Below are 62,221 nucleotides of genomic sequence, written 5' to 3'. Positions count from 1 at the left end.
CAGATGACTTTTCATGAAATTTGGTATACGTGCTGAATGCACAAGGATGAGTCAAAATGTAAAATTTGGTTGTGATTGGTGAAGTGGGCGTGGCCTTTTCAGAAATGGCATATAGCTCATATTGGGCTTAAAGGTCATTAGGGATTCGCTGACTGCACTTAAATTTCTTTTTGGTGTTTTATGTTATATTTGCAATACTCTAAACTAGCATATTCTTCATTCCCAGGATATGAGATAGATAATGTCCATGAGAATCCCTCTGTGCAGAACTCCTTCAACATCCAGCAGGAGCAGCACTCTCAGAATAAAGGCCCGATCGAGCTTCGGGACCTGGCGACGGTTCTAGACGTGGCTCCTGACACCGTTTCAGAGAAACCCGACACTTCTGCAGACGGCTTGTATGGTGAGACACGGGCCAACAAGCTCGAGAAAGACTCCGTTCGCCTCATAAAAGCGTCCGTGTACAAGCACTTCCCGAAGCTCCCGGTGGAGGCGGAGGTGAACCTGGAGAAACACCTGTTGAACGTGCAGGAAACCGTCGCCAAGGAGCTGCTGAGGCTCGCTCCCCTGCTGAAAACCAGCGGGCTGCTGGGTTTTCTGATCCACTGCTACCATCGCCAGACATTTGCCCACCTGCACGGTCTGCTGCGGCACGTCACCTCCACCAAGAATGGCTTTGTGCTAATGGAGTGGACTTTACACACATATCTGAGGTAGGCTATCTATCTATCTATCTATCTATCTTTCTATTTATCTATCTATCTATCGATGCACATTCTCATTAGAAACCTGGTTTACATGGATTAATTTAATAATTAGTCTGTGTTGTTTGCTTTCTAAATACAACATCCTGGTTACTGTGTCTGGTGACCTTTGACCTGCAAAAAAACAAATCTGACTAAGGCGTTTACCTGCCCAAATAAATGGAGAGATTGAGCAGAAATCTGTGCATGCATGCAAATGTACTCATTCTGAATTATAATTATAATTCTCATTCTGAATTGTATTTTCTAATTCAGAATTGTAAAACATCAAATACAGAGTAGAAAACATATAATACTGGTTTGTGGTACTTTCCAGTCAGGAGTTCCTGGGACACACAGACCTCCAGAACAAGGACCTCAGGAAACCAGTTGACCTCCTCCTGCTGACAGACTGGGTGCCACAGGCTCAGGACAAACTGCTGCTGAACATGCAGGTAGGAACGGATAATATTACAGAGTTAAACTCAGTAGAAAATATTGACTGTGACTCCAGTTTTGACAAATTTTTCTTGACTCTTTTTTGCATCTTTAACGTCAAGATATTTTACAACATATATAGTGTTTTGGAAATGAACTCATGAAGTATCTCTGTGTCTGTTTCACCTGATGTACAGGTGGACATTTCCAGATCCCTGGAGAAAATCCTTCAGAATGAGAAAAATGAGAAAAACACAACTGAGGATGAGGAAGCTTTCGTCAGACTACATGTGGATACTATTCAGGTACTCTTACTAATTAGTATAATTTGTATACGATATTACTAATTAGTGTAACTATTAGTATAATTACTGCATTATATAAGTATACTAATTAGTAATTAGTATGTAAAAATAATAATTTGTATATAAAAATGTGTATATAAAAATAAAGAAAAGATTCACTGGAGCACATGGACAGTTTAGCCTTTTGCCCCAGTGAATATGTATGTTTTATTTATCTAATTATTTATTTGTTTGTCTATTCATTTTTATTTACTTGTATTAGCATGAATGAAGATTAGGATTTAATTGATGAATGAATGCTGCTGAATGTTCAATAAGAAATCTGTTAGCTAGCCAAACAGATCTCCTCTTTAAAGTATAAATACGGTATATTGCAAAATGTTTTTAATTGTAGTATATTAGATTGAACAGAGAAAATCAACTCGTCTTTCTGTGCCACTCTTCCTCTCTGTAGTGCATCGATGCCAATCTCCAAACAGCTGAGCACATCAGCCCGGTCCTGGAGGAGCGGGTGAGGGAAGTCTGTTTCCAAGAGCTGCAGGACTTTGTGAAGAGGTGAGAAATCTGTTTTACCTTGAGAACAAAGGATTCCCCAAAAAAGATTTTCACCCAGACCCTTCATTAAAAAGATATTCAGTTGTAATGCTTTGTTTTGACTTGAATTCCTATTAAATCGAACCTGCTGTAAATGTAACTGACTGAGAAATGACTGTATGACTGTTTTTCCCACAACGCAGCCGAGGGCATCAGTTGGCAAATTCAGGTCAGGTAGTCATTGAGTCAGTGAGTCAGTCAGTCAATCAGTCAGTCAGTTGACACTTCGTGAGATGATACACTTCGTCAGATGTCCTCTAGAGTCTTTGACTGTGAGATGCCATGGGCACAAAATCAAAAGTTGGTCAATGTATAGAAATTGATCTAAATTGGTCTCTAAAATGATGTCACATCACATCATGTCTGCCGTGGAGATGCACAGACAGCAGACCAGCAGCATTGTGTTCAATCCACATTGTTTCCCGGTGTGAAAACAAAAGTGAAACTTAACATTCCACAATTTGTTCCAAACTCTCGTGTTAGTAACAGGATGTAAACAGTAACTTGATAACTCGTCTTCTGCTGCCCTACAAACAAAATGGTAGGTAATGTTATTACCATGTGGTAATAACGGTTGTGGAATTAGGTAATTTAACCATGTCGCAGGGCTTCAGTGCATAGAATTGAATTGAATTGAACTGAATTGAATTGAATTGAATTGAATTGAATTGAATTGACCACACGCGTTGTGGGTCTGTACAGGATCTGTGAGCTTTTACAACACATTTTATCACACATTTTTAACACAACAACAACTGAGTGTCCTCTGGATGACAAATCCAGCAACTCAAACTAAAGGAAACAGTGCGCTGCTGTCTGTTGTGTTAGGATGTGTGAGAAGAAGATGCACATTACCAATCAGCTTTTTTTAGCAGTAAAGTGCTGCTTTAGTCAAACTCTGCATGCTGCTTTCATTACATATTAGTACTGTGTTTGGTTTGTAGGTACATCAGCATGCAGAAGAAGACTCTTGAGAAACAAGCCAAAATGGACAGGCCAGAAACAACACACTTCTTCAAGACCCTGAACACCTGCAAAGAGCTCAAGTGAGTCTATCAACGTTATAATAAAACACATAATTAAAATACAGTCAACATAATAAAAATATAAAAATGCAATAAAAGCACATAAGAAATCACTACAACATGTGTCATATAGACAAACATCAGTAGATAAGACCAGGCAGGGAGTCAATATTTTGATATACGACAATAAAAATGCCCTCATCAGTGTAAAATATCCTGTGTGTGTAATTTTACACAGGAATAAGAGGCTATACTACAGTAATGAGTTACATTACAGTGATCCTACTACAGTATTATAGAGGCAGCAGACCAGTAGAATTTATAAGAAATGCTTTGGTACTACTGTCGTAATGTTTCACGTTATTACTATTAGAGTTTGGAGTTTTGAAGGCCAATAATATTTTTTTTAATTGAAGCTGCCAATAGCCGATATTTTGTGCCATTGTATGTTTCAATTTGTAGTATTCAGTGTTTTCACCAGAGTTTTATTCTAGTCAGGGTGGAAAAGCCTCTGAACCAACATTTAGACCATCATGGGACACTAAAACTCTCCACTGAAACCCAGACTGATGAAAATATAGAAGAACTAATGACAATAATGATAATACAGAAGAACTTTACCTGATATTATGATACTGATGATGAGGAGCAGGAGGAAGAGTTTTGTTGATATGGTGTTGATGATGTCATTCCATCGCAGGCTGTACGTCCAAACCAACGGCAAAGGCATCAAAAACGTCGACCATGTGGAAACCGTCACAGCTCTGGAAAACATGGAGGCGTTTACTGTGAAGCTTCTGATGGACAATCTGACTCACATCACAGAGGTGCGTCAGATGTTTAGTATTCTTGGATTACAGCAAGGAATTGTGGGATATGCATCATTTTCTGTCATTGTTAAAATCGCATGTCTGATCCCTCAGAGCCACCTGAAGAGATATTTCAAGAAAGACGACAGGCAAATGCTCCTCTTGATTGACGAAATAAGAGAGCAGTTCCACAGGCGGCCATATTGTCTGGATGTACAAAAGGTACGTTAAAAAACTGAACATTGAGATTTACTTTCTTAAAGGGAAAGACGCTTAACAATATTTGAGTAAAAAGCTGATTACTATGATACAGCAGTGATTCAACCGATATCCAGTTCATGAAAGCTTTTCCATTTGCTGTTCTAAACAGCCGGTGTCTGGTAGCTCTTTCCGTTTTACATTTCCGGTTTGTTTGTAATAGAAGAAGAAGAACTGGGTAGTTAGCATGAGCAGCGATAGCCACCGTGGCTGAACAGACAAAGAACAGAGAAACTCAAACTGCATCAACAGAAAATCCAAGCTCCGCCCACACTGTTTGATTGACATGTGATCTGTGGGAAGAGCAGTGCAGAAACACCACAGCAATGAGCGCTGAGGAACAAAGACCTCACCAAAATAAAAAAATATAAGAGAACAGTTTGTCAGGCTATGTAATCTGTACGTAATTTGTAACAGCATGTGTTTTTACTGCAGCCTCTTTCTTTATGGTTGTGTCTTAATATTATTGTGTTGTACTTTTATTTTCTGAAAGTGAACTGATAAAAACCGAAGCGTCTGTCTCTTTCTCTCTGTCAGAGAGTGATGGATGAAGCCTATCAGCGCATCAGCCAGATTTACTTCAAATATCTTGTCCGAAGCAGCCAGAAGAAACTGGAGGAGAGGTGGAGCGACGACGCTGGGAGTCGAGTCAGTCAGGATGCTGAGCTGCTTCACCTCACCTTCTCAGACCTGGTGAGGGAAACATTTTGGTTTTGATCTTTGCAAAACTGTAGCTTGACACCCAGCAACACCGTTGTACACAACCTTATCGTTATGAATACAGATCATGGACTGGTTTCTAAATTTAGTAAGTAATAAATCACAACTTTTTCATATAAATAAATGATCAAAATCAAGAAAAACACTCATGTCTCTCATAGAATTGTAAATTGTTTGTACCATTATATATTTTGCTTCTTTACATAAAAAACAAAATCATCATGCATTTGTTTTGCAATCGTGTTTTAACTGTTTTTTTTTAAATAATTAAGTGATCAAATTTTTATCAATCAATCATCAATCATGATCAATAGGGCAATTAATTTCTCTGCCCCTCAATACGTATTGTCACATTTTTGTATTGTGATATATTGAATTTTGATATATCGTCCCATCCCTAACGATCAATTGTCATGATGGTAAAAACTAGGAAAATAAGGCCTAGGTAGAATATAATTTTCCTTTAACAAAAATGTCATTGTTGTTGTGTGTCAGAGTCCTGAGGTCCGGCACTGGAACCTGGTCCTGCTGACAGTCAGAGAGCTGCTGGACTGCAGAAGCACCGACACTCTGAAGCTGACGGTTGCAAAGATGCTGCTGGATTGTTCCAAAGAGAGGTAACTCATCCTGCGGTGGACTGATCTCACACTCACCTGGGGCCTGTTGTTCCCAAAAGCATCTGTACAGTCTTGGTGACCGTCCTGTAACCAGAAGGTCACACATTTGATCCGTGCAACAGTCGATGTCTGTTCTTTAAACAAAACACAGAAAACACAGATTGGAGTTTTAGTTATCCAAACATTTCTCTGAGGCAGTAATAATCTCATTGGTTGAGTTAAACCTCAGTGGGCAGAGCCAAAGAGCCACAGTTTTATTTTGGCTAAGTAATGTTAGACTGAAGCCCAGTGAAAAAGGCAAGAGGTAAGAGAGGAGGAAGCTAATATTATGAAGCCTAGCGCTCTGCTACTAACTGAAAAAATACAATCTACCATACTAAGTTGGTCAGGTAGTTAGCCTAGCTGACCTTCTAAGTTCAAACTAGCCATACTAGCCTATAGCTATCCAGGTAAGCTAGTTAGCTAGCTGCTGACCTTCAACATCATGAATGGTCATGAATGAATGAAAAAAGAATCATTGGTATTTTTTAAAAATATTTTATATATTATATCGTTCCTGCCATTGAAGTTGCCAGTTAGCTAACTTGCGCTTTGGAAAAACAGTGGTTCTTTGGCTCCGCCCACTGAGTTTTAATTCAACCAATGAGATTCTGCCTTCAAGAATTGTTTGTTTAACTAAAACTTCAATCTGCTGAACCCTCTATTTGGTCTAGGGGGCGCTGTACCAAATGACCCCTCTAGCTACTTGTATATGTACAGTATGTGTATTGCTGAGTGACATGTAAAGCTGCAAAGTCCCAATCAGACTGTGTGTAATATGATGAAATTCAGAATTCATAAAAGAAACAAAACAAAAGAAAACAAATGTATTACTGTATGTATAATTGAATAAAGAGACCTTCGTACTAAGATGCTTTTGGGAACAGTTTCAATTTCAGTTTCCTTTTCATCCATCCCCCAGGCACCACCTCCACTTTCCATGGACATCTTACTGGACAAAGAAATGCTTTAAATGACTCATATGAGTTCAGTTCTGTCCTTGTGAATCTCTGCATTATTGACGCTCTTTGTGTTTTGCTCTCAGCTGCAGTGTGGACCTGGAGCTGCTGCCTGCCCTGCTGCGGTTTAGGGGGGATCTGGCTGGATGGGAGGTCAGGGAGGTGCTGGACGCCTGCCTGCCCGACCAGCCCAGACCTGCATCCTGCTGCTGTTCCTGAAGAGGAGGAAGAGACTCTAGACATCTAATACTGTGTACGGTGAATGCACAAAATATTAGGGACACTTGATCTTTTTTTTTTTAAACACCAAATCAAACAGGACACTTACATATACGATAGAGGAAATACAGATTGGGTAGGGGAGGGGTTGATCCACCAGGGAAACAGAAGTTAAACCAAAAGAGGGGATTATCAAAGAAATTTTGATAAACAAAAAAAAAAGAGAGGGACACTTTCATAAAGACCATTGATATGGAGAATCCAGGTAAAAACCATGATCCCTTATTGATTTCCCTTATTAAATCTATACCAGTAACAAAGCAGGAGATTTAGATAAAGAGAATCACATGAGTTAGAGGAGGATTTTTAAACTTTGAGACAATCGAGGTGCAAAAGGAGCTACAACCCAAAGAAAGATGTTCCTAATATTTTGTACATTCAATTTAGTTTAGAGAGGAAGAAGAAGCACAATGCAGTTTAATATTTTAAAGTTTGCACTTCCCCGTCTGTTGTTACAGAGTAGGGGCTTTAATCTCAACATTTAACATAACTTGACTACAGTTGCATTTCCAATTGTACAATTTTTAATAATGCGTGGGTTTGGTGTCAAAAGGGCCAAAGTGATATTTGAGTATTATATTCATTCATATCATTGGAAAGCTCTTCTTGTTGAGTGCTATCTGATGGTCAAAAGAATACATTTGTAATCATAAACAAAATAAAAATAAAGGGGAAAATCCAAAAGACTCACATGAAAATGCAAGATGAAATTTGGTGCAAAGTTCTAACTGCACTTAATAGCTTTTTATCAAATATAGTTTTTCTGAATCTTCAATGAATAACAAACACAAAATCATATAGTTTTGTTTTTCTCTGCTATAAATTTAGGAAAATGTCACTTACACCCTTTTTACTCCAAACCCTTGAATGCTTAGTGGACACTGGGTTTGCTGAGTTTGCAGGAATGGGTAGATTCCCAAAATATTCTGCTCAAGCAGAAGCACAGTTACTGACTTCAAAGAAAACTCTAAAAAGAAAAAGTACGCAAAACAGTTCTCAGTTAGCCTACTGTAAGGACAGTTAACGTAATTCAATACATTATAGTTACTGTGTTTACTGTATTTATGTACTGTACAGCAGGTAGTCTGACATTCTGGTGTATTGTATTTTTTTTTAGAAAGAGAAAAATCAGATGAAAGTAAAATGTTAGATTCAATTTGATGTTGGGTCGAACAGGACGATTCACAGCATGGACACAGTCTCTCCTCCATGGAGAACGTTTGACAATTTTGTCATTCTATTATATATTATATATACAATATAATAATATATATATTATATATTATTTTCTAAGTTTGTGTATTTATATGTATATGTACAATATTATGTACATAACATTACAAAATGCTGTGTATCTATTTGCAACAAAAGTTATCTGATGTTCATTGCTTGACATTTCAAAAACACAACTGATAACATCATCTAAAATGTTACTGTTGTATAAGCAAAGATACTTTTAGTTAGCAAACATCCTCAGGAATAAACCCTTTTGGTTTTACTTCATGGCACTAAGCTCGCACAATTTTTACTCTTTATTATCATTAATCCCCCAAAATCTGGACTCTAGTTCTACAAACTTTGAACATAGAGACTCCGTTCAAACTTTAAACTATTCAGCTGCTTTAGGAGAGGTTTTATTTTACTTTTTTACTTTTTGATACTTTTTCCACTTTAAGTTGTTTTACTTTTAAGGAGATTTGGGTTTGATTCCTGCACTGATTTGTTGTTTTTCTGCATGTTGATCTAACTGGTCCATGGACTTACTGTTAGCTTCTGCTACTTTTAAAGATTCATTCTACTGAAACACAGTTTTTACTATTCATGCTCTTAAAGGTGTAGGTTTATTCCATGACAATATCTTACTATTTTGACTTTCTGTTTCAAGTTTTATGCTTCTGTATTTAGGTGTGTTAGGTACTCTTCCATGTATTGATAATCATGTGATTTCTTCCCTAAGAAACACTTCAGTTTCAGTCACAGTTACTAGCCCAGACATTTTTTCCAGGAAATCTACTTTTGCTTGTTCTTTATTTTTAGTGTCATTAGAAAACACACCTTAACTGGTACTGTTGTTTAAGAATGCTGTTTAAGAATATTCTTGAATGTCAATGTAATGAATATAATGTGATATGAATAAATAAAAATATTTCTCTCATACCTTTTAGTCGTGTAGTACAAGTCAACCACACTAGATGGAGACTGAACACTTCTTTTCAACATGGGACTTGATTGGAAATTCCCAGCTGCAGTGTTTCTCCATACCACTGAAACTACATCACTGTTTTCTGTTTCAGTTTCCTCCGACATAAAAGATACAAGTAGATGAATACTCTGTTGTAGAAATTAGATGAGGTAATCATAATTTGTTTCCAGCTATCTCTCCCAGACACACAGCTAAACCCCATGTATTTATTTCAGTGCAGGGTTAAACTGATACAGGTTTTTGAACCCATATTTACCTACGATACCCATATTTGTAGACGCTAAGTTAGCCAATATTTTGTGTAAATATTCAATATCTTTAAATTTGTCAATTTTCAGGCCAAAAAAATTACAAGTATTCAGTGTTTCCAACAGAATTCCTCTGAAACATAAAGCATTTAGACCATCATGGGACACTAAAACTCTCCACTGCACCTATTCAATGGAAGGGGAAACTCTGGGATACACTGGGCCTTTAAATGAAGAATTAATTTACAAAAACAGAATTGAACAATTCAGTGGTTTCATAAAGAAAATAAAGTTTCGTGTCAGGTTTTCCAGACTGTACTGTAGTACTGTACTACAGTTTTGAGGTACTGGCACTTTACTTGAATATTTCCATTTTGTGAGACTTTATACTTTTCCTCCACTAAATTTCAGAGGGAAATCCTGTTCTTTTTCCTCCACCACATTTATCTGCCAGCTGAGTTACTACTATAGTTACTTTGCAGAATAAGGTTTTACATGCAAAACATATGATAAGCTCATAAAATATGTTGCATTGTTAGAGTTTAAACTCCCCAGCAGTATATGGAGCAGTTAGACTGACAACATTAAAATACTTCTGACAGGTTAATGCTTCAATAACACTCTGAAAGAATGAGGACTTTTGATACTTAAGTACATTTTACTGCTAATACTTCTGTACTTTTATTAAGTAAACTTTTGAATAGAGAACTTTTGCTTTTAATGAACAATTTTTGCATTATGGTACTGCTACTTTTTCTTAAGTAAAGGATTTGAATAGCCTACTTTTTCCACCACTGATGATATCAGAGGTGGACGATACTGACTGGCCGATATTGGCCTGATATATCTCCTAGTGCAGAGTTACCCCTAATGTGGGCAGGTTGGGGTTCAGTGCCTTGCTCAGTGACACTTTGGCAGTGCTGACCAGTCACTGGCTCACAGCTGGAAACCACCTTTCTGATGGTGGGATTTTACCAACAGCCTTCCAGTCACTGGTCAGCCTCTACCGCCAGGCCAATTTACCGCCAACTTGGCTTATCTTTTTGGAAATGGAAAACTGTTTTCACTCTCCTGGGGGGAAGCTGTAGTTATGTTCTTGTCTTCCTCTGCACACCCCTCTCCTCACACTGATATCAAAACACCACTTTCAGGAAAGCCGACATGCTGACAGTATCCTTCCTCTGCCTCGAGGAACGCCCCGGCGCTGCGGCGGTCCCTCAGGACAAATAAACTGGGAAGCTGTGCAGTGTGCTGAAAACTGCTTCTGTTCCAGCACAGAAGTGTCAATAATTTCCTGCTATTGTTTAAAAACAGATTTGGCTGCTTGTCACGTTGATGATGCATCGACTTCACGGCGGCAGTTTGGTTTGGTGCAGTGAGGAAAGGAGTAGAATCTCCTACTCAAGTAGAAGTACTGTTAGAAAAAAGGAAATGACTGGTTGCTCTATATTGTCAAACTAGGATAAAAAATGTGTCGGGTGCTCTTGGAAAACGGGGAAAAAAGAGTGCTACAAACAAATGGACAATCCAGGCACTCCAAATATAAAAATATAACCACGAGGAAGGAAATATTTAAAAAGCCTTTATTGTAGTGGCTAAATCATTAAAAAAGCCAACATGTTTCGACCACTGCAGGTCTTCTTCAGGGCTTTAAACACAGACAACACGGGTGTGGCCTCACCTATATAATAGCAACAGCCAATGGGAGGCAGTCACATGACCCAGGAAATAACATGACAGGTGAAACAAATTGAAAATAATGAAAAAAATATATAAATAAACCAAAATAACATGAGATGAGATTACACAGAAATATTAGGCTACATGTACATCATAAACGGGAAATAGGTACCCATATATAGGTTTTTCATAGGCTGTGAGAAAAAAGGAGAGCCTATACAGAGAAAAATTACAGAAAACATGTGAAGTCTATATCCTCATTGAGACCAGGATACTGTGACGCATCCAGACGATGGATCCAGAAAGCTTCCCTTTGGTTAAGTTTCCGTATTCTGTAACATGTTGGCTTTTTTCATGATTTAGCCACTACAATAAAGGCTTTTTAAATATGCCCTTCCTTGTGGTTATATTTTTATATTTGGAGTGCCTGGATTGTCCTTTTGTTTGTAGAAGTACTGTTACTTTGCTGACATTTTACTTAAGTAGAAGTAGGCCTACTGGTGTAAAAATCTACTTTAGTAAAAGTAAAAAGTTTCTCATTTAAAATGTAGGCCTACTCAGAGTAAAAGTTACTGAGTTACTTTTTAGAAAAGAGAACGTTGTTAGCTGTGATCTTTTCTATGTGATTCTAAAAGGAGGAGAGGACAGAGTTCAAACTAGGTTCTTTAAATTGGGAAATTTGGAAATTACACAATAAAGTGTAGAAACAAAGTAAAGCCAGATTCCGCTTCTCACTATGAATGGATTCACAATTTGTCAGTTTACGTTGGTCCAGTTTCTGATGTTTGTGGTGAGACACTAAATGTAATTTTTTGATTTAAAATGTATTGAAGTACAATCTTTCAGTAAAAATGTACTTAAGTAAAAGTAAAATTACACAAAAACACAAAACACAATTGCAGTAATGTGAGTAAATGTAATTGCTTCCACCTTTGCTTATAGGTCAAATAAGCATTTCTGCTAATGTCCAAAATGTTTTTCTATAATCCAGCATCTAGTCTTATGTCTGGTGTGTAAATGTACGTAGGTCTGGGTTTAGTTTAGTATTTTTTTATTACTTCAAATAAATTCATTGGTTAATCGGCTCCTCTGCTGCCTGCTCTCTCTCTGTTGTTATGACTTCAGCGGCCGCTTCAGTCGGTCCTGATGTCCTGTGTACTGTGTGTTTGTTGCTGTGTATCCGACCTTGTGAATGTGACATGTATGTACGTGTATGTTTACATCTACCTGCAACAAACCTCACCGAGTCAAATGTTTTGCATGTTTTTGACGTACCTGGTGATTCTGTTCATGTAAATGTAATAGAAAGTGTACAATATACAGTAAAAGAATTGTAGGAAATCGCTCTGGACTCACACATAGAGGTTTTACCAAGTTTATTTATAAATGAGGAAAAATATACATCAGTGAAAACAATAACATATAACACTGTTTTGATGAATAAAAATAACCAGCATTAATATCAGAGTATTACCCCCCCCAAACACACACACACACACACAAACACACTGCTACTGTGAAAAGCACACACTTTTCAAACACTGACCATCAATACTGTAGCTTACATTTATACAGCGAGTATGACACTCGATTGATCATTTTAAAGTAGGTCCGCTTCACCAAAAGTTTGTTACTTGGTCAGGTGTGTTCATAATTACCCACAATGCCATTTAAATAGTATCTCCACACATCGTTGTCACACACTGGGATGGCGGCATCTATATACAGTTCATTCAGTGTGCAGAAATTAGGTTCAATTCAGCATAATTTCTTCCTGACCCAAGAATCTCACATGCAAAAAACAATACACAATATATACACAAAAGTACCATAGACAGCAAAAACATGTAATACATAAACTATAAAAATGCTTCTTTTTTACTTTATTTTATACTATTTAAATGGCACTGTGGGTGATGATTAACAAGCTGAAATGTTTGTATGATAATTTTTTGGTGGAGCAGAATTCGGCGTGTGGACCGACTTCAGAATTACTGAATGTTTTCTCCTCCACTACCGGCAGAAGAAGTGGAGGTTTGAGCGTTAACTCTCATCTGAGCTGCACTCTGGAGAAAAAAGGCCGAGCAGCGTCGACTTCGGTTTCAGTCAAATTATCCAGGAAAGTTTCTTTGACTGTTTTCCTGTCGGCAGCGGAGAGGTTGGTCTTGAGCTTGAGCAGAGCTGAAAGATGTTTGTCACTGTGGGGAAAAAGAGAAAATGATTTTTTTTTTAAAACAGCATTTTAATCCAATCCATGACATTCTGAATCCCTAGCCCTGGCAGTGTTAGTAGCATTTTATAGAGAGCTTTCAGGTGTTGTAACCACGGATGTAACACACCTTCTGGCGGCCATATTGGAGGAGTTTAGCTCTTGGACAGCAGTAGCTGTGATGAAATGATTGTGTTTCTAAATGCACAACTGTTTTTGACTGAACTGATTATTTCATCACTGATCCATCTGATTGATTTAGTGTTTAGATAATGTCAGCTTGTTAGTATCTAGTCAGCTAACCATCACTGTCTTGTTGTGAACACATCTGATTAGCACATTAGCTAATGTATCTAGTAGCAGCTAGTGTTAGCATGTTCACATTAACATCAGTGTGTTTGCTTCTCAAGTGTGTTTTGTCTTCTCAAGCTACAACTCAGAGTGTTTTGGAGTAGAGACTAGGGCTAAAGACAAGACTTCCAAATGTAGGTTACTGTGTCACAGTAACCTACATTTGGAAACAAATCCACCTTATCACACTATTTGCTTTTACTGAGAATGTTAATGAATTCTCCATTGGACCTCCATGACAGAGCCAGATGTGGCTGCAGGGAGATTTGTGATGCAACTGCAAAGTCAGTGAGCTCCACAGGGAACTGAACCTCTAACTCTGGCAACACTCCCATTGACCTGTATAAAGCTGCTGTTTGGTTCAGGTACCATGATACTCTTTATATGGCACCGATACACACGGCAACTTTCTTGGCAACACAGACCAGACAGAAAATGTTTCCTCTGCATTTCTGCTTTCATCACATAACATCATGTTGCTGCCAGGAAACTTCTGAACACATTGTTGTCGTTTTGGCTCATTTTGTTTCCTGTTGCTGGAAGTGTTGCTCATCTACAGTCGAAAAAATGACCTTGCATCATCACCCTAATGCAATGGAAACCATTAACTGGATTATATTGTTCTATTCGAGTTACCTCAGTTAGACTTTAAACAACTAAGCTAAATAGAGGAATACATATCAGTGTGATATATATATGTATGTATTAGTAGTAACAGTAGTATTGCTTCTTTCATCCCACAGATGGAAATTCCTCTGGACAGTACAAATATTTGCAATTGTATTGCAATTGCGATAGAAGTTGCAACACAGTATACAGATTTTTTAAAAGATTTTTGATTTTTCAGCAAACAAGAAACATTTTTAATGAAAACCTGACATGACGTTGCTTATGATTGCTCTGTTTGCATACAATTAAAGTTTTTTTTACAATGTGTAATTTAATTTATAGGCCAGAAATTGGGCTCAGCAGTGAATTTTGAGTAGTTTATAGTAGTTTATATTGCATTTTTTTTTTTTATTAATTGTGCAGCCCTGTCAGACACTGTAGAGCAGAACAAGTGACCTGAGAAGTGAAATGACAGAGAGGAAGGGTGCGGAGAGTAAAGGTCACCTCAGGTCGGGGAAGGCGGCTCCCAGTGATGTGACTTCCATCTGCATGGAGGGAAGGTTTTGGAGTCTCAGCACTTCTGCAATCTGGGGCAAGATGTTGTTCAGCCAATTCTCCCTCGATCCCTGAGAAGACAGTTTCGTTTTTAGTAATTTGTTTTTAGTAATCTGCAAGCTTCTTATTTTGTGGGAGGGGATTTTAGTGACACCTTTGGTGGTGAGTGCTGTGGTGTATTTTTCCTTGGATTTTTCGTTGAAGTTTGAGATGGAAAAAAAACAAAAATTAAAGGAGTAAGATGATTCCACGCCTCAGTAACCTGGTTAAAATCAGACTTTGATTATGGGAAACCTCGCTGTGAAAGATGCCTGGCTACTCTGACATTAAACTGGTTACTGAGGCATGAAAGGAGTAAGATGTTTCCACGCCTCAGTAACCAGTTTAATATCAGAGTAAGCCAGGCATCTTTCGCAGCCAGGTTTCCCATAATCAAAGTCTGATTTTAACCAGGTTATTCTAATCCAGTTATGATATTTACTGTATATGCAGTGATTGGAGAAGTGGTGGCAATTTAAAGCCGTAATTGTGTAAAATCAAGCTTTAATTTCTGTTTCATTTTACGGACTATACCTGGCAGAAGTGTCTTGCTTTGGCTTGTCTGTTGGCTTGACTGTGTTGTGACTGACAGGAGGCGAGGCCTAATGTAACCGCAGAGAACATTAGCTATTGGTTGAAAGATTTATTCTGGAGAGGAACACATGGGAATTGGACATGTAAAAACCCAGAAGCAGAATCTTGTCTCTTCTTGTTTACAAGCGGAAACTGGATTCCCAGATGCAACGGAGTGTAAAAGTTTATAACCTGATATTTGGGTTCTGATGCAACTTTGCAAAACACGACTGTCAGTTTCTCATTCCCAGTGATGGATTACCTTTACTGACTGAATTAGAAGTCTAAGAGTTGTTTTTATGTTGTTTGGAATTGAATGGGAGTGAATGAGCCTGAGTGGTTTGTCAAAACTGATTTCAAAATATCTAATCATGGCGCATGCATGTAAGAACAGTCAGAAATAACATCAAAAGGGATGGAAAATGTAAAAAAAAATGAGCAAAAACTCAAATCACGCTGGAATTGTCCTTTAAATAAAGGTTAAATGAAATGACTCACGGCTCTGCTGAACAGCTGGCTCAGCCTCTGTCCCTCCTCTGTCACGATCCTGGCTGCTCGCTCCTGCAGCTCCTTGTCCTTCAGCTTCACTTTTCCCCTCAGGAGCCGCTGGACGTATTCCACTGTCACCTCCTGCTGCAGCTGGCCCATCAGCTTCTGAAACCAGTCAAACAACGAATTCAGTCAATAAGTCGATCAATCAATCCACCTGTGTATCTGTCTGTCTATTTACATATGATGCCACAATGTCATATTTAATTGATCCCTGTAGGGAATTTTTTTTTTTTTTTGCTGCTCAATCTGTGATGAATCAGTCAGTCAACAAGTCGATGCAAAATAATCATTGTTTCAACTTAAAATCACATTAATTTGAACTTGTTTTTTGGAGCCCAGTCAAAATGTTAAACTCAGCGAAATGAGAGTATGAAAGTTCACCGATGATTGTAATTCCTCTTGACTTTAGCAGGGCAGCTTGTGAATTTGAGTTGAAATGACAGCAGTGTGTTTCAGTCTACCTGTTGGCAGGACTCGGTCAGGCCCTGCAGGTCCTCAATGTGTTCTTCCAAACCGCCCAGCAGCTTCTCAAACACCTGCTCCTTCAGCCAGTCGCTTGTTCCCAGAGTGCGGTACTGTGGCTGTGAGGGGGGAAGGCAGGATATGAGACTTTGACACACCGCAACAGTTTACACTAGATTTCACCACAAGCAGGCAAAAAGCTGTGACTGAGAGTTTACTGAGAATATCCTGATTTGAAAGCCTGAGCGTTAAACCTGTCAACAGCAACCTAGAAAACTGATGAAAGAACAAATGTGCCACCAGTTAAAGTAAGATGATGTTTTTAAATTTAAAAAAAACCAACCTGTTTTTTAATATTCTGGAGCAGATACTCCTTGCAAAAAATACATTTTAATATTTATATTTAGGCATTTAAGGGTAGAATAAGTTTAATTTGCCAGATCACCAACATTACAAACAACCAATGCTAAGGAAAGCAATGGTCATGTATGAGAGAAATGCAGGAAAATAAGGTTGAGTTGTAGAAGGATTTGAATTTGAATTAATTAATTTTGCAGCTCTGGATCACTTAATGTGTAAAGCCTGTTCTTCTGCAAATAATCCCTAATTTGCTTTGTAAAACATTAAGATCTGTTGTAATTTGGTGAAATAACCCCTACCTTGAGTTGCTTGTGCACGGGGCTTAATAAAAACGTGTGGGCGGACTGTTCCATGGAAGTCAGAGCAGACAAACAGTTTTCCCTCACGTCCTCTGGGAAGAGATCTCTCTTCTTAATTATGTAGTCCCTGCAGAGAGAAGAAGTCAGAAGATGTCAAGGCATTACAGCACAGCTGATCCAGTGGAGGACTGGTTTTACTGGTGAGAGTTACTGTGTGTTACTGTGTCAGACTCTGAAAACAGGCTGAGCTGTTAAAGAGCAGGCATGCCCAGCAAAACCCCTTCCTTCCTTACACAAGTAAAGATCAGAATAGACTGGGTTAGACTGATATGTCAGTCCAATATATAATATTGGGTTGATATATCAGTCTAACCCAGTTTATTAAATATCGGATATTGTCCAGTCATGTCGTTTCTCCTGACCTAAGCTACAGAAAAACACTCTGGAAAACCTGACATGAAATGACTGAATTTCTTTGCACATTTTCTTTATTCATATAATTGTTCAATCATGTTTTCCTGTAAATTAATTCTAAATGCAAAAGGTATGTATCCTAGAGTTTCCCCTACCATTGAATAGGTGTGGTGGGTCTCTCTGACTTAAAGAGCTGCTGACACTAAAACAATTTCATCAGTCTGGGTTTCAGTGGAGAGTTTTAGTGTCCCATGATGCTCTGAATATCTGTTTCAGAGGCTTTTCCACCCTGACGAGAATAAAAGTCTGGGGGAAAACACAGTCTAAAAATATCTGCATTCGCCTTCAAACACCGATATCTGTTGAACCTTAGTGGATTCAATAACTGGAGATTTTGCACACAGCAAACAAGAATGCAGCTGAATGGCTTGAGATCCTTGCATTTGTTAAATTGGGAAGCATATAGAAAGGTTTGGTGTGTGCGACTCTTAACGAGAGAAGCTGCCACTCTGTCTAAAAGAATTTAATCTGTGTTGGTTTCAGTCGAAGTTTGAAAGTCATGTAATCTGAATGGTACTTGAGAGGCGTTTCTTCAGGCTCACAGAAACGTACCTGAACTGTACGACAGAGCCGAGGTTCGCCATGACGACCGGCCGGCTGCTCGCCCCGCCTCCCTTCATCACGTCCTCGTGGAACTTCTTGAAGCTGCAGCAGTTTGTGTTTAAAAGCGAAGAGTTGATTTCCACTCGTGTCTCGACATGCAGCTCAACAGTGGTATGGCATGTGAATGTAATTGTCGCAGTAATGTCACATCAGTATAGATGAAATATTACCTTTGCAGGAAGTCTTTCAGGAGGCACACGGTGGTCTGGATCTTGCCCTGGTCCCTCAAAAGTATCTCACCTGACCGCACTGCGCCGTCCATAAACTAAAAGCAGAGAGACAGAGGCCATAAAGCAATGAATGGATTTGAAAACAGATTTGAAAATATCTATCAAGTGTCTATGTCTCTTTTATCTTCTCTTTTGTCTCCTGTTGTTAATGTTATTACTATTTTGTTGTATAATTACTTTGGCAATGTAGGAAACATCTTGCCACGTCAAGTGAAAAATCCTCATGAAAAACATTTAGCATAACATATGTCATCACTAAAAAACTGTCTTCTCTACTGTTTAACTGTATATTTCATAGCTTTATATATACATGATTGAGCACATTTTTAGCACCGGTGGCCCCAGTGGGAGTCAAACCTTCCACGGGAATTGAACCCCTAACCCTGGCAGTGTTAGTGCCTTGCTCTACCTATCAAGCTACAGGACCACTGTGACCTTGATATGAAACCCCAAGACTTTTCCAAGACTTTCCATAACTAATTCAAAGCACTTCCATGACCTAAAAAAAAGTTCTTTCTTCCTGATTTGTTCATGTTGATATTCAGTCTCGTTTCCAGCATCTACTGCAATGAATGTGTGAAACAAGTTGTGTGCTGTATTCCTCTTAGGGCTGGGTTTAAAAAATCGATTTCCCAATTTAAATCGATCTTCATTTGAATGATCCAATATCGATTCATAAAATCCTGAGATCGATCTTTTAATATATGCCTTTTCCCGTGGATGCTTGAAGCTTGAAGCTACACTGCACTAAAGAAAGCACTTATCTGGTCACTCTCACTGACTGTAGAGTCTGTAGAGTTGCACAACTTGCACTATATTGTGTTGACTGCTGTAGTGTGTTGGTCATGTTAAATAAAAAGTACATTAATGTAACTGCTTTGGGGTTAATTCTAAATGTAAACATTAATATTTTTAATAATGCACCAGGTTAGAGGGTTCCTTGTAGGGCTGGGCAATATATCGATATTATATCGATATCGTGATATGAGACTAGATATCGTCTTAGATTTTGGATGTCGTAATATCGTGATATGGCATAAGTGTTGTCTTTTCCTGGTTTTAAAGGCTGCATTACAGTAAAGTGATGTCATTTTCTGAACTTACCAGACTGTTCTAAAACAGGGAAGAAAACCCTGTCTTTGCATTTTATTTTGATCACAGTCTTGTTTTAATGAAAGTGCTTGTGACATCTCACATGTGGCTTTGACTTACAACTGAACATTTAGCCCACTTTGTAGAAAATACCGAGATATATATTGTGTATCGCCATTCAGCCAAAAAATCCCGAGATATGATTTTTGGTCCATATCGCCCAGCCCTAGTTCCTTGTACAATTTACAGCATTAGTTCTCTGAGAATCTCCTTCATATCCAACAAAAATTGATATTGTAACTGAAATATCCCTAACCGAATCGATATTGAATCAAATCAAATCAAATCGGAAATCGAATCGAACCTTGTGAATCGGAATCTAATCGATTCGGGAAATCAGTGGCGATACCCAGCCCTAATTCCTGTGACGGCTTTCTTAAAATTCCCTGATACTCCCTGACTTCCCCGGATAATTTATCAGCTTCCCTGACTTCCCCCGGTCTGGAATGCAGCTTTCCAAGGAATTCCCTAACCAACGGGAACCCCAGATCTGACGTAGCAAGGGCGCCCAGGCTCATCGCCGGCCGCTTTTTTACCTGGATGACGTCGAAGGCCAAAGGACTGAAGAAGTTGCCGTCTCTTCTCTCCAGCTCGTCTCCGTTCTTCCACGCCTGCTCCGCCTCCTGCAGGGCTTGGTTAATGTAAGTCTGCAGCTCCCCCTGAACACACAGCAGCATCGTGAGTGTCCGTTACGTACCTTCATTTCTTCAGGGTAAGGTCTTGCAAAAACTATCCTTTCTACTCATAAACAAAATGTGCAGGGTAAAAAAATATGAAAGATCCCAAACTTTTTACCTGTGTGTTAATCAGATGTTGCTCCTGCAGCGGTCCATACAGCTCCTCAGGCAGCAGCGCTCCCAGAGCTTCATAGTCCATCTCTAGAACCAGTTCCTTATTCTGAAATATTCTGACACAGAAAGCAGAAGCCACATTAACTTTCATTAACGCCCTGACAAGTCTATCATTTCACATATTGGGGTCACAGAAAGCAAAAGCCATATGTCCTTTTATTAATGGAAAAATCAAGAGTTAATTTCAAGGAGTTATTTTGCGATGAAGTGTTGTAATTTACTCTTTTGGTGAACCCACTTTCCCCTCAACCTGCCTCGTTTACTTATACTGCAGTTAGTGATTTCCTACGTTTCCCAGAATGCCTTTTCTCCATCCTCTAGAGAATGGACGTGAACTTGTTGCATTCAGATGTAGATGAAGGTGGAGAGAGCGATAGTAAGAGCAAGAGAGCGATTTTTTCCTGACGAGAAAAAAAGCGAGAGTCGCTCCCCTAAACATGTCTTGTTGCATTCTGGTCTCTCTCCTGCTCCTGTGGGTGGAGAAACTGGTCTCTCTCCTGTTCTACGATGGATTTCTCCCTGTATGATTGTTGAACGTCTCTTGGTGCAAAATGGCGGCTCTAGAAAGAAGCCCTCGCTCTTTGATTCTGACACCAAAACCTTTTGGCCAGCTATCCAGGGGAAGAAGAAAAACACACCAAACAACAAAATGGTCCCAGAAATGCAAGGTGCATCACCAATAGCTGTTTTTTAACCCCTTGCACCCTGATGTTTCCCTTAAATTTCCCCTTAAGTAGCTTCAGAGTTATATATTTTTTTCCATACTACACGACAATGTCACATACATGTTCTGTATCTGCTTTCATGCACATTTCTGTAATTCAGCCTGACATGTTTGGTATCTTTGGAAACCTCGGGATCTTGACTAGAATTTATAATACAGTTCTGTGGGTTTGAGCAAAGCTTGGCCACGCAACATGTGTTTGTAATGATGGACCCGCCGGCGGGACGGCAGGATGGACTAACAGTTACTAACAGTGTTTAAGGGTGGATTTTTCCATTTAAAAAACGTGACAGTTAATTAATACAAACACAAATTTGGACCTCAAGAATAAACACGAGTCTTACCTTGGGTAGTGGTCCTTCACCCAGTGCAGCAGGGTGGCGCAGTCCCTTCCTTCGAGCACGAACTCTGTGATCCTCCTCAGCCGGGCGCTGAAGGCTTGGTGGTACAACCTGGCGTAAAGGTTACAGACGTCCAGCTCCGGCGGGTAGCAGCCCTTCACGCCCCTCGCCACCTGCAGCAGGTCGTCCTTCAGCTGCTTGCCCATGGCGCACACGTCCTGCTGGACGGACGACCGCTGCCCCTGCTCGCCGGGCATCGAGGCGCTTTCCATACGCTCCTCCACCAGGCCGCGGAGGGTGGAGTCGTGCAGCTTCCTCCAGCGAGCCGGCCTCCACGGCGGGTTTTCCCGAGTCCTCAGAATCCACAGCCGGTCCTGCTGCTCCTCCTGACACACCGTCTTCAACGCCGACGTCAGAGCCTCCGCGTTGCCCTCCTCCGAGCTGAGAGACCGCTTTAAAGTCTGCTCCACCAGGGCGACCAGGGTCCCGCGGTCTGCGGCCAGCTTGCGCTCTTCCTCTTCGTGGCGTTGAAGCGGCTCTGTCTCTGCTATCTCTCCGAACAGACGCTCCTCTCTGTCTATCAGCTGCCGGCCGGCTTCACACAGGCGGCGCTGCTCGAGGTTTTGCTCAAACGTGAGCGGCTCTGGGGAGGAGAGCGAAGAGGAGGTGAATGTTGTGTGAATGTTGTTTGGAATGAACCGCCTGGTGGTCTTTCCGCTGTAATATTCCTATAGATTTAGTGTAATATTCCTATAAGGACTTAAAGTGTTTCTATGGTACTCAATAGTGACTTTATAGTGGCCTGGTATTTATTTCTCTCTCAGTTTCACTATAATATGCCAATAATATCCCTATGGACTTTAAGTGTGTCTATCAATAGTGACTTTAGTGACCATATTACACTTTGGTTTTTTATCTCCTAGAATTTTCTGCGGTACATACAGTATTTTTTACCTATAGCAGCTGCATGATATTTCAAAGTTTTGCTGTGATATTTCTATAGTGCCCTTCTAAAACGTATTAAAGGATTACTAGTGTTTTTTTGTAAGGGTGAAATTGTAAAATTAACATGATAGCAGGTAGGCTACATGTAACAGGCACTAACCTAACCTATAGTAGGACATATTGTCAGTAATAAGTTCAGGGGTGATTACAAACTACAAACTACAGACATCATCTTCTGAATATCAATTTTCTTTTGGTAATTGGCCTATTCTATAATAGCATTGTATTTGTTTTGCCATCTATTTGGCTAATAAGGAACCTTACTGTATGCTTACTGTGTAAAATCATATAAAGTTTAGTTAAAGAAACACTTTTCATTACATTCATCACTTATCATAGCCTGCTTAATGGCATTTTTTTTTATCTGCTATGGTGTCACTATAGTATTCCTTTAATAATCCTATAATATTCTTATAAGGACTAGGCCTATAGTGTACTGTCATAGTCAATAGTGGTACTTTAGTGACTTTCTCATACTTCATAGCTTTTATCTCCTATGGTATCACTATAATATATTCCTATAATGATCCTATAATATTGCTATATCCTATATGGACTATAAGGACTATAGTGAATGTGTGGAATTGAATAGTAAGTTTATAGCGACCTTCTCGTACTGTATGGTATTTCTTCTCTTATGGTATCACTATAATATATTCCTATAATGATCCTATAATATTGCTATATCCTATGGACTATAAGGACTATAGTGAATGTGTGGAATTGAATAGTAAGTTTATAGCGACCTTCTCGTACTGTATGGTATTTCTTCTCTTATGGTATCACTATAATATTCCTATTATAGCATTGTTATATATTATAGCATTCCTATAATATTACTATAGCAACTTTTAGTTTTGCTGTGATATTTGTACAGTATCATAGGATTACTATAGGTGTTTTCGTCTCTGCTCACCCTCCTCAGGAGGTGAATCCAGGGCATCAGCGGCGGGAACAGCGGGAGCAGGGGGGCTCACACCGGACTGACCGTTGGAGTTTCGTCTAAATTTCGGGAGTTTCATGTGAAATCGTTTCCCTCGTTTGTCCGTGGGAGAGTCGAGCTTACCGCCTGCCATCGCTCCTGCACGAGAGGAACGAGAAAAGCAGCACGGTTAACGGACTGACAAGTGTGGCGTCAAGCTAGCTAAGAGTAAAACATAGTACTTCCTGTCTAACCGTCAAAACAAAACAGATCTTACTATACGGATGTTAGTCTTTTAAAGGACATTGCTTTTGTAAGGTTTAATTGTCTTCTGTTCTTCTTTATTGTCCATGTTCTATTCTTATGTATCTACCATGTAAGACTTCTTGATTATTGGTGTTTTATTGTATTTTCAATAACAAATAAGCAAAAACAAAAAACCCTTTTCAAAATAAAAGCCACATTCATGCCTACGTTGCAATGTTTTTTAAGTAAGTAGCCATACCCTACTTTACTTAGGCTACTATACATACTTGCCTAAGTACTAAAGTGAAAATAAAGAATATGTTTAAGGAGGAATCTGTGATCTGTACGTGAAAACTCAACAGTTGCTTTTTGCCAAAGTCCTTTTTCACCGCAACCCATAGCCTACTGGATTATATAACCATAGCCTAATTATGGAAGATGCAATAGGGCTAACGTTTCCAAAATACACAGACACAACAACTCAAGAGCCATTCCCTCTGCAGCTCTGTAAATATACATGCATTTAAAGACATATACTGTAGAGGCAGTAGGTCTACAGCATAAAATGTGTCCCTTCACTGCTTTAAGCCTACCCCTCATCACCATCACCACATGATATGTATAGGCTAACATGCTTTCCTTTAAAAGAAAATCTCAAAGTGCTAAAGTAAAAAGTGAATTAAAAGCAGGTAAAAACAGCACAATAGGAGAGGAAATGAACTGCACAAAATGGTGAACTTGACACTAAATCATATACTTTTTTGTCTTTTTGGTTACTTTCACTCTTCAGGTTTATTTACTTGATGAATAACTGAAAACACAAATAACTTTTTTATCAGCATCTAACCCCAGGTAAATGAATGCAAGGAAATTTTCAATTTCAACCAAAAATCTCAACTGTCCACAACCAACCCCGGTTTCCCCTCTTCACTATTTATTATACAGATAATAGAACAACAGGAAAATACATTTATATGGTGGAATAATGTAATATTACTCACCAGATCATACAGCCTGCTGCTTTGTTTGAAACAGTGAAGCTGAAGTGAAGCTGAAGTGTTTATATAGCTTTTGGGCTGCTGGCTCCTCCTGCCCCCCCAACCCCACCCACCCTCCCACACACACACACACACACACACACACACACACACACACACACACACACACACACACACACCACTTCTCTCCCACCCTCAGACACACACACACACACACACACACACAGCGAAGGACAGGGCCATTTAAAGTCACTTTGAGCTGGGGTTTTTTTCTTTTATAGGGGAAATAATAAAGGAGAGACTTTCTGCCTGTGCTGATAAAACAGACTGAACTCTCCTGAGGCAGAACTGGAATATAAACTTTTAAGTGTTATTTTCACAAAATCTGATGGTTTACTTGTCTGGTTTAATGACTTAATGACATAAGGCATACACAGTATTCTACCACACGAGTTAAATTCTAATGTTAATGTTTCGGCTAAATGAAAAATGTTGATGGTGGCTATAATGTTTGTTTGTTTGTTTGTTTTATTGTTTGTTTTTGTTTACACATTTGTTTGTTTTGTCAGTTCTTTAATCAGAGGGCCTAGGATATGAATTGATTATATATCATTACATTATTCAATGGATATGTTAAATAGATCTATGTCAAATACAAATTGTAAACATTGCACTAAATCTATCAGAATATTGAATATTGAATCTTTCTGAACAATTTGATTTTTAGTCAAGTTTGCTGTTTTTCCATTTGTTACAGTGAAAGCAGGTCAGCCATGTTCTCAGCTACTGAATGTGTGTTGATGACAGTTGGATGAGATGCACTGAACACCGCCCCCACCCAGCCTGATGACACTGAACATGGAAGCAGTCCAAGAGTGAAAGTAACTAGTTACATTTACTCCAGGTACTGTAATTGAGTAGCTTTTTTTCTGTACTTGTACTTTTTTGAGTATTGTTTAAAGTCAGTCATTTTACTTTTACTGTAGCTACATTTTAGAACAGACTTTGTGTCTCTCCATCAGCATCAGAAACTGGACCAACGTAAATTGACAAATTGTGGATCTACACACACACACACACAGTGAACGGTCAGTCAGCAAAGAAGAGAGGAGTAACCTAGCTTCACATTGTTTCTGCACTTTATTGTGTAATTTCCAAATTTTCCAATTAGTCTGAACTCTGTCCTCTTTCCTTTTAGTATCACATGGAAAAGTAAACTCAGTAACATTGAGATTGTTCAGTAACAGTAACAGAGCTACTTTTTACATCAGTACTTTCACTTTTACTTAAACTATCAGCAAAGTAACAGTATTCTACTGGAGTGAGACAGTCTGGGACTCTCTCTCCCTCTGAAGCACCTTACCTCCGGCTCTGCAGACTCTCCAGGCTCTGTAGGGCAGACAGCTCCGGAGAACCAGACACATCGCTCCTGAAAGAAAACAGCAAACACTCACAGATGTAAACTTCACTTCTTCTGTGAATCTGTCGCTGTAGCGGCTCAAATAAATAGTGAACTGAAAAAAACAAGAGGTAAAGAACCTTTGATGTCAGGATGTTGGTTGAGATGACGCTTGAAAAGCTCCAGTGTACCTTCATATAACCTTTGTGGTTTCCTCTCCAGACTTGCTCTGATGCTGTAAATTAACACGTGATTGCATAAATGAAGAGTTCAGTTGCTAAATGAGACATCCACCGTTTAATAAAAAAATGACACCTACTCTCCCATACTGACTGCTGACATGAAAGTGAAGCACATTCTGGGTTTGTGTTGAAATCAGGAGTCACCTGATGACGTTTGCTTATAAAATGGTTCATTTTTTTGAGGACAGAATCTTTTATGTTTTGGAAATAGGTCCACTTCTCCAGTCAGCTCTCACTATGATCTTCAGGACAGACAAATCACTGTTTCACCAACTTTTTTGGGTCCCGAAACATGACACCAGAGCACAGTCTGATGAAGGCCTGGAGGCTTAAATGTTAGTGATGTTTCTCTTGACGTGACCCAAAATAAACTGGCGAAATAGAGATTTGTCTGTCCTGAAGATCATAGTGAGAGCTACCCGGAGTTCTTTCACTCTTGAATTTGAAGTTTATGGTTTGGTCTAGCACCACAAGCCAGTGAATACCAGTGAAGCATCCATATAAACATCATCAGGATGTTTTTCAAAGACTGCCTGATGAATTTCAGGCAGCAAAATGTTACTAAAATGGATATATAGTGTTTTGGAATGAAATCCTTCAAATACAATGCAGTAAAAATATTTGTGCGCTTGTTCGGTTCATAAAAGGTTGTTTTTCTTCATATTCTTCATCGATATATACCGAAAGCCCGATACACATGGATTTCTTTAGAGATATCAGGGTACCGAGCGTGCATTTTGGGGTTCAGTGTCTTGCTCAAAGGCACTTGGACAGCGATGGTGAGCACAGCAGATGTAAACCAGCTTCCCTCCTGTTGCAAACATGCAAATTCAAAACTCCTGCAGACAGGAGGCTCAACCACTTCTCTCAGTTTTGTGCTTTATTTGTCCCACCAAACGTTTTCGAGACTAAAAGAAAAAAGAAGAGTGTGCGACTTGAATTTTCTTTATGATACAATTGAGTTCCAAACCAAAAAAACATTTTGGTTTTATTGGTTTGCCTCTATACTTCCAGGCCAAACTGCCACCACACAGCTGCCAGTCACAAAATATACACTGATACTGACTAATGACCTTAGCTGAACACTTAATCAATATATAAGCTGGAGGAGCAGTAGGATGAAAAATGCAGTCACTGTTTTGTGTCAATGCAGCATGTTTGGTTCTTGAGGAGTTTGCACAAGGGCGTAGGAAGCAGTTGGCCATTGTGGGGGACAGATTTGACTACTGGGGTCTGGGGGCATGCTCCTCAGGAGGAAAGTTTTCCAAAAAACAGCTCTGCAATAGTCATTTCTAGTAATGTTTAAAAAGGCTATCTGAAAATAAAGAAAGAATGACTCAGGTGCTAAGTGACAGATCAGACTTTATGGTTACAGCAGGCTTTCAGCCAATCTATCTAGTGTCGCCTGTTTCTCATTAATAATAATACAATAACAATAATAGGCTAATAATTTCCGTCTTGGAATTACAGTGTTTTATTTAGTTGTATTTTCCTTCCAACTAACTGCACTGATATTATCTGGTTTCTAGTCATTTATTTTTTGGGTGCACTGGTCCTTTTTAAGAGCTAGTGTGTTTTTTCTCCAGCCCTGCTACAACACTGACTGGCTTTAGCTTGAAAAGATGTTAATTATAAAGTACATACAAAAAGCCAGCACTGTACCTGTTCCATTACGGCAGGATAATGAGCCATGCAACGAAACGTTTCAGACAAGATGCAAGCCATCCAATATGGTGAAGAATTAAGTTTAGCTGCAAAACAACTAGGCCTAACCTACCTTGCCATTTTAAAAATCAGCACAGACGAAAATATAACGCTGTAATAATATCAGAGAAAGATTACATACTTACAAGCATACAGGACACTGAGGCAAATAGACACAGTATTGTCTTTACATAACTGACTGTGCTTTTTGGAAGCAGTGGCAACAAAGCTATTGACCTTTTGTTGTTGACAGTCATGAACACTTGAACACATGAACAGCTTTATATAACTTTTTACACATGTATTCCTCCTTGGCGCAATATCATAAATTTGATTTGCTGCACATCCTCTTTTTTCTTTTCTCTCTCTATCGGCACATGACCAGTAGTATTGATTGGACATCTTGCCATTTGATTACCATGAATTTCTTCATTATGACTGATTGCTCTGCTCTGCTCCATCAGATCAAGTGAAGAGGCATCACTCTGCTCACAATATAAATGTATTTGTTTTTTCTACAAAGTTAATATCATTCCATTGTCGTTTTGCCCACAAACATGCATCAGAATGTAAGCCATTATATTCTTTACAATCTGCCTTTGCGGGCCAAAACATCAGTGGAATGATTTAATATTGCGGAACAGAACACGTAATTACAAGATAATTAATTTAGGGCCAGAGTGACACCTCTTCACATGATCTATGCAGCTTTGTTTTTGGCTGCAGTTTGGAGCGCTGCCTTGGCTGCTGTCTGCCCCTCACAGATATGAAGCCCTATCAAGACTATTTCCTGTGGCGCACTTTTTTCATACGGAGATACTCTCTTCATTCAACTTCATTCCACATTGCACGAAGTCAAAGGCTCACAATGTCGTGGTTTATTTTTTGAGGGGGACATTTTAGTCATCTTTTAATATTGGAGGGGACATGTCCCCCCTGTCCCCCGTGCTTCCTACGCCCATGGGTTTGCAGGTGAACTTGACTTTGCAGAGTATTTCACAGAACTGAATGAAGTGCGTACAAACTACAGTCGAACACTAGAAAGAAATCATGGGAAAACAGGTTTTCACTTCCTTAGAAAATAGAGAAGTGCTTTGACAGTCGAGGGTTAAATTTGTTTTCACTGTGATACTCTTGCCACATAACAAGAGAGATGGTTATTTTAACAAGAACTCAATTTCTTCAATTTAAGGCTGTCAACACTCATTCTTGTAGAGGCAGTATGTAGGATTTTTACTTCGCCAATCGCACAAAGTGACCATTGGTGTATCTGCAGGGGGTTGATAGTGTTACTGATTAATACCAGTGAGTCATTACACATTACTTTGCCAGCTGCCTTCCACAACTCACTTTCCGGTCGGGACTCTGCTTTGGAACAAAAACTCCCCACCCCAGTCGGGTCCAGTCATGTTCCAGAGAGTGTCTGCAGGTTTTCATTCCAACCAAACACTGCAGCAGCTCATTTCACGAATTTAACATGCCTTTACTGGTGTTTTCACATTATAACAGTCCTCTTAAAGTCCAAACCAAACAATGTACGTGTGAAAGCCACCTAAGAAGAGAGGGGGAACTGATTAGCAGTGATGGAAAGAGTGCCAGAAAGTTCCACTCAAGTAGAAGTACTGTTACTTTGCTGACATTTTACTTAAGTAGAAGTAAAAGTACTGGTGTAAAAATCTACTAAGTATAGCTCATTTAAAATGTCCTCAGGGTAAAAGTTACTGAGTTCCTTTTTAGAAAAGAGAACGTTGTTAGCTGTGATCTTTTCCATGTGATTCTAACAGGAGGAGAGGACAGAGTTCAAAAATAGATTCTTTTAATTGGAAAATTTGGAAATCACAAAATAAAGTGCAGAAACAAAGTAAAGCCAGATTATTCTTCTCACTGTGAATCGCTCCACAATTTGTCAATTTCCGACTGTCAAGTTTCTGTTGCTTATGGAGACACAAAATCTGCCCCCTGTAATGGATGTGATTTAAAATGTAGCTAAGTGCAATACTTCAGTAAAAACATATTTAAGTAAAAGTAAAATGAATGACAAAAAAAAATACTCAAAAAAGTACAACTACACAAAAAAGCTATTCAATTACATTTGTGAGCAAATGTTCGTGAACTCTTGGGAGCTACCTGCATTCCCACAGTAATTGCTGGTCTGATTTGCATCAAAATATGAAAAAGTTAAATTGTTTGTGTGTTATTTGTTCATTCAGATTGTGTTTATCTGTTGTTATGACTGAGGTGACGGTCAGATCACATTTTAGCAGCAGTTAATGCAGAAATCCAGGAAATTCCAAAGAGTTTTGCTCACAACTGTACGGCCGCCCTGCTGAAGTGTCCTTGAGCAAGACAACGGCTCCCTACCAGACTCAGAGCCTGACCTCTGACCTCTGACCTCTCTGTGGAGGGGGCAAATGAAAATTTCATGAATCATTTCATCATGATCCTATCCTGATCAGAGCAGGAGCTGATTTCTTAAGCACAGTGGTTCACATCAAGATCCAAATGCTCTTTTCAAGACATATGATTGAGGGGGAAATGAAAACGAACGCAAGTAACAGACATTTTACAATAACTAATTCATATTAAAAAAAAAAACTGTCATGCTCAAACCTGAAATAGCACCAAAAGTGAAAGAAAGCAAAAGGCAGCTGTTTAACCAAAACAGGAATTGCCCATAAACACCATGACCGCAGCTAGAACTGGTGATATGCTCGTACATGCACTCTGAAAACTAATAAATTATCAGAACTAAGTCGTTTATTATCTGCAACACCCAGTTGAGATCTATTCCTTATCTGAGCAGGGAAGTTCAATGGTTCGTCAATGATCGTACTGGAGCTCGATTGGTGCTCGATTGGAGCAGGCGTGTCTTTCCAAAGCATGGGGGTTCACCGGGAGAAAGACATGTGACCTAGGGAATATCCACAACAAACCAAGACTACAATACACGCTTTGAGCCCAATGTTAAGGCGATCATAAACAAAGGTCACCAAAGTTTATTCTTTTATGGAAAATCAGACAGAAAAGAACTCTGTGAGCTTGTGCCCTAGGTTTGTTTTGAGTTTTCCCATGTCCCCTCTGGCCGTAGGTTCAGGCTCCCTAAAAGCAGCAGAAACAGATTTTGGCGCTCCCTGATCCAGGAGGCAATCCACAGATTAAATGTGTAGCTGCAGTTCAGCGTGTGGAGCAAGAGCCTGTTCTCTGCTCAGTGCTCAGCAGCAGGATGCAGGCCTACAGCTTTCTGTTGGATATGAACTGATATTATGTGAGGCTGTCTGTGTTTTTGTAATACCTGGTTATGTTCCCTTGATGATTTCCCTCGATGCTGCGATACGAATTGCCACATATGGATAATAAAGATTTCTCTACTCTACCCGACTCTACTCTACCTTACCCTACCCTACTCTACTCTACCCTACCCTATACCCTACTCTACCCTACCCTACCCTACTCTACCCTACCCTACTCTACCCTACCCTACCCTACTCTACCCTATACTCTACCCTACCCTACCTTACTCTACCCTACCCTACTCTACTCTACCCTACCCTACTCTACCCTATACTCTACCCTACCCTACCTTACTCTACCCTACCCTACTCTACTCTACCCTACCCTACCCTACCCTACTCTGCTCTATTCTACGCTACCCTATACTCTACCCTACCCTACTCTACTCTACTCTACCCTACCCTACCCTACTCTGCTCTACCCTACCCTACCCTACTCTACCCTACCCTACTCTACTCTACCCTACCCTACCCTACCCTACTCTACCTTACCCTACTCTACTCTACCCTACCCTACCCTACCCTACTCTACCCTATACTCTACCCTACCCTACCTTACTCTACCCTAACCTACTCTACTCTACCCTACCCTACCCTACCCTACTCTGCTCTATTCTACGCTACCCTATACTCTACCCTACCCTACTCTACTCTACTCTACCCTACTCTACTCTACTCTACCCTACCCTACCCTACTCTGCTCTATTCTACGCTACCCTATACTCTACCCTACCCTACTCTACTCTACTCTACCCTACCCTACCCTACCCTACTCTGCTCTATTCTACGCTACCCTATACTCTACCCTACCCTACCCTACCCTACCCTACTCTACTCTACCATACCCTACTCTACCCTACTCTACCCTCCTCTACCCTACTCTACTCAACTGGAGGCGAAGAGGGTAGTGTTTTTTACTTGGCTACCACACCACCACACACACACACACACAGATCCTTTGCTGGCCAAAGAGTTTACACGAGTCAGATTACAAGCCACAGATGAGAATGCTTTATCCTGTTTGAGTCAGTCTGGATTTCCAGTAAAAAGCCGTCACAGAAAGGCTTCAACACAGCTGACATCATAGTTCACTAATCATCAAATCTGCCAGCACTAAATCAGAGATGTGTGAATATATCTGCTAATCAATTAGTCTGTATGTCCTGTTTAATGTCAGTCCTGTGGTCTTGCCTGCTGTCAGTGGTGGAAGGAGTACTAGAAGCTGAGAGAAAAGTGTCTCATGTAAAATGTCCTCAGAGTAAAAGTTACTGAGTTACTTATTAGAAAAGAGAATGTTGTTAGCTGTGATCTTTTCCATGTGATTCTAACAGGAGGAGAGGACAGAGTTCAAACTAGATTCTTTTAATGGGAAATTTTGGAAATTACAAAATAAAGTGCAGAAACAAAGTAAAGCCAAATTACTCTTCTCTTCTCTGCTGACTGATCGTTCTCTGTGAATCGTTCCATAATTTGTCAATTTACACTGGTCCAGATTCTGATGCTGATGGAGAGACGACAAATTTTGTACTGTAATGGATGTGATACTTGTACAATATTTCAGTAAAATCGTACTTAAGTAAAAGTAAAATTACTGACTTATACTCAAAAAAGTACAAGTACACAAACAAGCAACTCAATTACAGTAACGTGAGTAAATGTAATTAGTTACTTACTTCCACCCTTTCCTGCTGTACTGAGATGTTCTGTGCTTTTTGTCCAATTTACTTAAATATACTACATGCTTACAGCTCTAGTTACTTACTCCACTTACTTAGATATACTGCATTTGTGTTTAGTTTCACTAATTCCCTTTGTAAAGGATTAATTGCCTTGTAATGCTTTGACAAGTACAGTATCTGCATATTTGTTAATGTTCCTGAATGTTGAAATAATGCTGTCTGCTGTAACTGTTTTTAAGCAGCAAAACAAAATGCCTCAATGAGGACATGATTTTTTCTATTCTATTCTATTCTTGTATTTAATTATTTTTGTTTGTTTATTCTATTCTATTCTATTCTATTCTATTCTATTCTATCTGTTTTTCATTTCATGCTGCCAACTGTAACATCTAGCAAGGGACTACAGATGAAAACTCGCCTTTTGTCAAACTCTGACATATGACACATTATGTCATATGCCACATTTACAGTGATGTTTATTAGCATTCACTGTCCCTGCACAATAAAACTGAATAAATAGAATAAAAATAAATAAGATTGGAGCAGGCAGGAGGTCAGCAGCAGTACAGTTGCTTGTCACAAGACGTGTCGCCCTGGGAACATCCCCAACAAACCCACACAGCTTTAATCTGCAGCATGGTGGGTGGAGGGAGGAAGCCCGGGTCGTGATGTTACACGCTCTGATTCATCAGCTGCTTGGTGGCTGTGAAGAGTCCCGGACCTCATTCATGACATTTAACATTTTAACATGGCTGTGTAGGAAGGAGAAGTTGGGCTTTCAGGGGTTCAGGACAGTCTGGAGATGAGGGGAATGACCAGGCAGATAGACTCGCAAAAAAAAAAAGTCTACAATCACAATTACAATTACAATTTCACATTTGGCAGACGCTTTTATCCAAAGCGACTTACACATGAGATTTTCATACAACACAAGCAAGGTTCTAGTTAGGAGAGAGCAACGAGAGTAAGTGCTATAAAGCTAAGTTCTGGTCCAACAGGACATAGGTGCTACGAGGCAGTGCTACAAGGCAGTGCTATGAGGCAATGCATAGAGTGCATAGAAGCAAATAGAAGCACTTTTTTTTTTTTTTTTTGGTTGGTTACCCGGGCCATTAGGTGAGAAGGTATTCGCTAAAGAGCTGGGTCTTTAGCCTTTTCTTAAGGATTGAGAGGGACTCTGTGGATCGAATGGAGTTTGGTAACTCGTTCCACCACCGGGGAACCACAGAAGAAGAGTCTGGCTAGAGACTTAGGGCCTTGCTGTGGTGGCAGCATCAGGCGCCGCTCCTTGGCAGAGCGTAGTGAGCGGGTGGGAGCATAGACCTGAATGAGGGAGTTCAGGTAGGTCGGAGCCATTTTGGTTATTGTTTTGTAGGCGAGCATCAAGGACTTGAACTTGATGCGGGCAGCAACTGGGAGCCAGTGGAGGGAGATGAATAGCGGAGTGACATGTGCTCTTTTGGGCTGGTTGAAGACCAGACGCGCCGCCGTGTTCTGGATCATCTGCAGAGATTTGAGCGTACATGCCGGGAGCCCTGCCAGTAACGAGTTGCAGTAGTCAAGGCGTGATATTACAAGAGCCTGTACTAGGAGTTGTGCTGCATGTTCAGACAGGTAGGGTCTGATCTTCCTGATATTGTACAGGGCAAATCGGCATGACCGAGCAACAGAAGCCACATGCTCCTTGAAGGTTAGTTGGTCATCAATCATGACACCCAAGTTTCTGGCAGACTTTGTGGGCATGAGCTGAGTTGATTCGAGCTGGATACTGATCTGTTGTTGTACAGAGGGACTGGCTGGGATGACAAGGAGCTCAGTCTAAACAAAGAAAAAGTAGATCTTAAGTTTCTAATAGGCAGAGTAGAATATTGAAGTACTATTAAAAAAAGGGATTGAAAAGAAATGCATATGGGGAGAAACACAGGGCTGATGCTGTTAAATTAACTAGATTGAGACCATTGGGCCACTGTGGGTTAATTAGAAAACATCCAGATGAATTATGTGAGTGTGGAAGTACAGGATGTTTTATGTCGCAAGAAATACAGAAACAAGAGAAAAGTGCTGAACAAATAATAATCAGATGTAGGGATTTCCTCCTTTTCTTTGAAAGCTTTGCTCGGTCAAAACCAAGAACCAGCAGTTAGTTGAAACAAAGATTTCGAATTTTTTCTTGTGTCACAAGCTAGTTTCAAGTTCCCCATAAGAGTGTTGATCTGTGGATGGCAGTAATATGCTATTGTTGTGTCTACTCTGCTGCAAATCTTAAAGGAGAAGAAGAAGAACAACAAACCAAGCTGTACTTTCAGGGATCATTACCTCCGCCAATGTTTTCACCCCGTTCTGTCTGTCTGTTAGCAGGAAATCTCAAAAAGTTATCAATGGATTTGCACAAATGGCTTCTCACTAAAAGGCATATAACGTACGAACGGATTCACGTGACACCATCAAACTTTGTGGCCAATCAGCAGACAGAAAAAGAGGCAAACCCTCCATTATTGGCCCAATCAAACAACATGGAGGAACTGGAGAGCTCATTTCCAGTTTAGACATAACCACCCTGCTAATGTTTCCAAAACTTGGTCCAGTGGTAGAAGGGCAGCTCTGATGGAAACTGAACAGATATAGAGGCTGATTGGTCATGTGTTGTTGTCACAATCTGCTAAAATGCTTAAAAGTGTCAAGAACTGGAACAGGCAGATCTCATGTCCCATTTCAGGTCTTAGGTCTAGTGTTGGCGGAGATATGAGCTCTACTGAGTGCCATCTAGTTTCTATAGTTCCTGACTTGATAAATTGATTTCTAAGTGTATGATGAAGCTCAAAGGTGATGAAGAGTTAAGATGTTTCCTTTGAAGCAGGAAAAGGATACTTTGTTTTTTCTCCACTGTTGAGGATTGTTCTGTTTCCAGATGGGACTCTGATGGAGGAAATCTGTTCTGAATGTTTTTAATCTGTCCAAAAAGAAACAAGGTGCCAATACAGCTGCTTGATTTGATGACATTGGTTTTATTAAGTACTATTCCTGATAATATTTTATATACAACATCAGAAACCTGATACCAGTGTTTGACATTTAGCTGCTTTGTTGCTTATGCTTTGTTGGAGTTAACAGGAGTCAGCCTGTTACTTTTCCGGCCATTTCACTCTCTTCTTCACTGCCAGGTGATTCTCGTGTTAATCATTCAACATTTTACAAATGTTCAGGTTCAAAATGAAAAGCAACAACTGGTTCAGCAGTGATACAGCAATAGGCTATTATACAAAATTCAACCTCATAAACATGAGGATATAACAGATAGAATGTAAAAGCTGGCTGATAACCACAATATCTGGCCAATCAGTCAAACACCTGATTGGAGCAGGTGCTGATTTATTTATTAACCATGGCAGTTCAGGATACAAATGTCTGCTGCTGTGAGAGAAATTTGTTTGGTTTCTCTCTTTTTCTTACTTCAAATGAAAGTTGCTCCATGTGGCTCCATGATCTTTGGTCGTTTGAAACCTGTTAAAACTCCACTGTGTCATTTCAAACACACATGGTGGTTAATGGATAAATAAGTGTCATTTTCTTAACTCCTGAAAAATTAGCTTTTTGCAGATGAGTTTTTAGTCTAACAGTGAGAAGCTCAAGACAAATGACCTGCAGTTCATCATATTTCTCTTGATTAAAGAACATGCAAATCAGCTCATAAAATTCATCCCCTTTTACACAATAAACAATGAATATCCATTAACATTACATTGATAATTCTTTCATTAATCATTCTGCACACAACAGCCTCAATCAGTCTCCGTCATCCACTTTTCTGAGCCGCTGCTAGGAATTCTGGGCCACTAAATGAGAAATAATATTGGGTACAAAAGTCTGACTGATATTCATACAGTATGCACTCAAGGGAGTCAATGTAGAAAAGAGCAAATCCACCAGATCCCTTTTTTACAATTCAATCCATAACAGGGAATAGTGGACACTTTTATCCAAAGCTCTTCGACCATATACCATATTTATAGACTGTATCGCTGATGGTATTTTGTACCAATATTCAATATCTTTAAATTACAAAAGTATTTAGTGTTTTTCCCCCAGAGTGGAAAAGCCTCTGAAACAGCATTTAGACCATCATGGGACACTAAAACTCTCCACCGCACCTATTCAGAGGGAGGGGAAAGTCTGGGATTTTTGATTTACAAAAAATAATTCACAGTTAAATGAATAAATAAAATGTGCAAAGAAAGTAAAATTCCATTGCCGGTTTTCCTGACTGTTTTTCTCTATCTGTGGTCAGGGAGGAACATGCATCATATCAGAGATGGATGAGACTGACTGGCTGATATCTGATATTTAATAAAAGGCCAATATTGGCCCGATATACTGTAGCAGTTTGTCGTGTGAGGCGTTCAGTCCAGCACTGTCCACTGCTCCACCGCTGCAGTTTCAGTTCCTCGCTCAGGCTGTTTGACTATTTGATGGTCAAGCTGAGGGAGCGGAGACACTTTCACTTTCACCGCAGATTTTCTCAACGCCCATTCACATCTAAAACCAGAACTATAAAGATAAATATAAACCATAATGATACAATGTTGCAACTTTAATCTGATTGGTTGAAAATGTTTTTATCTTTGTCGCTGCATCCAAAAAAATCGCTCTGAGATCAAACCAAAAAAATAGTTCTAGTTATCATTTTGGATATTTTTATAGTTATCGTTGTAGTGGCAATACAGGCATTCTGTTTACTTAGAACAATTTAAATAGTTATCTTTATAGTTATTGTTGTGATGTGAATGTGTCTTTACAGTTTTCTCAGTTGATTTGACACATTTCACCAGACTAAGGTTCAACACAGCCATCGAAAATTCGTGCTGCTTTCTTTTCAGATTATTATCTTTATAGAAACAAATAACATCATGACATCTGTTGATTAGATAATATATTCAGCTATATCCACACACGAATACTAATAAAACATTTTTATCAGAAAGAAAGTCCCACAATCCTTTTTTCCAGAATCTGACTTTATGGAATTTAATCTAAAATTTGTTGATCAAATGTTTTACTGTACACAAATGAAAACATCTGCAACTCACAATTTTGGAAATACTATAGTATGTAATATTTTACTGTTTCACATGTAATAACGCGTGAAACACTTCAGAGAGAGAATTATTGATGAACCAAAATTTGCTTCAAAAGAAACCACAAAAAAGTTTACTGCTGTAACCTAGACTTTCCTCATCAACCCTTTTATTCCTGTCAAGCCAGAGGATTTATGGGTAATGTAGTTTTGTGATTTGTGTGAAAACAATGAAATGGTATTTTCAGACTAGGTAGGTACGATTAGTTTGCCAAAATATACAGAATTTTATGTGTGAACTGTGTGAACAGTTTGAGAGCATGGAGTTTAGTTTGTAGCATTTGGACAAATCATATAGATTTGAACAGTTTGCAGCTAGTTTTGCAGAATTATCAAGGGTTAAGATGGCTGTGTTTTGAGGGCATGGGCCTTAAATTGGAGAAATTAGTCAAATCAACTGCACCGCCGCTCGCCGCACCCCGTCCCTTCGGCAGCGGGTCGGACTAGTCGTCAGGTAGAAAGAGGGTGAGGCAGGAGAAGGGCAGGTCGGACAGGCAGTCTGTGTTGACGGTGACCTGCATGTCGCCAAATAAAACCCTGTCGTCTCTCTGGACTCGGCCGGCGCCCAGGTTCCTCTTCATCTCGGCCAGCCGCTGCAGGATCAGCTGGCGCTCGCGGCCGCGCACCAGACCTCGGAAGTACAGAACGGCAGACAGGTGCTTCTTACTGCAGGAGAGGAGGAGAGGAAACCACAGGTCACACCGCAGGACATCGCTAAGCCATCGTTTGCTCTCATTAGTGTCTGTCTGCGTGACTGAAACGCACTGAAGCAGCAGCTCAAATCTTATGGGAAACATGAAACATCCCACTGAGCGTTAGATGTCATTTTAACATCATGTCTCTTATATAGCACAGGACCTTTTTTGGCAAAGAACAGCCCAGATTTAGATCAAGCATTAAATACATTATTACATATTTAAACAATGTATAAACAGCTATAAATATCAAAAATATGCACCAGATTAGTCCATATGCACACGATAATGTCTTATTTTGTAACACTTTATTTGTTCAATGTTGATAGTCAGCTAACTGTCAGGTGACAAAAAGTAGATAAAGTATAAAGTGTCACTTGCCTATTTGCTGCATCTCTACAGACTGTGTGACCCTAAGATTAACTCTAAACCAGACATTGAATATTTATAGATTACTTTTCACACTATCATCACCTGAAACTCAGTAGACTTTTTAGTGACACATTAAAGTCACATAGTATGTTGAGTATCAGCGCTATCCAAATAAAGTGAGACCGTCATATTGGAGAACTTGCAGCAGCTTAAATCTTTTGTGAAATATGGAACACTTTAGATTCAAGTTAATGCATGTGATCAGATGAAAAGAGAGGAGAAGCTGATGCAAACGAAGAGAAAAACACAACAAACTGCTGTGCTAAAACATTTCTTAACAGTAGAAAGACCCGTGGATTTTGGGGAGTCTACAAGTCAGAAGAAGGGGTTAAACATAATTCTAATTAATTCCTTGTGTGATTAAGAAACTCTGGTTTGCACAAGTGAGTCAAGGAAAAGTTATGGAGGGACATTGTGAAAGCTGTGATACTTTAATTTTAAAATTCAATACAGCTGTCACTTGGAAAAGTTATGGAGGGACATTGTGAAAGCTGTGATACTTTAATTTTAAAATTCAATACAGCTGTCACATGCCATGTTTTCACACAATAGTTTGATTTGTAGTTATAATACTTTAAACTGCACATATAAATCGTGCATAATTAAAGGAATATTTCACATTAGTAATCACTCAGTTTGTTTACTATGCCTCACTTCACACATCTGGTTTGAATAAGTGACGCTCTGCTGTACTTCTTAAAGCTGCTGTAGGTACGTTTGAAAAGAAATAGCAGGAGGAGTGATTGACAGGACGGAGCCCCGCCTCCTGCCTCAGACTCCTCCTCATTGGTCGGATGGGTTTGCACACGTTTCGCTTTGAAGCGAGAACGGCAGAGGAACGGGGCGACCGCTGTTTCTGAGATCCGGACGTTGTTATCCTGCTCGTCTTTGACCACAAAAACGCGGCAATTTGTTTTTTATTATTTACTAAAAACTGCAACTGGTTCATGATGATGAATGTTTGAAGCGGAGGTTCATACACACACGGGACGCTGCCAAATTCCTCAGTCTGATCATTACACTTGTCATTGGGTGAGTCAACAACTGTGTACTTTCCTCTCACATCCCACCAACTGTCCTCCCAAACTTATGTCAACACCACTTCCGCATTCTCCCTCTTAAGTTATCTTAAGTAGCGTCCAGTGGGGGGATTCAGCACCGCTTTAATCTGCAACCAAGATCACTCCCGTTCACTCCCCTCTTTCACTCTTCCCACCACACACACTGTTGGAAATAATAAAAGTCTGGCAAACACTTTCAAAGCTTTTGAAAGGGAAATCAAAACCAGGATGTTTTTGGGATAATGGATTTTTTGTTTAATGTTTTTACTTTTGGGATTTCTCTAATTGATTTTGACTTTGTTTAGCTCAAGAATCCAACTCCTTTCACATGTCACAGTGCAATGGAGCCTTTATATATATATATATATATGTTTCTCTTTAATATACTTGACTGATTTTCCAAAACTGTCCTGTATGGTAAATCCCAGTCTCCTGACACCCAACCAGATCTGGTGTTCATATAAAAAACCCAGTCTGTCATCATCCCAGCTTTTCTTTCAGTAGATCCTGTGTTTCCCAGGGAATTACCCTCTCTGGTGTTAAATGGGCCTCATCCTTTCCCCCCACTGGGACGTCCTGCACTCCCTTCAAGGCAGCGATACACAAGCCAAAATGTTGGGCAGCTTGGACAGGAGTTGCTTGAGCATTGTTGCGTTACTCACATGTGAATATTTTGTTGCCAGGAAATATTTGAATAGAAGTCTGACCATGTGTCCCACTTTGTTCCTTTATTTATTATGCCTGTCTGGTTTGTCAGTCACTTTCTGGTTTCTGTGTCAGTGCAGCACTAACAGGGAAATGTGACCATTTCCCTGTGTTTCACTCTGAGTTCACAAATCCATTTATTACCTCCGACAACAGATGGGGGGTTATGTTTTCGACCCATTTCGTCTGTTTGTCTGTTAGCAGGATAACACCAAAAGTTACGGATTTGCATGAAACTTTGTAGAAAGTTTGGTCATGGGGCAAGGAAGAACTGAGTAACTTTTCACACCGATTGGCCAGAGGGGGGCGTGGCAGTGGGTGTGGCCTTGTGCATGCACCGTCTGAAACTGCTGGTCTAGAACTGCTGCTCATTTGAAAATGTGGCACATTTAAAAGTCGAAGCTTGACGCACTTTCTTTGCCAAATATACAGGTTAGAAGGAATTTTTAAAAAAAGTTTAATTTGATCAACTATGCGACATGTGGAAATGGCAGATCTTGACAATTGCTGGCGTTGGCAGCTACCCACTGAGCAATTTTATGTTGATTAGACGTTTAAAACATGTCTAAATGGCCCATAGCCGTCTAGACTAAATTAAGTTTAAATGGGGTTGAAAAGTGAAAGTTTATTAGATGTCTACGTCTTAGCTTGGATTTACAGATGTTTATTCATTGTAATAATGTATTTACTGCTTGGTCTAAAATAGGTCTATACATAGCCGTAATGATCCTGGGCTATATGAGAGATAAAGCATAGACACGATGTTGAAATCACGTCTTTTGCTCAGTGGGTATTGGCAATGGAGAAGCTCCAAAACATGTCTCTTGCTGACATTATCTTAGCTTCTTAGCTTATTCTGAAGCTTATTAGCTTCAGAAGAGCCTTGCTCACATTCATAAATCTATAAGTCTCCACTTTAATAATGATAATTTTATATTTATATGAATATTTGTTCTGTGACAGATTTTACTTAACATGTGCTTAGGATGTGTTTCAGTAAAAATAGAATTATGCAGGTGCTGCATATGACTTAATACCATTTGAATTCGGTGTGTGTTTCTACTATGAACCCTGTCCGCAAACCACAGTTCTCTGAGCCGAAAAAGTTTGAATGGATGAATGAAAAGTGACAGTCATGCTGACCTGATGTCGGGGTAATGCTCCACTAAAGGTCGCAGATGGTCCTTTATGTCCCTCTTGTTTTTCTGTCTGATGATGTCACTCAGGTCGTCTCCCAGTGGATGGAGCCACTCATGAGTCGACTTCTGCAAGAGGAAACACGGAGAACACGCGGCGATGAGTCAGGTGCAGTTTCAGTTGTACATGTTTGTGTGTGCAGTGAGTTTGAACTGTAAGTGTTTGAGTGTTGAGATTTTAAGAGTCAATTTAAAGTGGCAATACATAAGATTTTGAGTTGTGGGGGCCAGAGACTTAATGTTCCTTTAATTTGTAATTTGGCCAGAACACAGCCGGTTCGTGATGTAGAAAGATGACTTTGAGTTACTGCAATCGACCAATCATCTTTTTGGGGCAGGGTGGGAGGGGGTGGGGCATCTACTACTGCCAGCCAATCAGAACAGGAGCTCTTTCTGGCAGCTAGAAACGTTCCCAGAACGGCCTGTAGCTCTTTAAGTGGGTGAGAATAACTAGAGAATAAATTACTACAAATATTTCAAAATTATTTGCAGTTGAAAAAACTTTGCAGGTGTGTTTCTAAGACACAAGGCAATGAGATAAAATTATAGGAAAAGCAAAAAGTAACCCCAACACACACCTTTAAACCTACTTGGATCACCAGATGGGTGCGGTTTACTGCAAGCTGTCAGTCACAAAAATATTACTAAATTGACTTTCAAATAGGCATTCATTGTATTGTCCTGAATGGCAGCAAACACCATGCTGGTACAAGCAGATAAAAAACCCACTAAGAAATATGTGTTAATCTCAGATGCAGGAACTCGAGTCACATGACTCGGACTCAAGTCATGCATGAAGAGAATACTTGACTTGACTTGGGTTCTGGTGACTTGGGACTTGACTCTGACTTGTACTTTGATGACTTGAAAAGGTTTCTAAAGTCTTGACTTGAGATCTTGTGTTTGTGTAAATGGCTCATGATGCTCTTACCAAGTTTTCATCCTATTAAAACCATATTGCATTGAAAAGTCCTAGATATTAAGTTTTCTTTAAGATATTAAATTGATACTGGATTCCTGATTTGTTCTGACTTGACCTGCTGTTCTACATTTAGACTTGAGACTTGACATTAATGACATGGACTTGACTTGACTTTCTCTTCTCATCGCCTGCAAAGCAAGAATAAAAAGTGCTGTGCGTGTTGGTGAGGAAGTGCAGAGCGTGTTACCATGTCTGTAAAAAGCTGCCTGAGTTGGTCCCACTGCTCTCGGATCTTGCTCGCTGCTTTCTCGTGTTTCCGGTTCTTGCACGAGTAGTTGTTTTTCATCAGCTGGCCGACGTATTCTTTCACCATGTGGTAATGCAATCCGCTCACGAACGTCTATTACAGAGACAGAAGGCACAATGTGGCAAAACAACAGGATAGGAAAAAAAAAAAAAAGGGGAAATGAAAGTGTGTTCCGCCTCTATCACACGACCGGCTGCCCACAGATCATCTGAGAACACCTCAGCTTCCAGCTATTCACTGCTCCCCACCGCCTCGCTCTGCCACGCTCCCTTAATAGATTCTCCAACCGCAGCATCCGGGCAAAAACAATAGAGTCTGGATGAAATACCTGGAACTTCCCAGAGGTTCATCAAAAAGTAAATAAGGATTTCCTCGGAATAACACAGCTCTAAAGAAATTATATATCGCTGTTGTCAGGTGAAAACCTCATAACTCATGTAATAGATTCTTTTTCAGTTTTTTTTTTTTTATTATATTTTTACACAAACTCATAAAAAAGGAAGAAACAGATAGAAAAAATACACAGAAAATGCAAAAAAACAAAAAACAAAGAGAAAAGAAAAAAAAGATAGAAATTACACATCCCAATTACATGTGCGCACAGGGGCTTAAAGTCAACATCATCTAATGGCCAATATAAATTTTATATAATATAAAAGTCAATATAAATTCCATAAGAAAACAGCTCATCACTACAACTCTTGTGCTTGTGAAGCTGTTTCAGAAACCAATGGATGAGCTCAAAAATGAATGAAATCCAAACTAAAAACTGTTTTTATCCCTGAAAAGTTGATCTTCTGGAGATACGAGGTTTTCACGCCGACAGCGATAATAATACATTACGGTATTAGTCTTGTCGGCGTGGGGCGAGTGCCGGTAAATCTTTGGCTCAGGCTGGGAACTTCTGTCTAATCTAGCCAACACTTTGTCTTTGTTTGACACTTTGTCTGGCAGGTGACCAATCATCACAGCGAGGCTCTATTCTTCTCTTTAAAAGAAAACAAACAAAAACAACGCGGCTGATGAATGAGAGAAAGTGGTGGGTAAATGCTGGAATCCACCAGCTTCCTCACCTGGACGAAGGGCGGCTTCATGAGAGCGCAGTGCTGGGAAAGCTTCTCCGTCCGACTGTAAAGCTTCTGGAAGTCTTCGTCGTTGGTGAGCCACTTCCTGGTCATCATCCTCTTCAGGTACGGCTGCAAAGCATCACAGGGACAGTCTAAACCGTTCAAAACCAACACCGCTTACTGGTAGAGTAAGTAACAAGTAAGTAAAAGTTTATTTACATAGCACATTTCCTTTGTGCTTCAAATAAAAGCAAAACGTAAACACAGGAAAACAGTATAAATTGCACAAACACACATATACTGTATCGTATATACTGGATAGGATGATATATCGAAATTCAATATATTGCAATACAAAAATGTGACAATACATATCGTGTGGCAGAAAAATGAATCGCGATATTATCTCCATTTTATTCTGCTGTAGTAATCACAAATGAGACGCTTGACCGTCACAATTTCACAAGCTCTCCATCCAAATTATATTATTGTCACTTTGTAAAGATATTTTTAAATTGTTGTTTACATTCTAGCGAGCCAATGGCATCGCTAGAAAGATTTGTGGCTCAGAAATAAACAGAATTCTGCACAGTCAGACTTTGTTGTCTTTCTTGAACTTTTATTTATTATATGGTATCGTGGCTGTATTGAATCGTGAAGCCTCGATCACATATTGGATCGTACCGTGGGATAAGCAAATTGCGTCATCCTTAATATATATACATGTACACACACACACACACACACACACACACACACACAAAAACTACCCAAAGGCTTTAAAAAACAGGAAAGTTTTGACTCGCCTTTTAAAAAAAACGTGTAAAATACTAAAACTATCAAACATATTCTTTAGCGCTTTAAAACACTCAATCCCAGCATCACTTTACACATTCATGCATTTTAAACTTTTTCATCCTCCACAGATCTGGAGAAAGTCATCCATGCTTTTATTTCTTCTCGTTTAGACGACCGCTGCTGCCTCTGTTCTGTTCTGCCTCAGTCTAAAGTCTCTGTCACGTCTGCAGCAGCTTGGATTTTAACTGGTGCCAAACAAAGACACCATAATATGTTTTAGCGTCTCTCCAACGGTTACCACTTAGATATAGAAGTGATTTTTGATTGTAATTTTTGGGGCATTTTTGCAGTTATTAGATAGATGCTAGTGAAGAAAGACAGGAAAGACTGGGAGAGAGAGAGGGGGGGATGATATGCAACAAAGGTCCCAGGCTGGATTTGAACCCAAGACAGGGTTCCTACACGGTTTCCATTTTAAAATTCCATATTTTACCCCAGACCCTATGTTCTTGACTGGATTTGACTTTGGTCGGTATTTGATATAATGCATGCTGACAGCGGCTGGGTAATAAGAGCGTCCCTCTATCTGAACATTATTCTTCACATCAACAAAAACTGTGGACTCAAAGTGGGTCTACAATAACATTAAAGCTATAGTTATGTGTGTATCGGACCTGAACCACAACATTTTCCATACTTTTCCAGACAGTTTTTCAAATTTCCAAACTATTCAAGACCTGGAAATGATCAAATTCATTTTTAATACTTTTCCAGACTTTCCAGACCTGCGTAGGAACCCTGCCAAGATGTCGCTGTTACAGACGCCCCAGTCATGCACACTTTCAATTTTGTATTGTTACATTTTTAAATCACATTTCATTTTACATATTTATTTATTCTTTTAATCCATTTTCTCTTGATTGTGTTTCCAATTTTTATGATTTTTCCCTATTTTCTCCTCAATATGTATTTTACTGTTCTTGTTTTTTGTGTAAAGTGCTTTGTAAACTCTATTTGTAGACAGTGCTACTTTTGTTTAGCAGCCCTCCATTAAGCTCCAGTCTGTCCATCCAAACAACTTTAGAGACCCGGGGAAAGTCCCATGGCTGTGATGTAACCAGAGGCTCCTCACAGAAACTCTGGTCTTTAAAGATTTAAAGGGGCACAACATTGGTGCTTAGTTTTTGAAAACATATTCCAACCTAACTGATACCTAGAAATATAGTGATGCCAAGCCACACAAATAAAAGTCAAGTTACTTTATGAATGGTAAAAAACAACTGAACTGGGTATTCTATGTGAAACAATGAAGAATCACTGACTGCACTTTGAACTATAATACCCACTGGCTTGAGAATATCATAACTGAGCTGAGTCATGATTTTAATCTGAACCAGGGTCCAAAATTACCACCCGCCAGGCATCAAATGCTGGTAAAATTTGTATTTGGCAGATAAATAAGATAAGAGTCACCTGCTACAACTTTCTGAGACGAACAGTTGAATGCCTCGGTTATATTGAGTTCTGTTGCTTGTTTGTTTGTTTGTTTGTTTGTTTATTGTTATGCACAAATTGCAGAGGGAGTAAACCATCTGGCATCTGGACAGCAATACTTGGCATTTACATAAGGGTTAAAAAAATACATTGCTAAACTAGGTTATACAATAAAAAGAGATAAAAAAGCTTTGTGATGAATTAAATAAAATAAATAATAAATGCTATAAAATTGTGAGTGTGAGTAAGCTTTAAGTTTAGCTTAAGTTTTAAATTAACACACAGTACCTGATTCTCTATATGAATAGCACTGAAAACGGGTAGATGACATATTTATATGAAAATGTATGAAAATTATTCTTGGCAGGTACATTTTAAGTTTACTAGCCCTTGGCAGGTGAGGCTAAAAGTGAATCTTGGACAACGATCTGAGCCGACAGATTATTTTACCTTGACGTCGTCTTTGTACTGGTCCCCCAGGCCCTGGCCCAGTCTGACCAGCAGACAGTTCACCTCTTTACTGAACTGGTCCACCTGAGCCGGGCAGCTGTCTCTGTAGCCCTCCATGTGCTGCCTGCAGGAGGAAAAACAGGGCAGTGGGAAACGGGAAAGTTTCAGTTTCTGACAGAGTCAACTTTGCTCAAGTCCCAAGTCTCAAGTCAAGTCCCAAGTCTAAATGTAGATCCAAGTTCAAGTCAAGGCCATGTCATTAAAGACCAGTCTCTAGTCTAAATGTAGAACAGCAAGTCAAGTCAGAACAAATCAAGAGTCCAGTATCAATTTAATATCTTAAAGAAAACTAAATATCTAGGACTTTTCAATGCAATATGGTTTTAATAGGATAAAAACTTGGTAAGAGCATCATGAGTTTGATTTCTATAATCAGTTTCAACTTCAATAAATTCAATCATTCCATACAAATTCAGAAAACAGAATTTAAATTCAGTCGTCTGCTGGAACAAATCCCATCACTTTCAATCTGAGTCATTTACACAAACACAAGATCTCAAGTCAAGACTTTAGAAACCTTTTCAAGTCATCAGAGTACAAGTCAAGTCCCGTCTCAAGTCTTCTCTTCATGCGTCAGGCAGTAAAACCTGGGATTCGAGTCCAAATCACATGACTCGAGTCCCCACCTCTGGTGTAGGGCTGGGCGATATATCAATATTATATCGATATCGTGATATGAGACTAGATATCATCTTAGATTTTGTATATCGTAATATCGTGATATGGTATAAGTGTTGTCTTTTCCTGGTTTTAAAGGCTGCATTACAATAAAGTGATGTCATTTTCTGAACTTACCAGACTGTTCTAAAACAGGGAAGGAAACCCTGTCTTTGCATTTTATTTTGATCACAGTCTTGTTTTAATGAAAGTGCTTGTGACATCTCACATGTGGCTTTGACTTACAACTGAACATTTAGCCTACTTTGTAGAAAATACCGAGATATATATCGTGTATCGCCATTCAGCCTAAAAATACCGAGACGAGATATGATTTTTGGTCCATATCGCCCAGCCCTACTCTGGTGTCTGAGGTTAAATTGATGTTTTACTTTTGTAGAACATTTCCACCTTATAGTGTGCATAGGACTTTACTCAGGGTCAATAAAGGCTGCTCTGAATGCCTTTTTGTGTTGCTGCTGACCTGCCATGATGTTATTATATTAAGCACTTTGTGACGCTGTTACAGCCGAGGGCGAAAGTTTCATTTCAGCTTTGGTGGGGAAACACTTGGGGTATTGCAGCAGCCTAAAGGCAACTCTGCTTTCCATCATTTCATCAGCAAGATTGAGGTAAAAGACACAATTTACAAGAAAAGTATGCAGATGTGAAAGAGAATGAAGGGAATTATCGGTCAGTGTGAAATACAGTGAGATACTTATGAACTGAAGGGAGAATATTAATCAAAATATGAAACATGGCAGTATAAATTTGTCGAAATGCCTTTTCTAACATCTAGAAGGGCTCCGTTCTTTTTAAAGGGGAATGGGTGTTTGCGTTTGTGACAAAAGCCGAAAAGAAAATGTGCTTCAGTAAAACCCAACTTGTAAAACCACAGACTGAGTAAAAACAGAGTAAACGCATGTGAGGGGAGCTGTCCCTGAACACACCACAGCAGCCCACATCTGGTTTTATTTTGACTGACAGATGCGGTTGGAGAGGGGTTTTTTTTTCCCCCATGCAACCATGCACGCTTACTTTCACTTTCGCCTGCTTTAACCTCCACAGCAGTGTTTCTCACATGCAGCAGAGCTTCCGAGAAACCACGTGATCCACCGCCAGCCAATGGGAGCGCTCTCCCAGGCTGGCACGTCCATCTTCACAAAGAGCCTCCAGGCAAATGCCACGACCTAATTTGGATCCATGAGCAGACGCTGGTTTGCATGCTAAAGAAACACTCGGCTGAACGTGTCCCACCTTGCCTAAGAATGAACTTTCCTTGCTCTGAAAAACGACCTAAAAAGAAATATACTTTAATGATTCGCAAGTTATTCACTGCAGCACAAAGAATGACTCTCCCAGCATGCTTTCTGAATTGCTCAGAGGTCAGTCACCCAAACAAGAGCCTTACTTTCTTTTTCTCAGTGCAACTTGAACCTACGCCAGTGTCTCTGGGAGGCAGGTCGCCTAGCAACCGGTCTCTGGGGTTTAGCAGCGTGGACTCGGCAGCGAGCTTCCAGGAAATGGGCCCTTATCCGTGAAGCTGTGTGACTTACTTTAAAACGGTGAAGCTGTTGATGTATGTTATCTGATAATCGGTCCAGAGAGGCGCGGGAACGTCTGCGGCTCTGCAGAGACGCCGGGACTCTGACTCAAACCTGACAGACAGAGGAGAGAAGAAAACAAAGTGCAATCTTATCTTATCTTATCTTATCTTATCTTATCTTATCTTCCTTATCTTATCTTATATACCTGTAAGACAACTGAGGAGTTTCATTCTCCTGTTTGAAAACCTACTCTTAAAGGATAATTGGTAACACTTTACAATAAGGGTCACTAAGTTAAGGGTCAGTTAATGCTTAATAAGCATTAACTAACCCTAATTAACAGTTAACTAATGTGTGTGGTAATCATTTACTAATGGTGTTCATGTTAACTAAGGTATTGATTTATACATTATTTAATAGTCATCTTTATAAACTATTAAATAATGTATAAATTAACACCTTAGTTAACATGAACACCATTAGTAAATTACACATTAGTTAACTGTTAATTATTACGCATTATTAAGCATTAACTAACCCTTATTAAGTATTAAGTAACCCATTAACTAAAATTAAATTTTGGCGCTTTCTTCACGGTACAGCTTTAACTCTAGTTCACAGATCATGAGAACCACCACAGTAGTTGTAAATGGTTCCAGAACTGATATAGATCGGTCATAAATCGGTCATGAACAGAGTTTAATTTATTGCATTTACAAATGCATTTGTTAATTACTTAGTTAACATGAATACATTTAGTCATGCCTTTGTTTGTTCACCATGAATTAAAGCATTGACGCATGTTAGTTAATACAACCATAATACAAAGTGTTACTGAGATAACAAATGATGAAGGTGAGGATGGCTGCATAGCTTTTTGGCACAAAACTCCTCAATGTGTTTTTGAATGCAAAAGATGTATCTGAGTGAGGTTGCCTCATTCATTTTAAAAAACAGGAAACGTTCTATTCTATTCTACATATTACCCAAAAGGTAAATTGCATGGTCATGTGGTTATTGGCAAAGAAAGGGAAAGATCCTGTTTCCTTTGTTTTGTTTTTTGCGGTTGGTGAACTCCCCCGCTGCTCTACCTTCCTCTTCTACTGTCTGTTATTCTGCACCAAGCAACATTTTCTCATTAGGTGTCTTGCTTTCCTGAAACTATTTGAATATTCCAGGGTCCCAGGAACGTTTTTACTCATTCTCCTAGCTTGGTGCTGCTGTTTGACCTTTGAACTCTTCATGTATCGGCTGCTGTCTTGATGCTGATGCAGGGATTTAGGGTTATTCCTCTCTAAGATGCTCTGGATAAGAGTGTCTACTAAATGCCTAAAATCTAGATGCGACATCCAACATGTGAGAAAGGAAGTCTAATATATATAAATAAATATGTTTTCTGTGCTGACATACCTCTTAGGGAAGTGTTTCAACTCTTCAAGGCAAGAAGAAACTACTTTCACTTCCAGATGAGCATCAACTTTTCGGGAGTTCACAGCGTTTCCCTTCACTTTCTGTGGAGGGAAAGCATAACACAGTGTGCCAGAACTTAGATGAACAGTGAACTCAGGGTCTTTGCTGCCCCCGTATGGCTGTATCACTATGTTGCATTGTGGGGGGTCTGGATCAGTGGTTCTCAACATGGGGTTCGGGACCCCTAGGAGGTCACGAGATGTCTATTTAGACGTTTATGACTATATTTTCTCTCTTTGCTTTTTTTCCTTGTGAAATACTGAACAGTTTTCAGACTCTCAGCCTCTGATAAGAAATCAAATGAAACAACCTGAAAAGGGAAAATATTTCTTTCAAAAAGGTTGAGAACCAATGATCTACCACTGGTTTCTAGACAGAAACAAACCAAGAGAAACTTTTAACAGAGACAGTTTAAAGGAGAATACCAGCATCATTTAGAGTTACAGCCCATTTACTTCTGTCTATGTCTGGTTTACATTTCCTCCAATTATTTTGCAATTCATGCCGTATGGAATTAGATTTTTTAACAAAGACGCCCTAAATAAAAAGCCATGGATGTGACAGTTAAGTTTGTTTTTGAGGGATTATTTCCTGGAGGAGACTTCCATTTCTCCCTGCGGGTGTCAGCTGACTGAAGGGAAGCAGAGCGAAACGTAACGCAACGCTGAGACGAAAACATTCAACTCAGCTCAATGAAATAAGGAGAAAACAGAAAGTTTGACCAAACCAAATAAAGGCCTCATGGTTACTCTGATGGATTATATCTAGACGATAGACGTATTATCCTTTAATAGACGCCACGGTGCCGTACCGTCCAGATGTCCATGGGAAACTGAGAGTTGAATTGGAAGTCTTCGTCCAGCTCTGGTGTCTTTCTGTCTCTCCAAACATCCTCATCTTCAATTTCTATGATTTTTTCCAGCGAAGATCTCATGTCCTCCTATCAAGCACAGGGAGAAGGAGGGTGGGATCCAAAATGTTCTGAAAATTACAGCTTCAGTGACAGCAGGCAATACTTTCTTGTTCTGAAGGTGAAGGTTGGAATGTCTGAGAATTTTTTTGCTCATCTTCCTCGGTATCAAAACCGAACTCAAAACTTAACGCAGTCAGTGAGTGTTCAGACTTCAAGAGTACTTCTATCAGACAAAATATAAGTAATGTTCTCTATCTATGTAACTATATATGTGAAACATCTTTGTATTGTGATTGACTTTTTATGCTTATTGTAACACCATTTTAACGTGCTGACAGTAACGGCGGCAGTATAGAGGTTAGAGAAGTTGGTTTGTGACCGGAATGACGCTGATTCGAATCCCAAGACAGGCTGGGAAAATATGGGTGAGGAAAGTGAATGAGTAACACTGTCTAGGGCTGCATAATTAATAAAAAAAACAACTGAAAAGCTCAAAATGAACTTCAATTTCCAAAATCGCAAGAGGCTACAATTATTCTATCAGAGTGGTGGCTGCTCAAAACGGATCCTAAACATGATGTTCTGGTGCTAAGGCCAGTTTCAGGCCTATAAATTAAATTGTACATTTATTGTATTGTACTTTCATTGTAGGCTATTGTAACAGAGCAAATCCTAAGTGACAACATCTCAGTTTTTGATTACAAATGTTTCTTGCTTGCTGAAAAATCAAAAATATTGAAAAACCTGTGCGTCTGTACACTGTATTGCAATTTATATCACAATATACAGCAAAGTAATCACAGTATGACTATTTGTCAGTATTGTGCAGAAAATAGCAAATGTGCTCAGTCAACTTTCCCATAATAAATAAAGGTTAAAAATACTAGAATGCACATACTATCTTTTAAATTTCATGATTTTAGTCTCTTCCCTCCTTACTAGATTGAGAGAGCTTTGGACTTTGCGTATGCAGCTCAAGAGTTTACTTTTTTTCTCACTGCAGACTTTCAATCTTAGAGCTGGTATCTCAGTTTTCTACAGATGTAATTCCTGTTCCCAATGAATCACCTATAAACCTAAGGACTACTTTTTCTTAATCCTCAAGAGCACCAAGTGTTACTTCTGTCTGCACATGCTATCTTGTATCATCTCATAATAACTAAATAACCGCTAAAGTCCCTCTGCAACCACTGGTGACTTTCAGGAATTTTACAATCAGCTCGCCTTCTGCCTTGCTAGAACTGCCAACCCTGTTCATCCACTTATCTTCTCTGATCCACCATACATGATGTTGAAGATAAAAATAGGCCTTTCAACTTGTCTGCACCGTACCAAACCACGTTCCGCCTCACCTGAGCTCGGCGGCAGTACTTCTCTTTGAGCTGCTCCAGGAAGCCGTCCTCCAGGCAGGGGGCAGCGCTCTCACGCTCCATCTCCGGCCGCAACGAGGCACTTCCCATGATCTTCTCACTGGAGGAGGGGGAAGTAACATCCCTTCGGATATGCATTTCACAACATTTCATGGCACAATGATCTGGTGGCACCCAAACAATGTTGAAAACATGTCACCTCATGCCAGAGAGCTTAAGAAATCAGCTCAAAAACTCTGCAGATGCTCATCTCACTGGACATTTTTGATGCTATATGCAGTGATGGAACTTCAAGAAATGTACTGACTTTTGGGAAATAAATTACTGTTGTGTGATAAGAAGAGTTTAGTTTAGTTTAGTTTAGTTTAGTTTAGTTTAGTTTAGTTTAGTTTAGTTTAGTTTAGTTTAGTTTAGTTTAGTTAAGTTAAGTTAAGTTAAGTTTAGTTTAGTTGTATAGTGATAAAAGGGACGCAGTGATAAAAGACAAAGAAAACACAGAAATAAATACAATCACTATAATAAATACCATCAATGTGTCCAGGTGAGATAAAAACCTCAAAAGGCTCATAAAAACAAGAATAACTAAGTATGTGTAGATTAATTTCAGTCATCCAGGTAGTAAGATGTCCAAAAACAAAAAACAAAATCCACTGGACTTAAAATGAAGAGTTAAAGACATTTCATCACTCATCATCCAAGAGTAGTGAGACTTCTTCAGCTCTTCATTTTAAGTCCAGTGGATTTTGTTTCTATTTTTTTATGGACAAGAATAAGTAAGCTATAAGATTCACCTCTATGTAGCAAACTACACTCCTTCTGAACCAATGTACAGGTAGCTTGTACACAGAGGAGTAAACCATAGACTGCAGTGAACTAAATAAATACTGAACACAAAGACACAAAGGCTGTCAATTATCTTATTTCACAACAGTCCCATACAAAATACTTCTGGACTGACTTCTGGATTGACTTCAGGACTGACTTCTGCACTGATTCTAGACTGATTCTGGACTAACCTCTGGACTGACTTCTGTACTGACTTCTGGACTGATTTCTGTACTGACCTCTGGATTGAATTCTGTACTGACTTCTGGACTGACTTCTGGACTGACTTCTGGACTGACTTCTGGACTAAACTCTGGACTGACCTCTGGATTGACTTCTGGACTGACTTCTGGACTGACCTCTGGACTGACTTCTGGACTGACCTCTGGACTGACTTCTGGACTGACCTCTGGACTGACTTCTGTACTGACTTGTGGACTGACTTGTGGACTGACCTCTTGTAGCGGTTGATGATCCAGTCCAGCAGAGCATAGAGATCCTTCAGCTCCGTCGCCTCCTGCTCCAGCTTCTTCAGGTGCTGTCCGACGGCGGTGTGGTAGCTCCTCACGTAGGTGCTGAAGACGTTGAAGCTGGGCGGGTAGGACCACCGCAGATTCCGCCTCACAAGCTCCAGGTCCTCCACGATGGCCTTACCCAGGACGCCCAGGTGGACCGCCAGCCAGGATTGGTTCTGCTCCCTCCCGTCGAGGTGAACGCTCCCCAGCTTGGCCCGCACCCCCTCGCCCACCGCCTCCCTCCAGGTGTCCCTCCAGCCGCCGGGCCCGGCCACGCCACCGGGGTCCCCCTCCCTCTTCTCCTCCTCCTGGATGATGCGGGCCACGTGCACCAGCAGCCCCTTGTTTCTGGAGGGAAAGGAGTTGGAGTCGCGCACTAAAGCCTTCACCTTGTCCCTCAGCTCTCCGTACAGGAGGCTGAGGTCCTTCTCCTTCTTGACCAGATCGACAGGCGAGTCGTCCTCGCCGCACTGCTGCCGCTCCTGCTGGAACTCCTGCCGCAGGGAGAGCAGGTTCAGGTGCGCCTCCTCCAGCACCTCCATGTCTATCAGCTTGTTGATCTGCATCACTAGAGAGGAGCAGAGAGGAGACATGATGAAATTCTCCACAAGGTATCATAAACTAACTGGGATGATTGAGAAAAGACTAGGGAGAGGTGGGTGAGAACAAGAAAGTTATTGGGCTTATCAAGTGGGCATCTCTGATCACAGATGTTTTATTGAATTAGGCCGCTAAGCAGGCAGTAAGTAGGTTTTTACTGTCCCACAGCACTAAATGATTACATGATGATATACTATGTGCAGGGACCTGATAGGGTTGTCGATCAATACCAGTGACTCAACCACTACTTCACCAGATGCTGAGATTTCTGGCTTTCAAAACCCTTCAGAACAGGCTTCACAACCAGTCCCTACTAGCCTATGTTTTGGAACAAAAACTTATAAGCTTAAAGATAAAGGGAGATAAAGCAGTGCCCCCTCATGGTGGAGTTGAAATAATGCTACCAAGCCATTTCTAGGGAAACTGAAGGAAAATGTCTGACTTCTTCCATACAGGGCAGAGAGGACAGAATCAACAGTTTATTGACTTTATTGACCTCTGACCTCCCTCTGAACAGGCATAGGAAAACATAATTTTTCTACAAGGATCAATAAAAGTATCGCATTAGTTTGCTTTTTACTGTTTGTGAGACAAATTGCTGCCTCCAGAGACAGCATCACCCCATTCAAATCTTTAAGCTCTTCCTGAATGTATATCTCATCAAGTGATATACATATATATGATATATAGCCTAGAAAGTGTATGATTACCCTGAACAGTCACATTCCCAACAAATGACAGGTACTGTGAACAAAATAAGGTTTGGATGAGTAGTAGGGGAACAAGGGGAGGGAATGCAATCCTGTCCTTGTTTAAATTGGAAGAAATCAGTTGTGATTCTTATTTTGCCACATAAACCAATGATCTAGGATTTAGAAACTTTCAAATAGACGACAGCGTCAGTGTGTCTACAGACAAACTGAACCCCTAGGTATTTACATTAGGAATAAGATGCCTATCACTGGCTAGGTCTGTTGTCAAAACACAGAAACATGTTCAGGGAGTTTAATATACAGACAGAGAAAGAGACAGGAAGGTATTAGGGAAAGTTACAAAAGAAGGTTGAATAGAAGAATCCCTTGCTGCCATTTTGAATTTTAGCTTGCAGCTATCAGTGTCCCTTCAAAGAGGAACGCTTACAATGCTGACAATATTTCTAGGAAAACTGAAGAACAAATGTATAACTTTTTTTTTGTACAATATGACGTGCGTATAGTGAAAATAACCCACAAAAATTCAAAATCTCAGGGTGTTCCTAAAGGCAAAGTAAAGGCAGACATCTTACAGGATGAAATGCAAGAAAAAGTTGCTCAAGGCTTCGAAACCCCAGACTGGCTGAGAAAATCTGGGCTGGGAGAAGAGAGATGCCTAAAAAAAGATTGCTGTGGTTTTGGGTGCAGATCCATTCAGTCATGTTATAAATAAAAGTGAACGTCTGATAAAGTAGATTTGTTCCCCTAGTCTCTACTCCAAAACACTCTGAGTTGTAGCTTGAGAAGAGTCAGCTCAGTTAAACTGGGGCCAGTAGCATAAAGCTAGTTTAAGACTAGTTAAGCAGACTGGTCTTAGATTCTCAGGTTGGACTAAACTAATTAAGACTGTCTGTTACTTATTTGGAGGTAGGAATGTTAGCCACCTCCCCCCCCCCCCCCCCCCGATCTTGAGTTAAGAACTTTGTTGTTATGGCAACGAGTCGGCCTAACTGTCAGAGTGGGAAGTTTAAAAATTGAAGCTATTTCATACAAGATGGCAAATCTTTGTTTTTTAAAAAGAGCCTGAAGAATAGAGTGAGTCTTTAGAGACAGAAACAACACATTAGAGATCTACAAAAATGAAGAAGTAGTAGGAACAGGTAAATATAAATGTCTATAGCAAGTTTGATTTAACGCTAACGTCACTCGCCTTTCCCCCAATAACTACCATCAAGGTGCCTGTGTGAATGTGTTTAATTGTATACATGAAAAGCAGGCCAAGAGTAGGCTATGCCTGCTTAGTAAACCTTTCTTAGATAATTAAAGGTTAAAAAAAACGTTACTGTGGGAGAGACTTCACCTGACAGTGGTGTGAGGGGTATTTCTGGAAGCGCGTACGACTCCTCAATCTCCTCCCACACCGGTTCCTCCTCCTCCTTCTTCTCCTCCACTGGGACTTCAGAGACTGGGACGAGCGTCTTCTCCTTGTCTTTCTTACCGAGTCCCAGGCTGCGGCGGATGGACGCCCCCCTCTTCAGGATTTGGTCACCAAAAGTGGGATCTAGGGGTTGAAAGCACACGATTTAAAGCTGCAAATGCAAGAAGTTTTGTCACTTTTGTCACATTAAAACAGCAATAAATAAATGGGATATATTATACATTAGCAGCCTGTCATTATCAGTCCCTACGTGTTCACGCCTAAATCCCCCGTTTGCCTTAAATTGGCTTTTCAGTGATGTTGGGGATGTTTTGGGGTGTAAACCATTTTGCTGTGGGCGTCATGTGGGCGTGGCCAACGGTGAGTCATTAAGAGACTAGTGGCCACAGCGCAAGGAAGTCACAGCAATAACAACAATGGTGGAAAGCAGTAAAAAACAAAATTACAGGCAAAGCTAAACGTGCAGCAGACAAGACTCAGACAAGAAAATCAGTGTTGCTTTTTTTTTTGTTTTTACTGCAAATTTGCTGCATTTGGCGCTTGCCTCTTTAACGCCTGTGGAGGCTTTACGGTGCCAGTTACTTGGATGACATCTTCAAGATAAGTGACAGGTGTTGGGGGCGGGAATTTGACCAACTGAGCGGGAGGAGGGCGGGACTAACAGTACACTTCCTGCCTCAGGGAGAAAAGTTGCATATTGTAGCTTTAAGATGGCAGCGAAAAAACATGAATGATTGATGATTATTGTCCCAGTTAAATGTGGGTTAAAAAACATTCCAGACACAGTTCAAGTTGTGTAAGTAAGAGTTTAATTTGGAGAGGTCGTCCTGTAACTAAAATGTCACAGGTTCAATTCCTACAAAAGCCATTACTGAACCTTGGCTCGCTCACTTAATGTAAAATGTAATGATGTTGGAAGCTGGGCAAAAATCTTCTCGTTTTCTTAGGGTTCCTGTTTTATTAATTGTATTTTGAAAGGTCTATATGGTATAAAATGTGGAATATAAAGATTAAAAGACAAGTTTGGAGCTTTTTTCACTGATTGGTGCTGCTGGGGAGTTATTAATCTGTTACTGATTGATTGATTGCTGTACCTGATCGTGTCCTAGAATGCGCCAGCGGTTTCTGCGTGGTCGGTGAAGAGCCATCCGTCCCGTCTTCCTCTTTTTTCTGGAAGAAGCCGCCGATGCTCTTCAGAGGAGACGCCATGGGAGACCCGGCGCTCGGACCTGAGGGAGACGAACAGAAACAGGCAGGAAGGTAAAATATGTGAGAAAGTTTCCCCTTAAAGCTCCTCTGATTTTGGCTTCCTCGTTCCCTGGTTGCTTCACAATCATATCTCTCTTTTTCACAATGTCAATATAAAAAAGAAAACTCAAGCTCAATTCTTGACATTGATACGGTTTGTAGTTTCTCATATGTTCACATTTGCTGAGCGCAGAACTTGCCGTGCTCAAGGAAGAAAACACACAAGTAGGAAGAGATTCCAGGGGATTTGTGTGTGTGTGTGTGTGTGTGTGTGTGTGTGTGTGTGTGTGTTTCCTTAGTCCCTGGCTGTGCGCTGTCCTCTAGCGTGACCTAAAACTAAATCAAGACAGGAATGTCAAAGATTGAGCCACGATGAAAACTGCCAGGTTGTTTGGCTCGGCTCCAGGTGAAATAAACAAATAAATAAAAGTAAAAGTAGTCAGTAGATTTTGGAAAGGCCTTGTGTTCTTCCTTGCTGTCAGGGAGTTTTATTTAAGTTTTATAGAAGAATGCATGAGATAGGACTCATTCCAAATGAATCGACCTCATGTCAGCTGTAACTCAACCTGACTAGAGTAACCTAATTAGCTGAATGTGACTGAAATTTAAAAGAGTTATGATTTTATTATGAAACTAAATAGTGTAACTGAGCAAAATTACAATTCCTTCCTGAGGTGCTGCTGCCTGTCAAAGTTGAAAAAAAAAAAAAAACGTCCCTGTGTATCACGGCCTTAAAGGAAAAATCCACCCTAAAACACGTGTATGTACCTTACATTTCTGGATCTGTTTTGCTGTTTGTGTATTTTTGTTATTCCCGGATAACTAACCGAGCCTAGACAATGTGACGTCACAAGATATTTCAATTTTCACAACAGAAAATGTTTCAGGATGTAAAACATCAGCGGTAAACATCAGGTTTTGGCGTCAGTCCCTCAGAATCAACGAGCGAGGGGCTTCTTCTTTCTAGAGCCGCCATTTTGCACCAAGAGACATTCAACAATCATACAGGGAGAAATCCATCGTAGAAGAGGAGAGAGACCAATTTCTCCACCCACAGGAGCAGGAGAGAGACCAGAATGCAATGCAGCTACAAGACGGGTTGGGGATTGAGCGACTGGCTTTTTTCTCGACAGGAAAAACTTGCTCAATTGCTCTGGGAAATGTAGGAAATCACTAACTGAAATAGAAGTAGGCGAGGCAGGTTGAAGGAAAGTGGGTTCACCAGAAAAGTAAATTACAACTCTTCATCACAAAATATCTCCTGGAATGCACTGAACATCACAGACTGATATCTAACAGTGTCGAGAGGATCTGAGTATGGATTTTTCCTTTAAAGAAGTTCATGAAACCTCTGAACCAACAAGCGTTCCTCTGTCACTCGGTGGTTTCCAGCCAGATAAGCCGCTCGCGGCAGCATGTAAACACCAATGCTCAAGTCTCGCTGCGGTTTCCTCTTCCCATGACCTTGCTGAGGCCATTACCTGACTGTGAAATCCCATTTCACAGCAGATTTCACGACAGTTAAAAAGCCTTGGCGGTACTCACTGGGTGACAGAGGTGCTTGCGGACGCCCCGGGTCGCCGTTGGGCGCCGCCGTGTCCGACTTGCGCCTGACCTTTGACCCTTTGCTGTTCGGGGAGAGGGGGCTCTTCTCTCCCACGCGCCTCAAGCTCTCTCGAAACGACTTCTTCAGCGTCCCCAGCGTCTCCTTCGGCGTCTTCCCGTCGCTCTTGATGGAGAGTCTGTCCTCGTCACCAGGTCTGGATCCCTCCATTCCTGCCATTTCATTGCATTAAACTACGTCCGGCTGCGAGGAAACAACAGGGATAAAAGGTTAAAGCCTGGCGAGGAAATGGCCGCCTGACCTGTGTGTGCAGACAGAAGGTGAAATGTGTTTTTGGTTGTTGTGGCTGCAGTCAGCAGGAGCAGGCGGAGAGGTTTTGTTTACTGACAACATGTTTTTTTACTGAAGAGGCTGACTGGGTGTGCAGCTTATCTTATCAACACAGCTGAAAGTGAAACTGGGAAACAGTTTTAACAGTTTTAACAGCAGCTACACGCTATACTACACTCTACTGTACTACTCTACACGCTTTTTTTATTCATCACTAAGTTTATCACCATGTTAGAAAAGCATTAAACTACAACATTAAGGATCTTGATATTTAAGGGCCTATTGATTCAGAATAATGACTGTTTGAATGACTGAATGAATTTACTTACTTAACTTACATCCTTGTGTAGGTGATTTCTCAAGTGAAAGCAAACAAGGAGCTCACTAAAAATACCCAAATGCTTAAGTTACTTTCAAGCAAAAGTTACAAAATCCCAATTAAACATCGAAACATCCCCACAACTGCAGCAGTTAGTTGTAAGTAACTTTCCAGCTGTGATTTGAAGTATATTTTACTGTTGATTAAAGATTGTACCACTGGATAATGCATCTTTCCACAACACCTTCAACACCTCCTATCTACACTAGTTGTAGGAAACAGAAAATGAAATTAGATGTACTGTCGATCAGGAGCCTTATTTATACATGATTTATATGCACAAATCCATGCCAAAGTTGTGATGTATGACAAGAAATACCTTATGTCACCGCTTTTCTCCAATTTGCTGTGATAGCCTAAAACTAAATTATTACCCAAGGCATAACTGTTAAAGACATGATTTTCATTTGTTTTTTATTCTTTTCTGTTAAATAATCATACTATGGGATATAAAATACAGTGAGACAACATATTTCTGAGTCAGCAGTTGCTCAAATTGCCTATAGTAATCCTATAATAAATTCAGAAGGATACTATAGGCTTACAAATATCACAGCAACACTGTCTGTCCCTTCATAGGAAGATTATAGGAATATTATAGGAATAATATCGATACTATAGGAGATAAAAACACCACAAAGTAAGATAAAGTCGCTTAAAATTCACTATCGAGTATCACGGATTCACTGTAAAACCCTATAAGAATATTATAGGAATATTATAGGAATAATATCGATACTGTAGGAGATAAAAACACCACAAAGTAAGATAAAGTCGCTTAAAATTCACTATCGAGTATCACGGATTCACTGTAAAACCCTATAAGAATATTATAGGAATATTATAGGAATTTATAATGATTTTTAGTGAAGGTTGAACTCAAAGACAAACTGTCCGGTCCTTATCTTTAAAACAAAACATGCTCACCCCATCTAACGGTGACAAAGCTGCTGATAAGGCTGTTTGATGGACAAATAAATACAACATACTATACATACAGGGGTCTATTTTTCCCCCCACCCTGAGCAACCAACACTTATCACCACTGACTGCATATAACTCCGCCGTGGTCGTGGGCTCTCTTTATCTGCCCGACTGCAAACACAAATATTTAACCAACGCACACAAACTGTAACCTACACATTCACAGCGTCTTAAAAGAAGTACACGTTCATGCTGTAAGCTATGTTGTGAAATTACAGTGGAAAAGCGTCAACTTACCTGCGGAGCACAGGAAGAAACTCCCATAAATGCCCTTCTCGCCTGTCCTCTACCTGCTTTCACTTTCCTCACCTGGTAAAGCCGGTTTTTTAGGGGGGAATAAAAAAGGGGAATTACTTGCCAAGTAGCCTATCAGTATGTGCGGGCAGAAATTTGGGTTAAAATGCCAGCGGGAAAATGAAATCCGCTCTTATCAGCACCAGACCACGGCAAAGATCACCTTCCTCCCTCAGCTTTTATTACAGGTTAGAAAAAGAGAATAAGTTAATCATTACTCAGCTAAACAGAGGGTTTGTGGGTCAAACGGCCGCTGGAAGAGTGCAGACTATTCTTTACAAGCTGGGGGAA

General features: G+C 39.9%; 2 protein-coding genes and 1 non-coding gene across 5 annotated transcripts; 1 reads left to right on the top strand and 2 right to left on the bottom strand.

Moving 5' to 3' along the window:
• Positions 1–12,278: 12,278 nt before the first annotated feature.
• On the bottom strand, positions 12,279–25,955 carry LOC139638286 (tumor necrosis factor alpha-induced protein 2-like). 2 transcript variants are annotated; one of them, XM_071512374.1, is made up of 12 exons: positions 25,836–25,955; positions 23,223–23,387; positions 21,305–21,944; positions 20,181–20,292; positions 19,922–20,044; positions 18,174–18,268; positions 17,953–18,045; positions 16,927–17,053; positions 16,267–16,386; positions 15,752–15,907; positions 14,591–14,712; positions 12,279–13,115 (listed from the first exon to the last, which is right to left on the bottom strand). In XM_071512374.1, the coding sequence occupies exons 1-12, from the start codon at positions 25,894–25,896 to the stop codon at positions 12,968–12,970; spliced, it is 1,962 nt and encodes a 653-aa protein (XP_071368475.1). In that variant the 5' UTR covers positions 25,897–25,955; the 3' UTR covers positions 12,279–12,967. The 2 variants fall into 2 exon arrangements, with proteins under 2 accessions (XP_071368475.1, XP_071368476.1); XM_071512375.1 differs by lacking the exon at positions 25,836–25,955 and adding an exon at positions 24,476–24,517.
• A 9,568-nt stretch (positions 25,956–35,523) lies between these two features.
• Positions 35,524–35,730, top strand: LOC139638296 (small nucleolar RNA U3). Its single transcript, XR_011694764.1, has one exon. It is a non-coding gene; the product is annotated as a small nucleolar RNA U3 (small nucleolar RNA).
• Positions 35,731–35,741: 11 nt separating this feature from the next.
• On the bottom strand, positions 35,742–61,921 carry exoc3l4 (exocyst complex component 3-like 4). 2 transcript variants are annotated; one of them, XM_071512356.1, is made up of 14 exons: positions 61,874–61,921; positions 59,925–60,186; positions 58,226–58,360; positions 57,054–57,254; positions 54,342–54,969; positions 53,044–53,161; positions 51,590–51,718; positions 50,719–50,819; positions 49,318–49,419; positions 47,045–47,168; positions 44,309–44,431; positions 43,176–43,328; positions 41,954–42,075; positions 35,742–38,583 (listed from the first exon to the last, which is right to left on the bottom strand). In XM_071512356.1, the coding sequence occupies exons 2-14, from the start codon at positions 60,160–60,162 to the stop codon at positions 38,361–38,363; spliced, it is 2,397 nt and encodes a 798-aa protein (XP_071368457.1). In that variant the 5' UTR covers positions 60,163–60,186; positions 61,874–61,921; the 3' UTR covers positions 35,742–38,360. The 2 variants fall into 2 exon arrangements, with proteins under 2 accessions (XP_071368457.1, XP_071368458.1); XM_071512357.1 differs by lacking the exon at positions 61,874–61,921 and adding an exon at positions 60,603–60,629.
• Between the last annotated feature and the right edge of the window lie 300 nt (positions 61,922–62,221).

This window comes from Centroberyx affinis, unplaced genomic scaffold (assembly GCF_046629955.1).
Source record: "Centroberyx affinis isolate AG114_WGS23_722 - 3 ecotype Tasmania unplaced genomic scaffold, CSIRO-AGI_Caff_v1 ptg006247l_1, whole genome shotgun sequence".
NCBI lineage: Eukaryota > Metazoa > Chordata > Actinopteri > Beryciformes > Berycidae > Centroberyx > Centroberyx affinis.
This window is presented reverse-complemented; position numbering and strand designations above follow the sequence as displayed.

What these genes read in the sequence shown, in the direction of transcription:
- LOC139638286 (XM_071512374.1), bottom strand. Translation starts at nt 25,896, where the DNA reads ATGTGTCTGGTTCTCCGGAGCTGTCTGCCCTACAGAGCCTGGAGAGTC. An exon ending in GGATTCACCTCCTGAGGAGG is followed by an intron (nt 21,945 to 23,222) that starts GTGAGCAGAGAC and finishes TCTCCTCCCCAG; the next exon opens with AGCCGCTCACGTTTGAGCAA. An exon ending in CTGAAAGACTTCCTGCAAAG is followed by an intron (nt 18,046 to 18,173) that starts GTAATATTTCAT and finishes AAACTGCTGCAG; the next exon opens with CTTCAAGAAGTTCCACGAGG.
- exoc3l4 (XM_071512356.1), bottom strand. Translation starts at nt 60,162, where the DNA reads ATGGCAGGAATGGAGGGATCCAGACCTGGTGACGAGGACAGACTCTCC. An exon ending in GCATTCTAGGACACGATCAG is followed by an intron (nt 57,255 to 58,225) that starts GTACAGCAATCA and finishes TTCAACCCCTAG; the next exon opens with ATCCCACTTTTGGTGACCAA. An exon ending in TGAAGCCGCCCTTCGTCCAG is followed by an intron (nt 43,329 to 44,308) that starts GTGAGGAAGCTG and finishes TCTCTGTAATAG; the next exon opens with ACGTTCGTGAGCGGATTGCA.